Below are 72089 nucleotides of genomic sequence, written 5' to 3'. Positions count from 1 at the left end.
TTTTTTCTTCTAGTTATCGGTTTTCTTTTGGTTCTTTCTTCCAGTTCAAGTCATCACTTTGGAGAGGTCGATTTTTCGTGACCAACCCTCCCTTAACAACAAACCTACCTCTCCTCGGAGGTTCATCCCCACCCTCTCGCCCCCAGAAAGCAAGGACAAGCGACAACCATTTTCTTTGGATATAACGGCCACAGCAGCCAATTTATTGATATTTATTGATAATTAAAAGACACTTGGTGAGGTCCTCGAAGCTACAAAGGTCTGGTGATTTTTTCCATGGCATTGCCTCTTCCCTCCCAGCCTCGATTTTTTTGGCTCAGAAGTACCGTGAAACCAAGGGAAGAGGTTGCCCTCCTGACAATGTGATCCTGACGTTCCATCGCCGGGTATCACCCAAATCTCATATTAATGTGAACCCGATGTTCCATCGCTGGGTGTCACCCAATTCTCATATTAATGTGACCCCGACGTTCCATCGCCAGGTATCACCCAAATCTCAAGTTAATGTGAATCTGACGTTCCATTGCGAGGTATCACCCAAATCTCACCAGACCACAACCACATCACCATCCAATGAAGGGGATCCATGTATTTAAAGAATCCCCTAATCCCGATTTTTTTAACGAACTTCGAGGACCGACCAACGCCTCAAAATATTAATGAAACACCTTTGACTCACGAAGAACCATTCGACAGCACTCAGTAGAGGAAAAACCCCTTGTGGTGGAAACCTCCAGGGAACCATGGCTGACAAATTGTCCTTCCCCTGGGCTTAGAAGTGAAATGCAAAATAACAATTTATTTATTTATTTTTTTGTATTATTGACATGGTAACACCGCCGATGATTGCCACTTTGACCCGGAATTTGTTCTTGGGGTGGGTGGGTGGATCTTGCTGTCTCGTTGTCAGAGGTCGAAGAGGGCCACTCGCCCCCAAGCCAGTTCTTTTGTGCCTTTCCCCCTAACCCCACCTCTCCCTATGTCATTTCCCCCTTACCTTTAGGGCACTACCCCTCCTCTCATCTCCCCCCTCCCCAGCTTCACCCATATTGTCACTCCCTCCCAGCATCATGTCAGCCTCCCTCTATTTCACCCATATTGTCACTCCCTCCCAGCATCATGTCAGCCTCCCTCTATCACTGCGTGTTGCGTCCGGCTGATACTGGTCCTGTGGTGCATGAGTGTAAACTTAGTTATGCATTGTACAACACTATTACTAGGGAAAGAGTCCTAAACCAAAGTGTGTGCAGGGTTTTCCAGTATTCTTGATCCAGCCAAGCCGAGACACATAACTAGGTATAGCATAGGAAGGGACATTTTCCAGTTCATGTGTACTGTATATAAGAACTAACTTTATCCATTCTGTATACATAAGCTGTAAAGAAAAACACTAGCTCACCCTCTTTGTTCTGAATAGTGAGGAAGCACAAGGCCACGCCACCGCCCACTGTTTGTAGATGCAAGATTGAGAAAAAAATGGCCAGCTTCCTAATCCAATTGGAGATAACATTGTGATTTTATTGATAATCTATTAAAAAGATATTCACATTGCATAAAGAAAATAAATGAAGGGGGAGACCTCTGTGAAACCTACGTGTTTTGAACGTTAAATGTTTTTAGTCCTGGTATAAGGCAGATAGGGTCCTCCAGATGTCTCTTGATAGCAGATAACAGGAAAGAGGGAGTGGGCATGTTGGTGTTTAACATGCCCAAATCTTTGTTCCAGTAAGAGATAAGCTACTGCTGAAGAGTTCTGACAGTGACTTAGGGTACTGTCACACAGTGGCACTTTGATCGCTCCGACGGCACGATCCGTGACATTGCAGTGTCGCTTGATTATCGCTCCAGCGTCGTAGACTGCGGTCACACTTTGCAATGCACGGCGCTGGAGCGATAATTTCATGACGTAGTTGCGATGTAGAAGTCATACGGGACATTGGGAATATCGTGCACACCTTTGTTACACGCTGCGATCATGCCGCCACAGCGGGACACTTGACAACAAAATAAAGTTTCAAACGGTCTGCTACGACGTACGATTCTCAGCGGGGTCCCTGATCGCAGTAGCGTGTCAGACACAGCGATATCGTAACTATATCGCTGGAACGTCACGGATCGTGCCGTTGTAGCGACCAAAGTGCCAGTCCTGACTGAAATAAGTATGCATGCTTGGCTTAGCTGAGGTGTGAGAACTAGTGATTTGAGTTCATCCTATAGCCTAAAGGGTTGATCCAGAAGAAGGCATGAGCCTGTATGCTTAACCTGCACAAGACACATTACCGAAAACACGGTGCAAATCTGAAAGCAACGGCGCTTTTTTTGTGTGGCACAAGTTGCCACGTGTACTGCAATAACCGGGTATGCAGTAGCAATGTAATAAACTACAAAATTGGGGGAAATCTGTGTGAATCTTGACATATTAGACTGCAGTTTTCTCTTGTTAGTTGAGGACTTTAATGAGTTTTCTTTTTCTTAAAGTTTATTAAAATGGTCCAAACAGGAGAATAACAAAAATATTTCAATTTAGATTACATAAAGTTGCTCCTGTCTTATGTAGAGCCTGGCTCGATAATTCTGAAGAAGAGACTTTGCATTTTTTAAAAGTCTCTACGGATAATTATGGTATTTTGTTTCCTAAATCAGTTCCATTAAAAGGTATGTTAATCCCTGAAAGCTGGAAAATTATGATGATTGGTCTACTGAAGCTTTTACGTTGATTATGTTTTCTAATTAAAAATGAAACAAAATGGTATGCACTCTAAAATAATAGACTGTGGACTGTGAAAGACGTACAATTTATCCTAATAATGTAGAGGAGACTGTATGATGTATTTTTTTTTATCATGTATAGTGTTTTCTAATAAAGACTCATAATACTGTGTGTTTTTCAGTAATTTAAGTCGCGTTGCTAATACCAGATGCCGTGTACTTTAAGTTATACCAGTTACAAATATAATTTATTTTACATCCCTTTTGCGTTTTTCTGCACAGTTGTCTGATCTTATGGTTATGGTAAGTGCAGCATTTTCTAATGGTGAGTGCACAGCCATCATTTGCCTCAAAGCAAAAAAAACAAACATAAAAATCTAAAAAGGAATATTTAATTTACTGTATAATTAATTATATAGATTTCGGCGTACAGTACCAAATGTGAAACGGATAAGGACTGTCTATAATGTTTCGAGTCGTGTTTGATGCATCTCGCTGTTCCTTTACATGGTAATTATAATCATCCATTTGCTGAGTCTAAAAAACAATGTCAGATAAAACAATACTAATTAGTTCAAACATATTAAAGCAGCCAATACGTAAAACAATGTCTATATAAGTTAACAAATTCTCTTGTAAAGGTACAAATAAATTGAAGAAATGTTATGTATTCCTCATTTAGGCAGAAAATACTCAAGTGGGAAAGTCGATTGTTTTATACTACAACCCCGGGGGAATAAAAAAACTCAAAATGATTTGTTATGTATATATGAAATAGTTACTGCATATAAGTAAGACTAGCCAATTAAACAAGTATGTGTTGTACAGAAAGACATTTTTTATGTGAAGAAAAAGTAAGGTATTGTCCAGTTAATTTTTTTTTATATACGTGTTTTAAATATAAATAGATACAATTTTCTAATATATTTGTATTAAAGGATTTTCTCAATTTTTCTCTTCTGGAGCACATAGCTCTCTTGCCTGCCATTTTCCTTCTTGTGGTACACTCCGGATGACTGACAACTCGGAACAGCTGCATGGCTATACCTCTGTCCTGAGCTGTGTACTTTTCCATGGTGCAAGCAGAGGCAGCTGTGACTTTGCAGCATCGGAGGAGTGCAGGGACACTGAAACTGGCCACATCCTCCATATTTAGGAGGCTGGCCATCTCTGATAAACTTCAGAAGTGGCTGGTCCTCCTGCCTTCCTTCTTGTCCTACACTCCAGATGATTGACAGCTTGGAAAAGCTGAATAGCTTTACCTCTGGCTTAAACTGTGTACTTTTCCTTGGTACAAGCAGAGGCAGTTTTGCCATTGCAGCATCAGAGGAGTGCAGGGACACTGAAACTGGAAACATCCTCCATACTTAGGAGGCAGGATATTTCTGATAAACTGCACAGGTGGTTGGTATAATCTAGGTAACTTGTACAGTAGTAAACTATAGAGTTAAAATTCCCTCTCTTCTTGAGAACGGAGAGGATTTTTAATAAAAGGTAAATTGCAAACTTCCTACAGAAACCTCAAGGCGTTTCGTGTCAGCTTCTTCGGGAGGTGAAAACCGCATTGAGGTTCCTGTACCCCATCTTTGGAGGCTGAACTGATTCTATCGGTATATTTTTCATCTGCATACTCTTACATTCATTTGTTATGTGCACGTTTTAATATTCATTCTCGAGACATTCATGTTTTTGTGTCCACTATATCCTAGTTTTCATGTAGGACTTTGTTCCACGTTATTATCATGCCTGTGGCTATAATCTGTATCTAATGGATTTACATTGCAATATGTAAACTTATATGTATGTTCCCTTATATATTATGAAAGTTGCCTCTTGGGGAAGTGGGGATTTCTTCACACTCCTATTTTTTAGTCTGTTTTTAGATTGTTGGTAAATTACTCATAAAGATTATATGTATATACCGTATTAGTTTGGGTGTTTTGCTTCCATCACTTATCATCCGAGAGACACCAGTATTAATATATCAGCCCCAATTTGAGTATCAGTAGGTCTGACATAACATAAGGCCAGGTTCAGATGTTTCTACTGAATGTCAGGCCAGTCACATCTGCAAAATATGGACATGACTGGCTGTAAAGTTATTTGCATAGCAGATATGCACAGGTGCTGCCGATTATTGACATGCACTAGTCTGGTCCATAAATCGAACTAGTGCATGCTGTAATTTTTTTTCACACGGTCAATCAGTTCATTGGTGTGCACAGGCACACTGGTTTTTATAGTCCATGAGCCAAGAACCAAATTTGACGATATCGGTACCAAGCGGAGTGACTAATTCTCTTTGGTATTTTTAGGTAGATGCATGTCTGTAGTTTATTTTTTGATATGATAGCCCTTACATATACGTAGCTTATTAACCCCTTCAGCCCTAGGCCTATTTGTACCCAAGTGCCTAAGCCAATCTGACCTGTGCCACTTCATGGGCTAATAACTTTGGAACGCTTTCACCTATCCAAGCCATTCTGAGATTGTTTTCTCGTGACATATTGTACTTCACGTCAGTGCTAAATGGGAGTCAATATATTTTACCTTTCTATATAAAAAAATGCTAAATATTCGGAAATTTTGGAAAAATCGGCAATTTTTTAACTTTGAAATTCTCTGCTTTTTACAAAAATACTGATACCCCCCATAATAGTTATTAATTTACACTCCCCACATGTTTACTTCATATTGGCATCATTTTGAAAATGAAACCTTATTGTTTTACGACGTAATAGGGCTTATAGTTTTATGCGCAATTTTTCACATTTACAGCAAAACCCACTTTTCAAAGGACCAAGTCACTTCTGAAGTCACTTTAAGGGGCTTACATAACAGAAACCACCCATAAATTACCCCATTTTGCAAACTACACCCCTCAAGCTGTTCAAAACTCATTTTTAAAAACTGTTAACCCTTTAGGTGTTCCACAGGAATTTTAGCATGAGCCAAGAACCAAATATGACGATATCGGTACCACCCGGAGTGACTAGATGTAGTATTTGTAACAAAATTTAATCCAAGTTATGTAAATACACACTGAACATGTCATGTGCATATATATATATATATATATATATATATATATATATATATATATATATATTACTCCATAATATCTTCAACATCGGACTCTGAATCTGACTGTTGTTCTACTGGCTCGTCTTCAGTACCCTTGTTCTGGCATGTCTGTAATCTGCACATGTCTGTGCACTTCAGGCCATTGCTGAGGCAAGTACACTGAGGAAGTTCACATGACCGCACACACTTGCAGGACAGTAGCTGTATAATAGCTTCTGGTGCTGGTGCCCCTTGCATCCACTTGACAACAAGCTTTCCGTCGTTATCTATCATCCAACCGCAGTCTGTTGGGTTTGCAACCCATGGCTGGCTCTGCAGACTTCTCCTCCAGATCGCAGCCTGGTAGTTTGCACGCAGTGCATGCATGAAAAGGCAGTCCTGGCAAGGAGGGAGTTGACTTGACTCTACCACTCCACGTCTGGCACAGAACAGCTGATAACGGAGCCTGTTTACCTCAGTTGTTTGGGTAGTTGGCAGGTACATGTGGCAGGTGATTTCCTGTAACTTCTCAAAAAGTTCGGTAGACACTTCCCATGAACGACCAACTTCCTGAAAGGCATCCTGGTATGTCTTGTTCATCTTCAACTGCTTGAGTGTCGTCATCTTCCCACGGCCAGCGAATGCACTGACGGTGTCACAGCCTGTAAATGCATGCATACCAATCAATGAATCACATACGCTGCCTCCCAATGTTCGGCTCAGAGTGGTGATATCCAGGAATCTTGTCCGGTTCTGTGTACCGCATTTCTGGAACAGGTGGGATGGGATTTTGTGGCACATGCCCAGACACAGGACCATGACATCAGTATCCTCCGAAGTGATGATGACCGACTTGTAACCAGATTCTGCTGCATGAAGAGCATGGAGAAGGAGGCGTGTGTCTGCTTCTTCTTGATTTGACTTAAGGTCAGCAGCCTCTTCCCACTGTTCTTTGGTGATCTTAAAGCAGAGCTGCTCACATGTGACATACAGCTCCTTCTCCTCAAGCTTCTCCCTGTGGTGTTTCGCCTTCCATTCTTCTACCAGAAACTTTATGAGACTTGCCTTGTTGGAGGAACTACTTAGAAGCTTTTTCCACTGCTGGATGTTGTGCCCATGTTGAATGTTCTTGAAATGGATCCCTGTGCCTTCATATCTGTTGACTCTTTCTGTATCTTTGATGGATGTCTCCTTGTAGACGTCAAAGACAATATCAATGCGCTTGCTCTTAGCACCCTCATGGATAGCGCGACTCATTGCTGTGCCTGCTAGCTGGCCAAATGTTGCATTGTTTCCCTTCAGTTTCTGAACCAGGCTCATCCCATCAATGATGGTTGCAGAGGGCTCGGGGATCACTTCTGCAGGACGAGCATTCCTCTCCAACTCCCTTGCGAGGGCAGCCTTGTTGGTCTTGCGGATAGACCCATCACCATTGGCAAGTGCCCATGGCAATGGACCCAGGGGATGAGTCAAGACATCACTCATTTGTAGCTTTCTGTTCTCAGCTACAAGTATCATCTGGCCAAATAGGTTTCTGTCAGCCTTCAAAATTACCTCCTTGCCAAGACCTTGTCTGCGTGTCTTCATTTGGATGTTAGAGAACGTTTTAAGTTTGTTCTTCGTCATCTTGTCATGAAACAATGTAGTTGGCTTATCGGTACCCAAACGCTCATCCTTGAATGTTTGATATGCATCCTCTCCTATACTGTATGCCCCTTGAAGGTCTTTGGCTACATCTGGTGGTGCTACAGTCGCTGTTGACAAACTGATAAGTTCACCATTATGCTCTTTGTTGAAGGGGTTCACCCAACCTGTCTCCAGCAGTTGAACGAAAGATTGGACATCGGCTTCATCTCTTCTAATCCTAGACACCTGTAGGTCTGAATGGCTGAAGTCAGTATATTGTTGGCCTACCAGGGCCCTCAGCTGCCTCAAGTACATACTGCGGTACTCTGATGTCAGGTAGAACCTGGAAACAGCTCCAACTTTGAGGCTGAAGCCTTTTGTGCCCCCTGGTGTCTGGGTGTCTTTGTTGATTGTCTCTTCAATGGTCTGGTCCACAGGAATTCGTCCAAAAGGATTCTTGCTACCGATCTGGACCGAAAAGCCACCTTGCATGAAGTATTCATGGACCTCTGGGTGTTCTATGGGCAGCCGAGACATTGTGGCATAGTAATAGGTTAGGTATCGGGCATAGTTGACCTTGTCATAGGCAAAACACCATGGTATCATCTGTCGGATTGCTCCTAGGTGAAGCATCCAGTTGCCTTCTCTTGAAGCTCGAACCAGGGCCAGCATGGTCTCGACCATGTCCAAGTATGACATCCAGAATGCTGAGAGTTGTTCATTTCTGAGGGTCTCAAGATAAACTTGAAAGAGCTTCAGGGTAAGTGTGCAAGATTCATTATCCAAGAGCTTTTCGAAGGATCCCTGCGACACACTGATGCGAAAGTTTGTGATGTTCTTCAGTGTTTCATCCAGATGGTGAAGGTCCCTTGCATGGTTTTCTTCTAGCCATGGAAGGAAGTTTTTCCATGCAAGCCTCATAAGTGCTTCATAGACCAGCTTGTGTAGTCTCACTGCTCTGTTGTACCTCCGGCCGTCCATCACTCCAGACACTGATCCTTCAGCGATTACACCGGATTCAACACACAGATCTCTAAGGCCTGCATCCTGAAATCTGTTCCCTATGATAGAGAGGAGATTACAGATTGTGTGGAAGACACCCATTCTAATTATAATGTTCTTGAACTTCTCCTGTTTCCAGATAACCTCGGCAGCTTTGGCATAGAGTGCTTGATCAAACACACACACAATTCTGTTAAGCTTCAGGGTCTGCATGATGGCATGTGTTTGCTCCAAGACTTCATTCACAGTGGACATGGCTGTTGCAGGAGCATTGATAGTGGGCAGGTAGCTTACAGTGTCCTGGGCCACTACAATGTCGCTGCGGATTTTTATGTTGAACCCAGTCCAACTGCTGGTGGTCTGATCCTCATGGTCTGACATTCTAGCCAGAAGCCAGATATGGTTTTTGGTTTTTGAATCCTGGACCTCCTTGGTAGTGTTAACATTCGAAGTCTCAATCTCAATCCAACACTGGTTGGGTCAAAGTGGTCACTATACCCCCTAAAAGATTCCTTGGGGGTGTAGTTTCCAAAATAGGGTCACTTTTTGGGGTTTCCACTGTGGGGGTACCTCAGGCAGCCTTCAAATGTGACATGGCCCCCTAGATTTCTTCCAGTGAATCCGCCACCCAAAAACCACATAGCGCTCCTTCCGTGTTGAGCTGTGCTGTGTGCCCATACTTTAGTTTACGAGTACATGTGGGGTGTTTCTATAAACTGCAGAATTAGGGTAACCAAGTTTGGGTTTGCCGTTAACCCTTGCTAGGTTGCAGGTAAAATTGGATTACAATGTAATATCTGGAAAAAAAATGAAATTTTGAAATTTCGCCTTCATTCTGCTAAAATTCCTGTGGAACACCTAAAGGGTTAACAGTTTTTAAAAATGAGTTTTGAACAGCTTGAGGGGTGTAGTTTGCAAAATGGGGTAATTTATGGGTGGTTTCTGTTATGTAAGCCCCTTAAAGTGACTTCAGAAGTGACTTGGTCCTTTGAAAAGTGGGTTTTGCTGTAAATGTGAAAAATTGCGCATAAAACTATAAGCCCTATTACGTCGTAAAACAATAAGGTTTCATTTTCAAAATGATGCCAATATGAAGTAAACATGTGGGGAGTGTAAATTAATAACTATTATGGGGGGTATCAGTATTTTTGTAAAAAGCAGAGAATTTCAAAGTTAAAAAATTGCCGATTTTTCCAAAATTTCCGAATATTTAGCATTTTTTTATATAGAAAGGTAAAATATATTGACTCCCATTTAGCACTGACGTGAAGTACAATATGTCACGAGAAAACAATCTCAGAATGGCTTGGATAGGTGAAAGCGTTCCAAAGTTATTAGCCCATGAAGTGGCACAGGTCAGATTGGCTTAGGCACTTGGGTACAAATAGGCCTAGGGCTGAAGGGGTTAATAAGCTACGTATATGTAAGGGCTATCATATCAAAAAATAAACTACAGACATGCATCTACCTAAAAATACCAAAGAAAATTAGTCACTCCGGGTGGTACCGATATCTGGCCCGGCTCATGGACTATTATAGGATCAGTCTGCTGTCCACTGAGCACATGAAGAGTAAAGAGACCAAAAATTCAGTCTCCTGAATGCGCTGTAAAGGCTCGCCAACTTTTCATCTATTAATATGCTGTAAACCTGGTCAATCACCATTAAAATGAATAGATAAGACAAACAAGTCAGAAAGCACAGACTTACTATTTTTGAGTCTTTAGTTACATTCTTACAGTAGGTATGCTATTAGAGATAGGCAAATATATTTAAGTGAAATTAAATTCTACTTGAATTTTACAAAACTCTGCATTTTTTTGTAAATCGCTCTGCGTAAATTCAGCCACATTGTAGTCAGCTGGGCTTCCATCTTGCTCAATGGTAAAGGGCCAATAAAGATTAAAAATAAAAAGCATACTCATCTCACCACTTACCACTTTGGCTGCTGCCTGCCTATTGTAAAATTGACCCTCTGCCCACTGTCCTCTGTCCCATGTGCCTCCATCGCACAGCATCCCTGGTCTGATGTTCCCACTAGGCCAAGGCTTTAATCCATGAGTCCTCCGCATATGCGCTAGAAGCTATGTGCAGACAGAGGTCTGTGCGAGGACCCCGGAGGTCTTGGCGCATGCTTAGTTAACTCCGAGGTCTGCTTGCAGCTAAAAGACCCATACTATGTGAACCAGGCCAGAGATGTGACACAATGGAGGTGCGGAAGACCAGAGAAATTTTTATTTTTTACATCTTACATTTATTATGCTTCTTGGTCTGGAGAGACCTCAGAGCATAAAAAAGGACATTACAAAAAATAGCTTCTCTGTGAAAAGAATTTCTGGGAACATTTTGCATGATCCGCTCATGTCTATATGCTATGCAATCTCTATAAGAAATGTCCAACACCAAAAGGCCAACACCAACAACAGCAAACATAAAACAAAGCAATCAACTGGGTAGAAAGGGCTTAGAAACGAGTCATTACTGGGATGAAAGACAACAGATGATTTGTCTTTTGTTGGTTAGAGAAGTGACTGTGACCTCTCAGATTGATATGCTGTAGAGCACAGCCATGTGACGGATTACGGTACGTTTTATTAATATGAGTAGAGCAAGGATTCACTATTTATACATTCAGCATTCGTCCATGCATTTGATATGTTTTGCTGTGATCATTGAACATATACAGGTCCTTCTCAAAAAATTAGCATATAGTGTTAAATTTCATTATTTACCATAATGTAATGATTACAATTAAACTTTCATATATTATAGATTCATTATCCACCAACTGAAATTTGTCAGGTCTTTTATTGTTTTAATACTGATGATTTTGGCCTACAACTCCTGATAACCCAAAAAACCTGTCTCAATAAATTAGCATATTTCAACCGTCCAATCAAATAAAAGTGTTTTTTAATAACAAACAAAAAAACCATCAAATAATAATGTTCAGTTATGTACTCAATACTTGGTCGGGAATCCTTTGGCAGAAATGACTGCTTCAATGCGGCGTGGCATGGAGGCAATCAGCCTGTGACACTGCTGAGATGTTATGGAGGCCCAGGATGCTTCAATAGCGGCCTTAAGCTCATCCAGAGTGTTGGGTCTTGCGTCTCTCAACTTTCTCTTCACAATATCCCACAGATTCTCTATGGGGTTCAGGTCAGGAGAGTTGGCAGGCCAATTGAGCACAGTAATACCATGGTCAGTAAACCATTTACCAGTGGTTTTGGCACTGTGAGCAGGTGCCAGGAAGCATGAAGTGCTCCAAAATCTCCTGATAGCTAGCTGCATTGACCCTGCCCTTGATGAAACACAGTGGACCAACACCAGCAGCTGACATGGCACCCCACACCATCACTGACTGGGTACTTGACACTGGACTTCAGGCATTTTGGCATTTCCTTCTCCCCAGTCTTCCTCCAGACTCTGGCACCTTGATTTCCGAATGACATGCAAAATTTGCTTTCATCAGAAAAAAGTACTTAGGACCACTTAGCAACAGTCCAGTGCTGCTTCTCTGTAGCCCAGGTCAGGCGCTTCTGCCGCTGTTTATGGTTCAAAAGTAGCTTTACCTGGGGAATGCGGCACCTGTAGCCCATTTCCTGCACACGCCTGTGCACGGTGGCTCTGGATGTTTCCACACCAGACTCAGTCCACTGCTTCCTCAGGTTCCCCAAGGTCTGGAATCGGTCCTTCTCCACAATCTTCCTCAGGGTCCGGTCACCTCTTCTCGTTGTACAGCGTTTTCTGCCACATTGTTTCCTTCCAACAGACTTACCATTGAGGTGCCTTGATACAGCACTCTGGGAACAGCCTATTTGTTGAGAAATTTCTTTCTGGGTCTTACCCTCTTGCTTGAGGGTGTCAATGATGGCCTTCTTGACATCTGTCAGGTCGCTAGTCTTACCCATGATGGGGGTTTTGAGTAATGAACCAGGCAGGGAGTTTTTAAAAGCCTCAGGTATCTTTTGCATGTGTTTAGAGTTAATTAGTTGATTCAGAAGATTAGGGTAATAGGTCGTTTAGAGAACCTTTTCTTGATATGCTAATTTATTGAGACAGGTTTTTTGGGTTATCAGGAGTTGTAGGCCAAAATCATCAGTATTAAAACAATAAAAGACCTGACAAATTTCAGTTGGTGGATAATGAATCTATAATATATGAAAGTTTAATTGTAATCATTACATTATGGTAAATAATGAAATTTAACACTATATGCTAATTTTTTGAGAAGGACCTGTAGTAAAAGCACGTAAGCTGAGATGCTGCATATGGCTAGAGGAGCAATGATATGAAGGATTAGTGTACCATTAAGTAATTACATAGTCTTCCCCACAGGAGTCTGCTCATGCAGTGTGACACACACATTAGGCTCTGAGATGTAATAAATGCATTAATTGAAATATAACCTCCATGTCTATTTTACCCTATAGAACAAGGAGGGATTCTAAGGAACAATCTCAAGTGGGCTAACACTTATTTATTATTCCATGTGGTTTCTGCTCCTGTGTATCACTGACATTTTTGTTTCTCGTGAGCTCGTGTTATTATAAGTCTACATTTACGTGAAGAATAATGAGTAAAATACTAATGAACTATACAATATGTACTGATACAATAAATGAACCTGCAGCAATGCCAGCGGCACAAAAATGCAGCGGACTCATTTAATTCAGATTTAGTATTTTAAACGTCTAATAGCAGAAAATCATATAAACAGTTCTATGCGGCATTGTGTAGCAAGCTCTAGGGGACAGAGAGAAATGAATGGGAATTGTACAGATTAATACATATATAACAGAGGGGATCAAAATATAAATTATTTGTATAGACAAAAATAAATCTGTCAGTAGAAATTATCAAAATAGTTTTTATTCTCAGTTTTAACAGATGGAGACCATGATAGGAATGAATGTGAATTCAACCAGTAAGATGATGGCCTATAAACCACAAAACTGTTCAAGGGGTAGTCCCATGAAGACAATCACTCCTACACATTCTATTATGACATATGGATGTTATGGAGTAGGTATTCCCTTTCTTGTGAACCCCGATATGAGTTGTTAAAAATGTTTATAGACAGCTGGCTGCTCCCTTCACATTGATAGAGGTAGCAAGAGGGAGGCAGATGGTGCTGTACACAGATTTGTAGTGGAGGGGGGCAAAACTGTCTTAAGGGTACCGTCTCACTATACGATTTACCAACGATCACGACCTGCGATACGACCTGGCCGTGATCGTTGGTAAGTCGTTGTGTGGTCACTGGGGAGCTGTCACACAGACCGCTCTCCAGCGACCAACGATGCCGAGGTTCGCTGGTAACCAGGGTAAACATCGGGTTACTAAGCGCAGGGCCGCGCTTAGTAACCCGATGTTTATCGTGGTTACCAGCGTAAAAGTAAAAAAAAAACAAACAGTACATACTGACCATCTGATGTCCGTCAGGTCCCTTGCCGTCTGCTTCCTGCTCTGACTGAGTGCAGCCGTACAGTGAGAGCAGAGCGCAGCAGTGACGTCACCGCTGTGATCTGCTCTCACTTTCCGGCCGGCAGACAGACAGAGCGGGAAGCAGACGGCAAGGGACCTGACGGACATCAGATGGTGAGTATGTACGGTTTTTTTTTTTTAACTTTTACGCTGGTAACCAGGGTAAACATCGGGTTACTAAGCGCGGCCCTGCGCTTAGTAACCCGATGTTTACCCTGGTTACCAGCGAACGCATCGCTGGATCGCTGTCACACACAACGATCCAGCGATGACAGCGGGAGATCCAGCGATGAAAGAAAGTTTCAAACGATCTGCTACGACGTACGATTCTCAGCAGGGTGTCTGATCGCAGTAGCGTGTCAGACACAGCGATATCGTAACTATATCGCTAGAACGTCACGAATCATGCCGTCGTAGCGATAAAAATGCCACTGTGTGACGGTACCCTAAGTGTTATGGAGAGCAAAAAGAAAAACAATATTTAGAGAGGGAGGAAGCATGTGGAGAGTGTACATAATTGCAGGATAGAAGCTGTGCTGATAATGAAGATAAGTGAAGACAGCAGCACCCTCTATGCACACATCTTACACAAAATTGTTGGTACCCCTCGTTTAATGACAGAAAAACCCACAATGGTCACAGAAATAACTTGAATCTGACAAAAGTAATAATAAATAAAAATTCTATGAAAATGAACTAATGAAAGTTAGACATTGCTTTTCAACCATGCTTCCACAGAATTAAAAAAATAAAACTTATGAAATATGCCTGGACAGAAATGATGGTACCCCTGGAAATAATGTGACAAAAGGGACATGTTAAATCAAGGTGTGTCCACTAACTAGCATCACAGGTGACTACAATCTTGGAATCAATGAGTGGGCCTCTATTTAGAGCTACAGAGACTCACTGTGCTGTTTGGTGACATGGTGTGTATATCAATATGGACCACAGGAAGTGAAGGAAAGAGTTGTCTCAGGAGATTAGAAAGAAAATTATAGACAAACATGTTAAAGGTAAAAGGTATAAGACCATCTCCAAGCAGCTTGATGTTCCTGTGACTACAGTTGCACATATTATTCAGAATTTAAGATGCATGGGACTGTAGCCAACCTCCCTGGATGTGGCCGCAGGAGGAAAATTGATGACAAATCAAAGACACGGATAATACGAATGGTAACAAAAGAGCCCAGAAAAACTTCTAAGATTAAAGGTGAACTTCAAGTTCAAGGAACATCAGTGTCAGATTGCACCATCCGTTGTTGTATGAGCCAAAGTGGACTTCAAGTGGATGACCAAGGAGGACACCATTGTTGAAAAAAAATCATAAAAAAAGCCAGACTGGATTTTGCCAAACTACATGTTGACAAGCCACAAAGCTTCTGGGAGAATGTCCTATGGACAGTTGAGACAAAAATGGAACTTTTTGGCAAGGCACATCAGCTCTATGTTCACAGATGGAAAAATGAAGCATATCAAGAAAAGAACACGGTCCCTACTGTGAAGCATAGAGGAGTCTCTGTTATGTTCTGGGGCTGCTTTGCTGCGTATGGCACAGGGTTTCTATAATCTGTGCAGGGTACAATGAAATCTCAAGACTATCAAGGGATTCTAAAGAGAAATGTATTGCCCAGTGTCAGAAAGCTTGGTCTCAGTTGCAGGTCATTGGTCTTGCAATAGGATAATGACCCAAAACACACAGTTGAAAACACCCAAGAATGGCTAAGAGGAAAACATTGGACTATTCTGAGGTGGCCTTCAATGAGCCCTGACCTAAATTGAATTGAGCGTCTTTGGAAAGAGCTGAAACATGCCATCTGGAAAAGGCAACCTTCAAACATGAGACAACTGGAGCAGTTTGCTCTTCAGGAGTTGATCAAAATACCTGTCGAGAGGTGCAGAAGTCTCATTGACAGTTACAGGAATCATTTGATTGCAGTGATTGCCTCAAAAGGTTGTGCAACAAAATATTAAGTTAAGGGTACCATCATTTCTGTCCAGGCCTATTTCATGAGTTTTATTTTATTTTTTTAATTTTGTGGAAGCATGGTTGAAAAGCAATGTCTGATTTTCATTTTCATAGATTTTTTATTTATTACTACTTTTGTCAGATTCAAGTTATTTCTGTGACCATTGTGGGTTTTTCTGTCATTAAACGAGGGGTACCAACAATTTTGACTATGTGTGTACATCTAGCCCACAATACGTGGATGGACATTGCCAGAAGAGAAAAATCTGAAACACAGATGAGGCTACAATCTGCTTATTTTATTATGAGGCAAAATTACAATTGAAAGGAAATTTCTATTTTATGTTTTAGCACTTCATAGATGAGAGACAATCTAACAAGTCTTAAAGGGAACCTGTCAGTAGGATTGTTCTCAGAAGCCTACAGACACTGTCAGGTCGGCGTCGTTAGACTGATCAAAAAGATACCTGGAGTTATGAAATCTGTCCTGTGGTTGTTGTTTAATCTTTATTTGTAGTTTTCAGTTAATGAGATTCTCGTGCTTCAGGGCGGCCTGTAGGGGGGTCTTTATGTGGTGTTCTGCTAACATATTAATTCTTATTACTTATGAGAAGTCACTGATCCCTCACTCACCTGCCCCCTATTTTACATACTGTATATCTTATTGTTTTGGAAAAATAATTACATTCAACCTGCAGGTGTCGTCTGCTCTGTAGCATGATCGGATCTATAATTTCCATATATTCATTTTATTTTGTTACATAGAGTTCTTGAGAAACAAAAATTCTTCCTCAAAATGGCGCCAGCCGTGCCTGTGCAGTAGCATAATTCAGAACGTGATAGATGCTACTGCGCAGGCACCATTGCCGGTGCCTTTTTGCTAGAGGAAAAAATTTTTTGTCTCCACCAAGATGGTGCCGGCTGCACCTGCATAGTAGCATCTATCGGCGTTTGCATGATAAATGATTTTTTTTCCAAACAATAAGATATGCAGTATGTAAAATAGAGGGCAGGTCAGTGAGGGATCAGTGACCAGTCATAAGCCATGCACATGAATACCTAATCAGAGTACCACATAAAGACCCCCCCACAGGCCGCCCCGCAGCACAAGAATCTCATTAACTGAAAACTACAAATAAAGATTAAACAACAACCACAAGACAGATTTAATCAACCCAGGAATCATTTTAATTAGTATAAAGTTGTCAACCTGACACTGTGTGTAGATTACTGTGCACAGTCCTGCTGACAGGTTCCCTTTAAGGAGGACACAACGATTCTAATTTGTTATTACACAAAGACCCTGATTCATCAAGATATTTTCACCAGTTTTCTGGAGTAAAATACCTTAAAATGTAGTAATTTTTACACAATACGAAGTTGTGCAAAAATCTTTTGGACTTGACGTTTTTACTTCAGACCTGGCCAGTGGGCGGCAGTTCAGTAGGGTGGTGCGTTGTAAAGCCTATGTAACAGTGTCATACAAACTTATCCTACTTTTCTGATGTAAATTACAACAGAAATGAACTCCAATCCCTGTCCCTGATTGGAGTACCATTTCAGGCAGATACTCATGGTAGTTGTAAGATGCGTCTAATTCATTAAGAAGTGCCACTTAATGACATGTGCATTTTACTCCAGTCCACTTTCATCAAGACTGGTGTAGAAAATGACAGTCTTAATGAATTGGATGCTAATATCAGGTAAAGTACAGTAGGCATATAGGGTGCTGTGTATAAAACTCATACAATGGATGTAATAAGTCTTCACACCCATGTTAAAATGCCAGGTTTTTGTCATGTTAAAAAACTCCCACCAAGAATCATCTTAGAACTTTTTCTCACTTGCAAAGTCACCCATAATCTGTACAATTAAGAGGTAAACTGATTTTTTTTTTCAGGTGGGAAAGGAAAATTAGGCACTAAAATATTTCATTTGCATAAGTACCCTTTAACACACCAGCATGCAGTTCTTCTGAGTAGGCCCTCTTCAGGTTAACACACAGATTTTTTATTTGATTCAGGTTTAGTCTCTGATTGTGCCATGCCAAAAGTTTGATCTTTTCCCTGTGAAATCATTCTTTTGTAGATTTGGAGGTATGCTTGTGCTCATTGTTGTGCTGAAAATTGCCTCCACCTTGCTTCACTGTTAGTAAGGTGTTCTTTTGGCTATGCACAATGGTGGCTTTGTGCAAACATGCCTTGTGGAATTTTGGAAAACAAGTTCAACCTTGGTTTCCCCATTTAGTTTTGGCTGACTTTATGTAGATTTTGGCAAAACATGGACTTTGATGTTTTTCTTTAAAAAAAAAAAAAGGCTTCTGTCTTGTTGCCAACCTACCCCACAAACCAAACATATGAAGAATATGGGAGATTGTTGCCACATGCAGTACACAACCAGTACTTGAAATTACTGTAGCTCCTTGAATGTAGCTGTGGCCCTCTTGGCATCCTCCCAGACCAATTTTCTTCTTGTCTTGTCATACATTTTTGAGGGACCTCCAGTTCTAAATAATGTCAACGTTGGGCCAAATTTAACTCACTTCTTGTAGACTGTATTTACAGTGTTCCATGGTATTGTATATCTAATGCCTTGAATTTTTTTGTACCCCTCTCCTGACAGTTAACTTTCAACAATGAAATACCTTTGTTGTGTTGCAAGCTGTTTACTGACCATGGCTTTTGCTTTAGAATACAACTGGGAAAATGTCAGTAAAATTCTACTAGAACACCTAAACTTTATATGGGATTAATCAGGGTGTTCACAACCACATTTTTTTTAGTTTTGTTATTTTTATTCCCCTCTCAAAAATATTTCAGTTTATTTCTCACTGAATTTGTATAAATTATTGGTAACATTAAAGGTGAAAAATGTTCAGAAATGATTTTTTTTGTATGATTTGTTTACATGACAAAACCTGGCATTTTGACGGGGTGTGCAGACTTTTTATATTTTTTGTACGCTGTATATAGGATTGGATCCTGCCCTTGGAAGGAATTTTCTTATTGCATAGGATCCAATTGTATATATTTTTTAGTCTAAATCTACATTTCCTAAATAATGACATAGCATTCTCATGTGTACTAACCCATCAAAAAGGTTCATAAAACACAATTAGAGTTCTCCATGTTTCATACTTCTACGGTGCGTTAGAAAATGAAAGCCACATGCTGATAAGTTGCAATGAGCAATAAGGACATATATTTTCCTTAGACACTTTGGATACCTGAGGCTCCTTATTTTAGCAATCGCTGACCCATACGTAGACCAGAAAATGTATAACATCTTTTAACTGTAATTCCTTTAAAAAGTTTTCAATCTACTATAAAATTAAATTATTATTTGCAGTCAACAACATTTCTATGGTTCCCGCTCCTCTGTGAATGACATAAAGATTTTTTAAGAAGGGGATTTCTGGTTGAGTGAAGTTCTATTCTGCTGTCTGTAAATTGCCAGATGAAATATGGGGCTATGCAGCTATTACTTAGGGATTGTGAACCATGGAAAGTCATATAAGAAAAAGTCTGATCAATGGGTGTTTTTGCCTCTCAGGATTCCCCTGTTTAAAGCCAGCTGTGCTAGAGGCTTTTTCAGTATAAGAAAGGCTCATTCCTACATACAATCTCATGCAGGCTTGTAATTGACATTTACAGCAGTTGCACAGTGTTTTAGGTAAAATGTAACATGTCACTTGTCACTAGTGTTTGGTGCGAAATCTCTCTTGGGTTTTATTGTCAAATAATTTAATGCTGAATTCCAGAAATCCATCACGTTGGAGCTACAGACGTTCCACTTCACATAATGTATTGTATGGTCCGCTCTCCATCCTGATAAATGTGTCTGGTTTACCTCTGCTGTACACTTAGATTGCATTTATACAATGGCAGTGTATATATGTGATTAGCTATTGGCTGCTCATATTGTATAGAAGACTTTGTGACTAAGGATGATCAGACCTGTGGAAGTTGGAGTTCTGGAACCCGACCCAAACTCTAGTCCAAAGTTCGGTTCGGGTACCAGAACTGTACCCCAACTTGACCCAGAAGCTGGATCCCATCTAACTCCAACAAAGTGTTAATCCACACAGCGGGGAAGCCCACTCAGTGCACAGGTAACTGCATAACTACAAGCATATATACAGCAGTAAGTGCTCCGTGAGCCAGGGTGCCACTCCAAAGAAATAGCCACAATGGATACAAAAATTGAAAGGAACGGATGGCACTCACAGGTTAAAAAAAGTATTTATTCCAATACTTTAAAACATTGGCATCGGGAGGATGGGAGCAGGAGTGGAATGGACAACAGCCGTTTCGCGCTGCAGTGGCACTTCTACTGGTCTACTGGATCCCATCTAACATAATAATCGCCAGTTGTAACTTCCGGCCTCTGTCCCCGAATCCCATAAGGCACTGTGGCAGTGTCACTTGCGCAGGCACAAGTGACATTCACGTCACCGCTATTCCCGCGCATGTGCAGTAACAGCCACAACTGCACGCTCCACCTGCGCAGTATGTTAATTTCAACGCACTCCCGATGTGATAGCATCAGGCCTATTTCTAGTAGATAATATTGGAGACCCGAAGAAGTTCATGCTCGATGTTTAGCACCCGACAGTTAGTTCGGTGTGAACCCCACAACTGTTAACTTCGGGTTCGCTCATCTCTTATAGTGACCACACATATTCTAAAACCTGTTCTCCTACAAGACAAAGGAAAAACCCACACCGATGTCTAGAAAAAGAGCTTATGAGTTATTTCACTAATTAATAAGGAGTTTTTGCTCCAAACATCAATGTATTATTTACTATAAATTTGAAAGAAATGCAATAAAGATAAAATGTAAAAGTTTTATTTAGTGAGGCTTGTGGATGTCCTTGAAGGACAGATTTATAATTATTATCTTGTGCTTGATTGTTTCATTTGGGTATGATTTCCCATTTACTTGGAGTTTAATGGCTTAGGAAACTGATAACTTTTACATTCTACAGTAAAGGTAATGGTTTAGGAAACTGATAACTTTTACATTCCACAGTATAGATAAACTGGTTATATACATTTTTCAGGCTAAATCATGTTTCTGGCACTTAGCTTGGTAAAAGGGCCACATATAGAAAAATCTGGAAATTGATGGGCTGCTTTCTATGAGGGGCGACATGATGTTTTCAGAGGTAATATTTGTTTGTTTATGACTTTCTCATCACTTTTTATTCCACATTTTGTCTGTCGGTATAATGAAACAGCTACATTTTGTTATTTTTTATGTTTTTCAATGTATGGGTTATGGCACAATTGTATAGCTTAGGCCGTTTCACATTTAACACAGCAATGCCAAACATTTTTCTGTTTACTTTTGTTTTTACATAAACCAGCTTTTTTAGTGGCAAAATATTTTTCCATTAATTTTTTCATACTTTATTATGACTTTTTATTCATTTTTTTTTTAAATCTATACGGGACTTTAAGGACTTTAAGGGTGTTCTGGTATCTAAAATGTCTTTTTTAAATATCTATTTTTCCAAATGAAACCGTTTTTTAATTAGTGTTTTTTTTTTTAGAAAATACCCTACACTTCGCTTATCCTGCTAATCCCTAAATGTGTTTTTACTTCACTTCCTGTGATGTTTGGTTTGAATAGAGTATCATATAAGACGTCACAGGATGTTAGGGCTGCACTCACTTCTCCAAAATGCCTATCATCCCTTCAAATCATCGTCAGATGACTGGTCTGATTTCCTCACTAATATATAACACCAGGAACCCATATATTTTGATGTCCTCTGTAATATACCACCAGGAGCCCATACATTCTGATGTCCTCACTAATATATACCATCAGGAGCCCATACAGTTGTGCTCAAAAGTTTACAAACCCCGGCAGAATTTTTGCTTTCTTGGCCTTTTTTCAGAGAATATGAATGGTAATACCAAAACATTTTCTCCACTCATGGTTAGTGGTTGGGTGAAACCATTTATTGTCAAACTACTGTGTTTTCTCTTTTTAAATCATAATGACAACCCAAAACATCCAAATGACCCTGATCAAAAGTTCACATACCCTGGTGATTTTGGTCTGATAAAATGCACAGAAGTTGATACAGATGGGTTTGAATGGCTGCTAAAGGTAACATCCTCAACTGTGACCTTTTGCTTGTAATCAGTGAGTGTGCATAAAAGATGAGTGAGTTTCTGGGATCCAGACAGACTCTTGCATCTTTCATCCAGCCACTGACGTTTCTGGATTGTGAGTCATGGGGAAAGCAAAATAATTGTCAATAGACCTATGGGAAAAGGTAGTTGAACTGTATAAAATAGGAAAGGGATACAAAAAGATATCCAAGGAATTGATAATGCCAGTCAGCAGCGTTCAAACTGTGATTAACAATTGGAAAATCAGGGGCTCTGTAAAAACAAAACCACGGTCATGTAGACCAACAAAAATGTCGTTCACAACTGCCGGGAAAATTGTTTGTAATGCACAGAAAAACCCACAAATAACATCAGTTGAAATACAGGACTCTCTGAAAACTAGTGGTGTGGCTGTTTCAAGATGCACAATAAGGAGGCACTTGAAGAAAAATGGGCTGCATGGTTGAATCGCTAGAAGAAAGCCATTACTGCGCAATTGTCACAAAGTATCTCCCCTATAATACGCAAAACAGCACAGAGACAAGCCTCAAAACTTCTGGAACAAGGTAATTTGGAGTGATGAGACCAAAATTGAACTTTTTGGCCACAACTATAAACATTACATTTGGAGAGAGGTCAACAAGGCCTATGATGAAAGGAACACCATTCCTACTGTAAAGCACGGAGGTGGATCGCTGATGTTCTGGGGATGTGTGAGCTACAAAGGCACAGGAAACTTGGTCAAAGTTGAAGGAAAAATGAAAGTCACACATTATCAGCAAATACTGGAGGCAAATTTGCACTCATCAGCCCAGAAGCTGTCCACAGGACGTACTTGGACATTCCAACATGACAATGATCCAAAACACAAGGCCAAATTGACCTGTCATTGGCTACAGCAGAACAAAGTGAAGGTTCTGGAGTGGCCATCTAAGTCTCCTGGCCTCAGTATCATTCAGCCGCTCTGGGGAGATCTGAAGTTCACAGTTCATGCTAGACAGCCCAGGAATTTACAGAAACTGGAGGATTTTTGCCAAGAAGGGTGGGCAGCTTTACCATCTGAGAAAATAAAGAACCTCATCCACAACTACCACAAAAGACTTCAAGCTGTCATTGATATTAGAGGGGGCAATACACGGTATTAAGAAATGGTGTATGTGAACTTTGGATCAGGGTCATTTGGATGTTTTGGGTTGTCATTATGATTTTAAAAGAGAGAACAAAGTAGTTTGACAATAAATGGCTTCACCCAACCACTAACCATGAGTGGAGAAAAAGTTATGGTATTATCATTCATATTCTCTGAAAAAAGGTCAAGAAAGCAAAAATTCTGCAGGGGTATGTAAACTTTTGAGCACTACTGTATATTCTGCTGTGCGCTCTAATAAATACCATCAGGCTCCCATACATTATCATGTCCTCACTAATATACAGCACCAGGAGCCCATACATTCTTACGTTGCACTAATAAATACCTACAAGGAGCCCATACATTATGATGTCTTCACTAATATATCACAAGGAGCCCATACATTTTAGGCTCAACACACACACACAGATATATACAAAGACAGACAGAGACACACACACACCGACAGACACACAGATAAAAGAGGACTTAACACCAGTCTCCACTTCAATTCTTCCAACTCTGGCCTAGTGCAGGATCTGTGGTGACATCACAGTCACATTGCCGGTCACATGATCCTCATGTCACCAAAAAGTCCTGAAGTCCCGCAGATTAAAAGACTATGGTGATATCATGGTCACATGAATGGTCACAGGATCGTTATATCACCAAAGGTCTTAAGCAGTCTCCACATTGGAACCTACACGTGCTGGGGGCCGAAAGAGGGGGAATGCCTTGGGCAATTTCCTACTCTGCTCCCCCTGCCAATGCTATCCCTGCCCACTATCATATGGTGACAAAAGGCTTAAAGGAGGTGCTCTTCCCACAAATAACCATGTAGGTATCACTCTCACTATTTACAGCGGCGTTTAAGGGGCTAAATGGCCACGATCGATGATAATACTGACCGTGGCATTTGCAGCAGAGTGTATGTGTATACTTAGTAAAGTATTATATGCAACGAACACCCGCTCATAATGGTGTCAACTCTATTTGTAAGATGATGTCATTATTGTGTCATATGCAGTAGGTACGGAAAGTATTCAGACCCCTTTAAATTTTTCACTCTTTGTTTCATTGCAGCCATTTGATAAATTCAAAAAAGTTCATTTTTTTTCTCATTAACGTACACTCTGCACCCCATCTTGACTGAAAAAAACAGAAATGTTGTAATGTTTGCAAATTTATTAAAAAGGAAAAACCAAAATATCGCATGATCATAAGTATTCAGACCCTTTGCTCAGACACCTTCCCATTTGCAGAATAGAGCGTGTCACTTCTTTCAGCGTTTTTTCAGCATTTTCCACCCATTAAAAGCAATGAGTGGTGAAAAAAACACAGGTTTGCGGCTTTTTTTTTGCCAAAACCTGATAAAGTAGAATCAGATTTTTCTTTTGCAGCAAGTTTCTTACTGCCAAGAGAGCAAGCAGGTTTTGCTGCAGAAAAAAAAAATGCAGCAAAAACGCAACATGTGAACATAGCCTTAAACAAACATTCGCACTATTTAGGAAGCTGTATCAGGCTATCTGCCCACAGTGCTTGTTTGTACATTTGTTATAATTTCTGATACAGGTCAAGGTCACTTTGAACGACAACAGGGCAGAACAAATAAGTATTTACATTGCTATGTTTTTCATTTTACAGTTGAAACCACTGTATTACACAGACTCTAAAGATAAGAATATACATATTCATGGTGGATGCAACAATGATATATATTGCTTATCATAAAATTGGCAGAGAAACTAATACAAATGTGTTGTACAGGAAAAAAATAATTAAAATAATACATATTTGATAGAAATGAAATTCAATAGGGAAATCGTGGTCATTTGCTAAGTCCTAGACTGTAACAGTTTGGATGAATCAGTCTTATGAAAAGCAGGAATTTTTATGAGTTCAATGAAAAATAGCAATAATGCTGCAGCTGCTCGGCTACAGCGCCCATTGCATTAGCTCACCCTTATTTTAGCCTATGAGCTAATGCAGCTCTCAGATCATAAATAAGAACCTTGCTGGAAGGAGAACGGTGGGGGCCACCATATCTTATCTCTGGGTCATACAGGTGCCAGCATTTACCACCACTGTAAGGGCACAGATATTTCCTATAATGTCTTACATTTATTATACTAGTACTACTGTGCATAAAAGATATATATGTATGTACTGTATATTCCAGTATTCTTAGACAGTGTGTATGTATGTGTATACTTAGTAAAGTTTATTATATTTAATGTGCTATTATAAAAATGTACATGAATGACGGCTCGTAGCTCTGGTTAAGCTAGCCGCACATTTATCACTGTATTGCGCACACATAAACACAATGTACACAAGGTGAGTGAAAATTCATCACTTACTCAGACAGTGCGTCACTTGTCTGGGTCAGACATCTGAAAATTAAAAAGGACACTCAAGGTGTGTGTCATGTTGTCAAGAAAAATCTATTTGCAGAGGATTTTGTAGGATAGGTCCAAAATCCTGCAATATCCATAAAGCCTCAATTGGACGTCCATGTTCTATCTGTATTTTTCATGAATAAAACACATTACAGTCAATTGGGCCGATTCATTAAGATTTGGATTGCACACACCAGTCATAATGAAAGGAGTATGATGCGACAAATTCACTAAGAAGCGCACACCACGTAGCGAATTTGGCACATGTACAGTAGGGGAATGATGTAAGAAATGCTGCCAATTTGCTGAATTTCACAGTCGGGTGTAGTCATGCCCATGTCCTGTTCATCTCGATTGTTCACCAGATCCACCCATTTTAGCGGAGCTGCTTCACTTCATTGCGTGAAATTGCTAAATGTAAAATAATTGCACAACTTCGCATTTTGCAAACAGGTTGCAAGTTTTCAAAGTGTTTTACGCCAGTTTCCTAGCGGCAATGCTTTGATGAATCCCTCCCTATGTGGTCGTTCGCATGTTCACATGTTCAGCAGTCTGAAAAAGAAATGGAGACATGTCCGCCTTAATTCCCAGTTATGGATGAAACAAACAACTTTAAGTTTACTCAGACAACACATTGATGGCATTCTTTGTTGCTTCCCAGTGTTTTCCATTTTTCACTAACTTTTTTACAGGCTACAAAAAGCTATGAAACCTCCATCATTTTTTGATGAAACACTGTTGGTAAAAACTAACTCTGACCAAACACTGAAAATCTGATATGAAACACACATACACAAAAACGCATGTCTGGAAGCCGCCTAGGTGATACTTCAGGCACCTCTCTACCCTTCCACTCATGGTTGGATTTATTTGATGTGTTTCTCAATTATGAGACTTTGGAAACCTTTGCAACTAGTTTAATGTCTTAGTGGTCTTTTGGAACTAAAATGAAATTTTGCTAAGAAATTTTAATAACAGTATTTCTATCCTTTTGATTTTGCAACTCCTACGCAGGCCTCTGTGTTTCTATGGCAACAGACTACAAACACACTTGGTGTAGTCAAATCCTGCAGTCATACGTCTATTGATCTGTCCGCAACATACATTTGGTCAGTTAGTCAGAATAAGAGGATGGATAAAAGTAGAGGATGTCTGCAGAATTACCTACACAGGGTAAATTGGTTGTTTGTTGACATAGAGCTGAAATGAAATTATAGTATAGTTTTGTTCAAGACCTGTTGCAAAGTTGCCTCATAATCAGCTTTTGTTGCAGGGGAAGCTGGTTTGGCCGTACATTTGAAATATACCAGGGGACATTTATCATTGAATCTGTGCCCAATTTGTGACATTTCCTCATCGTTAATTCATGCATCATATTTATCAACAGTTTTAGCCATTCAATACACCATTTCTTAGTACTTAACCTGCAATTTAATGACCAGAAAAGGGGTTTAGTTTACCTTTTGACATGAAGTACATATTTATTTATGTGTTTTTATGTAAAATAGGCGAAAAAATTGCATATTCTATGCAAATCATAGCAGCCTTAAAGGGGGTTGTCTCACGAACAAAGTTCATTCTAATTAATAGATCTTAGAATAAAAATAAGTCCCACAATTAGATGTGTTAAAAAATAATGTCCCTGTGCTGAGATAATCTTATAAATGTGCCCTGCTGTGTACTGTGTAATGGCCGTGTCTGACCGTACAGGGACATCGTCTGATCATACCGCAGCTCCTGGGCAGGGGGGAGCAAAAGAGTATACAGACAGGACAGCATGGGATCACAAATGGAGCTATGGTATGTTCAGAACATGTTCCTGTACGGTCAGACACGACCATTACACAGTACACAGCAGGGGCACATACAGTATATAAGATTATCTCAGCACAGGAACATTTTTTAACACATCCAATTGTGGAACTTTATTGTTATTACAAGATCTTTGATTAAAGTGTTTTTTTTTCATGGGAAAACCTATTTATAAAGGGTATGGAATAATACATTTATCTGGCAACAATACTTTACATGCATGACAGTCACAATTTTGGCAAAATTTTTATATTTCTCTAAACATGAAACACTTGACACATTGGTCATCAGCACTTTTTAAATATTGTGAGGTGTAGTAATTAATATATTTTAAATGCTTTCAAATGTTGCAAAAGTTAGAATGTAGCATTTGACACATTGCTCTCTCCTGCTTTAACAAACTTACAAACTTGCACTGGTGTCATTCATGACAAATTTATAATTTGGGTGCAATATTTGATAAATATGGAGTGACAGAGTTGTTGTAAATACATTAAATGGCATAAATTATGCAATTTTTAATCAATCTGGGCCTCTATATTCTCTTGTGGGCACATTTTAATCTTTCACTATCCCTTTGTGTCATTTGAAGGTGCTTTAAAAGGTTAACATTTATCTGAATGAGCCTAAAGATCAGATTGGGCAGTAAAGTGAGGTCACATGACCGATCGTCTCCTAAATTTTGCATTTTAAAGGGCAGGTGTAGATGAGTGTATTTTTGATTCCAGTGCGATCCGACAAATCATTGGATTGCAATCGGACCAATGTTAGTGTATGGACAGTGCACACGTCCAATGTTTTCCTTGGACAGAGTCTGTCCGAGGAAACAAATTGCTGCATGACCTAGTTTAATCTTATATTCAGATCGCACTTGGCCATGCAAGTCAATGACTTCATGGAAAACATCGGACTACACTCGGATGACATCTGAGTGCAGTCTGAATTATTCGCACTGAAAGAATGGAGACATTTTTTTCTTCATCTTCGCCTCTTTCCAAGAGAATCAAATCACATTATGATCCTACTCTGTTCAGAGTTTGATCAGAGTGTCATTTGCATAATTGGCCCAATTATCTCAAATGAGAGAATCTACGTCCGTCTGCATCTGCTCTAAGAAGGCTATAATATGGTATTAGTTATGAGATGAAAATGACTGGCACGAAGAACATATTTATCTTAAGATTCTTTAATGTTTGCTCTGAATACCAGGAAAAAGATTTTGGTTTTTGGTTACAGTCAGACGATCTTTAAAGAGTCTTTTCTTTCAAAGAAATCTAATTAAATCAAGAGTGAATCACAAAAGTCTGGGGGGTACACTGTCTGAGACTTTAATTTATTTTTTTTTTGCATCATGAACCAATGTAATTATTTCCAACTTCGTTATATGGGTCAAATGAATACATCACCATGGGACGGTATTGTGCTCCCTTTCGGCAGCGAGTGAGTCAGTTGCAATATCTGCTTAGTAATTATAGTGTCACAGCAAGGTCATGTTCATAAGGCAGTGATATTCATTACTTCGGAATGTATGGTTTATATATGCCGCGTTATGGCCTCGAAATAGCTAATGTGAATACAATGATTTGCATATCACAAATGAGAACAAAAGATTTCCAATAACAGTCTTAAAATAAAGCGTTAATTGTTTTTTCTCAAGAGGACTTCTCTGGAACGGATTGTAGACAGAGCTTGTGCTTTGTTTTTATTTCCCCAGAGGGACTGTCGAAAGCCACTGTTTGTTCCTTCATCTATAAATTCATATATCTTCATATCTCAAGAAAATGTATTACAATGTCAGTGCCGCTTTTGGTAACAAATTGAATAATTACACCTTCGTCTGTGGGCACCTCGGGTGCATCCTGGCTGCTAAAATTTCAAAAGTCAGTACGTTCCTTACAAAACAGCAAATTGATTTAAAAGTGCGCGAGTGAATAATGAAACCCTCAGGCAGATCCGCCTAACCTGACAGGACATGAACTAGATGCCCAGTTGGCAAGTTATCTGTGTTTAGCACCTTCTTCATCCCGTGTGAAGGAGAGATGATAGTCAAGATGCAATGATGTGTGAAGAAATAATTGTATTTTGGCCAGGAATTCTCTCCGGGAATAATTGTTAATAGGGATGATGGACATGTGATTGACCATGCCCACCAGGGATATATTTCACATGGAAGGTAGATGAAAACTGTGCTTGCCAGGGATAAGCATTCTCCTCTCCTTTGCCATTTAACTCTTTATAAATCATCAACCCCTCCCCCACTAAAGAATAAGGGTATGTGTCCACGTTCAGGATTGCATCAGGATTTGGTCAGGATTTTCCATCAGTATTTGTAAGCCAAAACCAGGAGTGGAACAATTAGGCTACGTTCACACGATCAGGATTTCCATCCTTTTTTTTTCCTGCCCGTTTTTGGAAAACGGCAGCTAAATTCCGCAGTGAATTTGAGCTGCGTTTTCTGATCCTTTTTCTTCAGCGTTTTCCACTGCGGGTTTCCAATAGCAGTTTCCTATTGGAGCTGCTGGAAAACCAGTGCGGAATCCGCTGAAAGAATTGACATGCTACTTCTTTTTTCCGCTGGAAAATCCGCGCGGATTTTCCAGCGGAAAAACGGATCGTTAGCACAGCGGTTTTGGTTTTCCATTGGGTTACATTGTACTGTAACCAACATGGAAAACTGATCCGGATCCGCAGCTGAAAATCCGCTACGGATCCGGATCAAAATCCGGATCGTGTGAACGTAGCCTTAGAGGAAAAGTATAATAGAAACATATGCACCACTTAAGCATTTATCACCCACTCCTGGTTTTGGCTTACAAATACTGATGGAAAATCCTGACCAAATCCTGATGCAATCCTGAACGTGGACACATACCCTTATCAACCATTCTGACAAATTTTAGACAGGGTTGTGTACTAAAAAAAATTAAGTCTTTGCTTTTGACGTAGATATGTGTCTTCTGAAATGCCAATGGAGCCCACTGCTATCTTGAACATTTTATGCTCCATAACAATAATACCACATGCCTAAGGCTCGAGTCACACTACCGCAGAATACGGCCGAGTTCTATGCCAGAAAACATCGCATAGAGCTCAGCCCAGTGTTAATCTATGAAGCAGCTCAGATCAGCTTTTTTTCTCAGGCACATTCAGAGTGCATGTAAGATCGCAGCAGGCTGCGATTGGCACCAAGACTTGGCCGAGACTCGCCAATGCAAGGCTATGGGTGTGAGAAAAGCCAGCAATTCATCTGCCACATACAATAAAATCACAGAGTGACAGGTTAGAATAGATAGAATAGATATATACACATAGAATAGATAGACATACAGTGGGTATGGAAAGTATTCAGATCCCTTTACATTTTTCACTCTTTGTTTCATTGTAGCCATTTGGTAAATTCAAAAAAGTTCAGTTTTTTCACATTAATGTACACTCTACACACCATCTTGACTGAAAAAAACAGAAATGTAGAAATGCTTGCAAATTTAATAAAAAAGAAAAACTGAAATATCACATGATCATAAGTATTCAGACTCTTTGCTCAGACACGCATATTTAAGTCACATGCTGTCCATTTCCTTGTGATGCTTCTTGAGATGGTTCTACTCCTTCATTGGAGTCCAGCTGTGTTTACCTAAACTGATAGGACTTGATTTGGAAAGGCTCACACCTGTCTATATAAGACCTTACAGCTCATAGTGCATGTCATACCAAATGAGAATCATGAGGTCAAAGGAACTGGCCAACGAGCTCAGAGACAGAATTATGGCAAGGTACAGATCAGTACATATAAAAGTTTTGGGGGCACCATGGAAAAATTACTACTGGGATCCAACCTTGACCAATGAAAATGGGGATATGCAACACAAGAGAAAAAGCAATGGCCATAAACACGGGGATCACCAGACAGCAGGATATTTATACAAAAAAATCACACAACTTTATTGAGGTATAGCATAGATAACATTAAAAACATTTAAAAACAGTCAGAAAAGACTATTGACCAAAATAAGGCACATGCCTGGAAACGAATATATAGGGGACAAATAGAAAATACAGGAATACATGCACATGCACCTGGTCCCAAGAATCCTATATGGACAGCATATTAAACAATGTGTACAGTATAGAAAATAACCATAGAGCCCTAATTAATTACGGTGTAAACAGATTGATACTACTGCAGAGACTGAGGATAGATCCATAATAGGACTTTTGAATAAGCAGTCACACATAATATATCAACACAGTTAGGAGCACTCAGCAAATGTAAATATACTCAACACATGAGATAGTAACAGATGCCTTATTTTGGGCAATAGTCTTTTCTGACTGTTTTTAAATGTTTTTAATGTTATCTATGCTATACCTCAATAAAGTTGTGTGATTTTTTGTATAAATATCCTGCTGTCTGGTGATCCCCGTGTTTATGGCCATTGCTTTTTCTCTTGTGTTGCATAAGGTACAGATCAGGCCAAAGTTACAACAGAATTTCTGAAGAACTCAAGGTTCCTAAGAGCACAGTGGCCTCCATAATCCTTAAATGGAAGAAGTTTAGGACCACCAGAAGTCTTCCTAGACCTGGCGGTCCAGCCAAACTGAGCAATTGTGGGAGAAGAGCCTTGGTGGGAGAGGTAAAGAAGAACCTCAAGATCACTGTGCTGAGCTCCAGAGATGCAGTAGGGAGATGGGAGAAATTTCCACAAAGTCAACTATCACTGCAGCCTTCCACCATTTGGGCCTTTATGGCAGAGTGGCCTGACGGAAGCCTCTCCTCAGTGCAAAACATATGAAAGCCCGCATAGAGTTTGCCAAAAAACACATAAAGGACTCTCAGACTATGAGAAATATGATTCTCTAGTCTAATGAGATGAAGATAGACCTTTTTGGTGATAATTCTAAGCGGTATGTGTGGGGAAAGCCAGGTACTGCTCATCACCTGCCACCAAACATGGTGGTGGCAGCATTATGCTATGGGGGTGTTTTTCAGCTGCAGGGACAGGATGACTGGTTGTCACTGAAGGAAACATGAATGCAGCCAAGTACAGAGATATCCTGGATGAAAGCCTCTTCCAGAGTACTCTGGACCTCAGACTAAGCCAAAGGTTCACCTTCCAACAAGACAATGACCCTAAGCACACAGCTAAAATAACAAAGGAGTGGCTTCAGAACAACTCTGTGACCATTCTTGACTGGCCCAGCCAGAGCCCTGACCTAAACCCAATTGAGCACCTTTGGAGAGACCTGAAAATGACTATCCATCAATGTTCACTATCCAACCTGATGGAACTGGAGAGGATCTGCAAGAAAGAATGACAGAGGATCCCCAAATCCAGGTGTAAAAAACTTGTTGCATCATTCCCAAGAAGACTCAGACTTACACTGTACTAGCTCTAAAGGGTGCTTCTACTCAATACTGAGCAAAGGGTCTGAATACTTATGACCATGTGATATTTCAATTTTTCTTTTTTAATAAATTTTCAAAAATTACTACATTTCTTTTTTTTTCAGTCAAGATGGGGTGCAGAGTGTACATTAATGTGAAAAAATTAACTTTTTTGAATTTACCAAATGGCTGCGATGAAACAAAGAGTGAAAAATTTAAAGGGGTCTGAATACTTTCTATACCCACTGTACAATTGTCAGATATGCTAATACACATAGCGGTAGTGCAAAAGATATAAGCAGAATATATGGTCAGTTGCCAGTAGATGAAAAGCCTGGCTTTCAGGTGAGGGTCTTCCACATGGGAGGCTTGTGGTCTCCTCTGTTCCTTGACTTCTCCCCACACGATATGTCTTTGCAACTTCCCCAGAGAAAAAGCAATAGGCTATGCTCTACATGAGCATTAAACCCCTTTGGGTCACTCCCCTCCTGCCCTTTGGGCTGAACCTAAATCCCCTCCCCTTGTCACTGACAGTTGAAAACTCTAAAACCTAAGATGAGTCATGATTCCTCAATAGACAGTCCTAGGGGGACAGTTTTACCAGGCCCCTGCTATGTGTTAAGACCAAACACAGCTTTTCTCTCTGGTTTTTGCCTGTTCTATGTATCTCCATACCCCTGGGTGCTAGAATTGGTCGAGACGCAGGCAGGCGATCACCATGTTCTGGGGATCTGGGAAATATAACCGATGTGCTGCCAGGACATATGATAAGTCCATATTCTCCTTATGAAATCATAGCTGACGCAAAAAAGCAGTTAGAACGCATGGTTTGGATCCAGCAGGGGATCTTTCGATAGTAGCTAGTTGGTGGGGGTGTGAATTCCTGCTTTGAAGCCAAGAAGCTCGGCCCCTCTACTGAGCCAGGTGTCCTATTACAACTGTGCGTTTTAGGAGGATTCTAAGCTGTCAATAAATCCTCCCATGCTTCACAGTGCGCCGTGACGTAGTTGAATAGCTTTTGCGCTTTTTGATCAAAGAATGCTGACTAAGTACCTTACGTTTTCAACATTTACAGCGATATTGCAATATCAGAGTTCATGTATTAATTAGTCGCAGTCAGTGGCGTAACTTGAAACTCATGGGCCCCAATGCGAAAGCTCCAATAGGACCCCCAAATATTTAAAATTTTTAATAGCAATAGTCTTTTTCTATAGGCCAAAGGGACTTTTAGGGCCCCCTAGGCTCCAGGGCTTGGGTGCAATTGCAACCCCTGCACCTGTTGTAGTTACACCCCTGGTCGCAGTTTGCTGGCACATTATGTATGTATATATTCCCAAGTTGGCCACATAGCATATTTGTGCACCTGTGCATTAATTTAATACTAAAGTTGTGCGGGTCCTATATTTTTTCCTTTTTTGTGTGTAATACATACTGAAGGGTGTGGCTCCCTCCTGGCCTAAGCACCCTTATCCACCCATCTTTCTCATATAAGGTTTTAAAGGGAATCTGTCACCTCATTTTTGGCCTATAAGCTAAGGCCACCGCCATCAGGGGCTTATCTACAGCATTCTATAATGCTGTAGATAATCCCCCGATGTAACCTGAAAGATAAGAAAAACAAGTTATATTATACCAACCCAGGGGCGGTCCCGCTGCGGTCCGGTCCGATTAGCATCGCGGTCCGGGTCCGGCGCCTCCTATCTTCATACGATGACGTCCTCTTCTTTTCTTCCTGCCCGGCTCCGGCGCAGGCGTACTTTGTCTGCTCTATTGAGGGCAGAGCACAGTTCTGCAGTGCGCAGGCGCCGAGCCTCTCTGACTTTTCCCGGCACCTGCGCACTGCAGAACTTTTCTCTGCCCTCAACAGAGCAGACAAAGTACACCTGCACAGGAGCCATGGCAGGAAGCAAAGAAGAGGACATCATCGCATGAAGATGGGAGGCGCTGGACCCGGACTGCGACGTACATCGGACCAGGCTAAGCCGGGACCGCCCCTGGGTGAGTATGATCTAACTTGTTTTTCTTATCTTTCAGGTTACATCGGGGGCTTATCTACAGCATTATAGAATGCTGTAGATAAGCCCCTGATGGCGGTGGCCTTAGCTTATAGGCCTAAAATGGGGTGACAGATTCCCTTTAATTGTAAGTTACACCTGGTTTCCTTTTCACTCCCCATTCAGATGAGCCGGGTTTGGCAGATGGAGGGGTAAGACATATAGTGTTTAGGGATCATGTGTATTAAAAGGTGCTCCTTGACGTGGTTGGATGGTGTTAGGGTTGGCGGAACGCACCGAGTATATATATAAGTAATAATAGGTGTGTTCGCAACCCGGGGTCCCCCGGCACTATATGGCGGTATAAGCGAACTCTGTTACTTCACAGAATCGCATAGATAGGAAAACGCTGTGCCCTGTTAACCTCACAGAGGATCACAGCTACCTAACTGAGCAGAGAGCAACAAGTGGTCACGCAGTCAGCAAAGCGCACAAACACCTCCTCTCCGGTGGAGCCGGAATTCTAGTGGCTATACGCCTGCCCTGAATTCAAACACAGAAAACTCCTCACCGGAGGTGCCGGTATTCTAGGGGCTTATTTCAGCCAAACCCTGACCTCATGCAGACATGACCACTAAAGCACCAAAGCTCATAATGTAGGTTGATACTAGCGCATGACCGTGCCGCCATGCGAACCTTTTATAGCTGCAGCAGACAACGACCTTCCTAGTGGTCCAATAGGAACCGCAACAGGACCTAAGCATGTGACCCCCGACCTCCAATGGGAGGTAGTCCGGTGGGCATGCTCAGTATGGGAAAAGCAGGACTTAGTCCCAGAAAGACCTGCTTGCTGCTGAACATTGCTGGCTACAAAGGTAGAGCCTGGAAGGACAGTAGTAACCAGTTGTCCAGTACCAGCCTGAGCCAGATGCTGGGACCGACGTCTCCGCCGAGCAGGCTCCACTGCGGCTGGAGGAGAATGGGAGACTGCAGCAGACATGGTTCAAGATTTCCTCTGTGCAGCGGCGGGGACTCGACACCTAACAGATTACTTTTTCTCTCTTTGATCAAAGAAAGTTGACATGTATTCATTGATTGCAGTGCGCTGGTGTACTGTGTATGTAGAATGGCTGTATAATCCTCAAATTAATATGATCATTTTATGAGTCTAGTTGGAACTGGAATCATAAAAATAACATTTTAATTTTAAGCAGGGAAACTTTCATAAAGGAATGTACAGCCATACTTACACAGATTTTAATTGTAAGTACATCAGCCTCACTAGGTCTAAGAGATTTATTTAATAATGTATACAGCTTGTATTGTGAAATCTGAAGACAGATACTCTTTGAGTCCTTCAGTGCTCTATAGCACTATTATTTTGCTCTGTTGCTTTGGATGTTGTGCACAGTAACAGTGGAGCACTTTAGATTTTGGAATTAGAGATGTTACAGTGGGAAGTTCAAACTTGTTTTTGTGGCTTATTAGGGGGTCATTTTTTTGGGATCGATGTCTCTACTCTTACATCGTGATTTGTGATCTCGTCAGTTCCTCACTAGCTAGGCAGACAGCATGCGTATACGGAGATTAGAATAAATTGTACTATTTAAAGTCAGTAGAAAGTCCTCATTTTTATACGCTTAATGAATGTGTTATATCAGAAACATAAAATCTTTTGATGGAGAAAAAAATCTGTGTCGTGTTGTAGCTGAAGCTCTGGGGCTATAGCAATGTAACTGTTAATTGTCTTTATGCCTGTCTTGACTACTATGTAATTATCAGCTTATGGGTCACATGAGTAACGTTAGACCTGTTCTTGACTACTTTGGATTATGAGGATTATAAATACCTCTCATTTATTGCCATTCCCTCTCTGTGGCAACAAGTGTCATAGTCGTTGGTTTTATATATTCCTTGCCGTGAAAGACATAGACTATAAGCATAGTTGTGTGTGATAATGACTATAACTATAATTAAAACACTTTAACTATTGAGAATTGTATTAAATGGGTCATACACTTTAAAAAATTGACACCTAAGAGGCAGGACTCAGGATGGAGTGCTCTCACATGTTCAGCACTGCCGCTATGAAATAACGGGATTGGAAACCTTTTTATGTGTGACATGTTGTGAATGTGTTGACAGTTATGTTCACAACTTGAGTGGTTGTTGTTACCTACATTATATTTGGACACCTGAAAGACATCAAGCCATTTTGATTTATGTAACATAAAGGGCCCAATTCATCATTTGCGATTTATTGAAGTCACTTTTCTTCATCTGTATTTTGGTGTTCTCTGATCATAGAATTATAGGCTGAGTTGGAAGGGACCTCTTGGGTCATCGTGTCCAACCCCCTGCTAAATGCAGGATTCACTAAATCTTCTCAGACAGATGTCTGTCCAGCCTCTGTTTGAAGACTTCCATTGAAGGAGAACTCACCACCTCTCGTGGCAGCCTATTCCTCTCATTGATCACCCTCACTGTGATGTCTTCTTCGTGTTAGGAAAGGCGGTTCACTTCGGCACTAGGCTCTGCACACCTTACCCGCTCAGCCTTTTGAACTTATTTAGGCATTATATAACTTGTCAGTCAGGTATATTATTATATAGTACAGACCAAAAGTTTAGACACACCTTCTCATTTAAAGATTTTTCTGTATTTTCATGACTATGAAAATTGTAAATTCACACTGAAGGCATCAAAACTATGAATTAACACATGTGGAATTATATACTTAACAAAAAAGTGTGAAACAACTGAAAATATGTCTTGTATTCTAGGTTCTTCAAAGTAGCCACCTTTTGCTTTGATGACTGCTTTGCACACTCTTGGCTTTCTCTTGATGAGCTTCAAGAGGTAGTCACCAGGAATGGTCTTCCAAGAATCTTGAAGGAGTTCCCAGAGATGCTTAGCTCTTGTTGGCCCTTTTGCCATCTTGATTGGGTTCAGGTCTGGTGACTGTGGAGGCCAGGTCATCTGGCATAGCACCCCATCACTCTCCTTCTTGGTCAACTAGCCCTTACACAGCCTGGAGGTGTGTTTGGGGTCATTGTCCTGTTGAAAATAAATGATGGTCCAACTAAATGCAAACCGGATGGAATAGCATGCCGCTGCAAGATGCTGTGGTAGCCATGTTGGTTCAGTATGCCTTCAATTTTGAATAAATCCCCAACAGTGTCACCAGCAAAGCACCCCCACACCATCACACCTCCTCCTCCATGCTTCATGGTGGGAACCAGGCATGTAGAGTCCATCCGCTCACCTTTTCTGCGTCGCACAAAGACACGGTGGTTGGAACCAAAGATCTCAAATTTGGACTCATCAGACCAAAGCTCAGATTTTCACTGGTCTAATGTCCATTCCTTGTGTTCTTTAGCCCAAACAAGTCTCTTCTGCTTGTTGCCTGTCCTTAGCAGTGTTTTCCTAGCAGCTATTTTACCATGAAGGCCTGCTGCACAAAGACTCCTCTTAACAGTTGTTGCAGAGATGTGTCTGCTGCTAGAACTCTGTGTGACATTGACCTGGTCTCTAATCTGAGCTGCTGTTAACCTGCGATTTCTGAGGCTGGTGACTCGGATAAACGTATCCTCAGGAAGCAGAGGTGACTCTTGGTCTTCATTTCCTGGGGTGGTCCTCATGTGAGCCAGTTTCTTTGCAGCGCTTGATGGTTTTTGCCACTGCCCTTGGCGACACTTTCAAAGTTTTCCCAATTTTCCGGACTGACTGACCTTCATTTCTTAAAGTAATGATGGCCACTCGTTTTTCTTTACTTAGCTGCTTTTTTCTTGCCATAATACAAATTCTAACAGTCTATTCAATAGGACTAACAACTGTGTGTCCACCAGACTTCTGCACAACACAACTGGTGGTCCCAACCCCATTTATAAGGCAAGAAATCCCACTTATTAAACCTGACAGGGCACACCTGTGAAGTGAAAACCATTTCCAGTGACTACCTCTTGAAGCTTATCAAGAGAATGCCAAGAGTGTGCAAAGCAGTCATCAAAGCAAAAGGTGACTACTTTGAAGAACCTAGAATATAAGACATAATTTCAGTTGTTTCACACTTTTCTGTATATAAGTATGTAATTCCACATGTGTTAATTCATAGTTTCGATGCCTTTAGTGTGAATGTACAATTTTCATAGTCATGAAATACAGAAAAATCTTTAAATGAGAAGGTGTGTCCAAACTTTTGTCTGTACTGTATATTATATTATACTACATGCTTATCATTCTGAAAAATTTGCCATTCTAGAACACAATCAGTTGCTTTGGCCAAAACCCACTCATTATCAGCTGGCCAATGGCTGCAACTTAAACCTTAAAAAACATATGCCTAGTGGTCAACCATGAATGGGCAATGGTATGCCAGGTAAACATGTGCCACACTTTTCAAAGGTTGTTGAGCCCTGTTATAGAACATAGTGGAGCACTTCTGGATTAGGACATCCAAAACACGCTTGTCTAAAATATCTTTTCCATCCAATCTGTAATTGATGCACTTAGGCACAATAGGAAGGGGGGGTGCATATTAGAGAGTTGCACCCAATTCTGCTATGTCTCAGGCAGTTTCATCTCCAGAACCATCAGCTAACTGTAAAAACAAAATATACATTCGCAGTGATGTGGCAGTGGTCTTCATACAGTTTGATCAGATTGTTAACTAAGAACAGTTCAGTTTTGTACCATTTTGCTTAGCCGCAATAGATCAACGTTTGAGTTTTGGATGTGCGGTCCATGTCTTTCTTCTACAATTATAATGTAAACCTTAAAAAAATGTGTCCGTTGGTTAACCATGAATGGGCAGGGATTTTGCCACAGCGCCCGCCAGACAGAGGGGTATATCGAGCAAACATATGGCACATGTGGAACTCTTCTGCATAAGGACATCCAAGACACCCTTGTATACATCCTTCTTTCCACTCCTATTTCCTCATTGTTGCATGTAGACACAATGGGAACTGGTGTGTGGCACCCCAGAGTCCGGTTGCCACGGTGACATTGCCTCTGTCTGTAGGGTGATGTCATGCCTGGAAGGAGGAAGAGGTCCCCATGCCAGGTAATACACAGGATGCATCACAATTCCTGCTCCAGGCCAGAAGGGAGAGCTCTAGACCTGACTTCTGGGGAACTGCTCTCTCTGGTCAGAAGTAGGAGTCGGAGTAGTCTGTTAGGAGTGAGTCTGAGGAGACAGGAGCGGAGACAAGGGCTCTGGGTAATTGCAGGTGCGTGAGAGCTGACCCCGGAGCGGAGCGCTGACAATAAGGATGCCAGAGTCCTTGGTTGTACAGGTGCTGTAAGCTCCCTGGCCACATCGAACACCTGGAGGCACCAAAGCAGAACAGGAGCCCGGGGCTGCCAGTGAACAGGCAGTGTCCTTGATAGGTCCACGCTGTCTGCCATACAGGACAGAGCCAACACGCAGGAGAGGGCCGCAGCTTAGCTACAGGCAGCAGGGACCTGAAAGAGAGCGCAGCAGGAAGGCTTCCAACCCCACCTGGCAGGGTGGACCCCCTGAATGCTTCCAGGCTAGCCGGACTCCTTTTGTCATCTGTAGCTGGTATCCCGGATTGCATTGTCATCTATTAAGAAGTAAAAGGTAAAGAAAACTGCACTTTTCTGCGTCCCTTGCTTATTTTCTGCACCCCAACATTCACCACCACCTGAACCAACTGTTATATCTGCCCTGGGACCTCGCTCTACCCGTGGGGAGCTGTACCATCTTTTCTGCATCACCACCTGCCCCAGTGGACCTGAACCGCAGTGTCGGCCATCACTTGCCGAACACCATGGGTGGCGTCACGAATCAATCCCATATAACTTTCCCTCTTGCATTTTTATTGCACGCCCAGGGCCACGGTGCCAGGTCATAGCCACGTGACTTCCCAAAAGTACTGTCCGAGCCGGTTCGGAGTACCCCATGGCCCTGGTGGGCGTCACAGGTGCATATTAGAGTCACACCCAATTCTGTTATCCCTGGGGCCCTGAAATCTACAGAACTATCAGCTAAATATACATCCACATATTTTCCATGCTACTCATTCTTTTAAGCATTCTTTGTGCCTTGACTTGCTGTAGAATTATTACAATTTGCAAATCTGGTAACTTCTTCATGTATACCTAATGGATTTTTAAACCTCTTTTCATTTACTTTGGAATAAAACTGAAAAAGAAAAATGTGACATCTTGTAAATGCAAGTTTATTGTGTGTAGAACAACAACCCAAACAAATTCACGGGAAAGATCTAAAACAGCTGTTAATTGAAGCAGAACAACATGGGTGACAATTAGGATGAGATGTTCATTTTTACGCTGTTGCTTAGAAAAACTCAAACTAATGGCTCATACTCATTTGCGAGAAAAAAAGGTCCGATTTCCAGACTGAAAAAACGGACGAGTGCTATGCGAGTGCTATGCTAGAGTCATGTGATTACCATGCGATTTTTCCTCGGAACATCCATATGCCATGCGTATGCAATCCGCATGCAATGCGATTTTAACATGAGGTTTTGCATACAGCACTTCTCTGTATGTAAAAGCTCATGTTAAAATCGCACTGTAAAATACAACTATACCGATCGTTTTAAAACCAAATAATCTTCACGACACACACACACACACACACACACACACACACACACACTGCTCAAAAAAATAAAGGGAACATAAAAATACCACATCCTAGATATCACTGAATGAAATACAGTATTTCAGTTGCAAATACGATACGATACACTTTATTGATCCCGGGGAGAAATTACGGTATTACAGCAGCAATACAAACAGCAGTACATAAAATATTAGGACACAAATCTTGCACAGGTATACCGACATTACATAACAAATAAATGTGGGTAGTTGAGGTATATAAGTCCCTGTTAAGAGACATTAGTACACCAGCAATCAGTCATTGTTGTCTACCACCCTTAGGAAATTATTATACATCCCCATAGCAGTAGGTACAAATGATTTCCTGAATTTCTCCTTCTTACACCTTATTAGGATTAGACAGCCGCTGAATGTGCTCTTCTGCTTTAAGAACAGCTCGTATAGTGGGTGTGTATTATTGATCATTATAGCCCTACACTTCTTCTGAATTCTATCCTCCAATACCTCCTCAAAAGAGTCCAGATGGAGGCCAACAGCCGCGCTTGCCTTCTTGATAAGTTTGTTGAGCTTATTAGCGTCAGATACTCGCACACCACTGCCCCAGCATATGATAGCAAAAAAGATGACGCTTGCCACAACGAACTGGTAGAACATTTCCAGCATTTTACTGCACACATTGAACGACTTGAGCTTCTGAAGAAAGTACAGTCTGCTCATTCCCTTCTTGTAAACCTTTTCTGTATGACACCTCCAATTGAGTTTACTGTCAAGGTGAACCCCCAAATATTTGTAGCTCTTAACAATCTTTATTCATTACATAGTGGAATGTGTTGAGAACAATAAAACATAAAATAATAAAAATGAAAATAAAAATGAACAATAAAACAGAAAAATGAAAATGTAAATCAAAATTAATATCCCATGGAGGTCTGAATTTGGAATAATACTCAAAATCAAAGTGGAAAATCAACTTCAGTGGAAATGCCTCAAGACAAGGAAATGATGTTCTGCTGTGTGTGTGGCCTCCACATGACAGTATGACCTCCCTACAATGCCTGGGCATGCTCCTGATGAGGTGACAGATGGTCTCCTGAGGGATCTCCACCCAGACCTGGACTAAAGCATCCGCCAACTCCTGGACAGTCTGTGGTGCAATGTGACATTGGTGGATGGTGCGAGACATGATGTCCCAGATGTGTTCAAATGGATTCAGGACTGGGGAACGGGGGGCCAGTCCATAGCTTCAATGTTTTCATCTTGCAGGAACTGCAGACACACTCCAGCAACATGAGGTTTGGCATTGTTCTGCATTAGGGGGAACCCAGGGCCAACCGCACTGGCAAATGGTCTCACAAGGGGTCTGAGGATCTCATCTCGGTACCTAATGGCAGTCAGGCTACCTCTGGCGAGAACATGGAGGGCTGTGCGGCCCTCCAAAGAAATGCCACCCCACACCATTACTGACCCACTGCCAAACTGGTCATGCAGAAGGATGTTGCAGGCAGCAGATCACTCTCCACGGCATCTCCAGACTCTGTCACGTCTGTCATATGTGCTCAGTGTGAACCTGCTTTCATCTGTGAAGAGCACAGGGCGCCAGGGGCGAATTTGCCAATCCTGGTATTCTGTGACAAATGCCAAGCACCTTGCATGGTGTTGTGCTGTGAGCACAACCCCATCTGTGGATGTCAGGCACTTAGACCATCCTCATGGAGTCGGTTTCTAACCATTTGTGCAGACACATGCACATTTGTGACCTGCTGGAGGTCATTTAGCACGGCTCTGGCAGTGCTGCTCCTGTTTCTCCTTGCACAAAGGTGAGGTAGTGGTCCTGCTGCTGGGTTGTTGCCCTCCTACGGCTCCCTCCATGTCTCCTGGTGTACTGGCCTGTCTCCTGGTAGCACCTCCATCCTCTGGACACTACGCTGACAGACACAGCAAACCTTCTTGCCACAGCTCGCAATGATGTGCTATCCTGATGAGCTGCACTACCCGAGCCACTTGTGTGGGTTGTAGAGTCAGTCTCATGCTACCACGACTGTGAAAGCACAACCAACATTCAAAAGTGACCAAAACATCAGCATAGATAGATAGACATGAACTCAAAGTTTCCAAACTTTTTCCCACGCTGCCGAGTTCACCTCAGGTCAGGTGGGGAGTCTGTGCAACCTCAGTGATGTCAACGTTATTCAGCCCCGCTTGACCTGAGGTGAACTTGGCAGCATGGGAAAAAGTTCAGACACTTTCCCAAGCTTATGAGTTCATGTCCGATCAGGCGGGGAGGCTGCGCAGGCAGCTTTTCATTCATTCCTCTGTGGTTTATAGCCAGGCCGGTAGCATTAGCACCACTTCCGGTTGTAAACTATTTAACCTCTTGAGATGGATTGCAGCGTGGGACTTGACTGTACAGTGGACAGGTATGGATATTGTTGCTTTTTATGTTGGATTAAATTTTTATAGAAGAACAAGGGCTTTGCTTTGATTGAGAGTGTAATAAAGATGGTAATCTTGTGTGTTTATTTATTTCATTAACCCCTTTCTGACCTCGGATGGGAGAGTACGTCTGAGGTCAGAACCCCCCCTTTGATGCGGGCTCCAGCGGTGAGCCCGCATCAAAGGCGGGACATGTCAGCTGTTTTGAACAGCTGACATCTGCCCGCAATAGCGGTGGGTGGAATGGCGATCCACCTGCCGCTATTAACTAGTTAAATGCCGCTGTCAAACACTAACAGCGGCATTTAACTAGCGCTTCCGGCCATCGGGCCAGAAATGCGTGCATCGCTGACCCCCGTCACGTGATCGGGGGTCAGCGATGTGTTGGCAAGACAACCAGAGGTCTATTGAAGACCTCTATGGTTGTTGATGCCAGATTGTTGTGAGCGCCACCCTGTGGTCTGCGCTCATAGCAATGCAGTAAATCTACTACATAGGAGCGATCTGAGCATCGCCTCTATGCAGCAGAGCCGATCAAAAAAAGGATTAACCTGATTGCTAAACGGCGTAGTGAGAAAAAAATTCTAAACCCCAGAATTATGTTTTTTGGTCGCTGTGACATTGTTTTAAAATGCAATAACGGGCGATCAAAAGAACGCATCTACACCAAAATGGTATCATTAAAAACGTCAGCTCGGCACGCAAGAAATAAGCCCTCACCAAACAACAGATCACGAAAAATGGATATGCTACGGGTATAGGAAAATGGTGCAATTTTTTTTTTTTTTAGCAACGTTTGGAATTTACCACTTAGATAAAAAAATAACTAAGGCTAGGTTCACATTGCGTTAGGGCAATCCGTTTAGCGCTAGCGGATTGCGCTAACGCAATGTTTATTTAGGGGCCGCGTTCAGGGGTCGCGTTAACGTCCCCGCTCTCGCAGATCCCCGATCTGCGAGAGCGGGGAACGGACCTCGGGCGCGCCGCGGACGCTGCAAGCAGCGTCCGAGGCACGTCACAGAAGAACGGCACATCACTAGCGCGAGCCGAAAAAGGCACGCGCTAGTGATGCGCTGCAGGCTAAATTTACATTGCTGTCAATGGGTGCGCTAACGGACCCGTTGCACGGCATTAATTGCGACATTTTCGCCGTGCAACGCTGTCCGTTAGCGCTATTCCATTAACGCAATGGGAACCTAGCCTTAGACATATTTGGTGTCTATGAACTCAGAAAAAAAGTGAACCTAGCAAAAAAGCCAAACAAAAAACTATTGTGGGATTGCACTTTTTTTGCAATTTCACCGCACATGGAATTTTTTTCCTGTTTTCTACTACATGACATGCTAAAGCCAATGATGTCATTCAAAAGTACAACTTGTCCCACAAAAAATAAGCCCTCACATGGCCATATTGATGAAAAAATAAAAAAGTTATGGCTCTGGTAAGGAGGGGAGCGAAAAGCGAAAATGCAAAACCGAAAATAGCTGGGGTCATGAAGGGGTTAAAAGACTTTATTCTTAATGTGTGTATTTTTTTTAACCCTTTCATACTATTGGATTAATAATGGATAGGTGTCTTATTAACCAGACTTAATGTCACCTTACATTAGCAAGGTGATATTAGCCCCCTATTATCCCATATGCCACCCCTACAGGGCAATGGAAAGAGAGAGGCTAAGTGCCTGAATAGGCACATTTTACAGATGCGCCTTTTCTGGTTTTTTTTCCGTGAATTAATCCTTTAATTTAACACCTACAGCTCCAAAACTTTACACACGCACGCTCGCACGCACGCACGCACGCACACACACACACACACACACACACACTACTAACATTATTAGTGAGGGACATATATAAATCTACAAATGAATTACCGGCTATTCTTCTATCTATCTCTCTATGGAATATTATATATATATATATATATATATATATATATATATATATATATACAGTATATATATATATGGATTCTATGTGTATATATCTATTCTATCTTTTCTATTCTTAACCTGTCAGTGTGATTTTACTGTACGCCGGACATGAATTGCCGGCTTTTCAAAGGACACCGGTGCGTAAAAATCGGACAGCACTCGTGATTTTTTTCTCACACCCATTGACTTACATTGGCGAGTCTCGTCCAAGAATTGCAGCAATACGTAGCATGCTGCGATTTTTTTTCTCAGTCCGATTTCAGCTGAGAAAAAACTCGCAAATGAGATGTCCCCTATTGAATAACATTGGTCCGAGTGCAATCCAATTTTTTATCGGATTGCACTCATCCGTTTTTCGCACAAATGAGTATGAGCCCTAAGGAGAATAGTTTTGGGTATTTACAATATACACCTTTAATTTTATCATTCATTTTATTTAAATGACCGGAAAAATGCTTTTCCTATACAGCTATACACATGGAGACTCGCTCCCCCTGGTCAGGAGAATACCAGATCCTGAGACTTTGATGTTGTTTTTCCAAAACGTAAAATCGTATATTATCTTCTTTTTTTTTCCATTACAATTACTGGCACCTTTTTTGAGAATAAATACAAGATATTCTAGTGACCTATCCATACCTACTTGTCAAATATTGAATATCATTTTTTATAAAGCTGTAAAAGCCATCAGATAACTGTCAGCCAGAAAACCACAGCCAGCAGTTATCACTCTCTGTCTATCCTGCAAGATGCGTGTTTGGGTTGGCTGAACATGCACATTACTACTTTAAGAAGAAGTGAGAGGCTGTCAGATGCCTCCAGCACTGCTAATTTGAGGTGGTGCTTAACATAGAAATTGGTAAAATAAATGATTCAAGGCTCATCCCCCGAGAACAATTATCAGGTTCTGTTGGTACCTAAAGACATCAGATTGTCAGCTCATCCCAAATCACACTTTGTATCATGTTAATGCTATCCGATAACTCACTAAGATTAAAACTACATTTAACACTTAAAAGAAATCTGTCACAAAGTTTTTGCTACCCCATTTAAAAACAGTATAATGTATGGGTGGAAACCCAGATTCCAATGATTTGTCACTTACTGGACGGCTTGCTGTAGTTTTGATAAAAAGCTTTATCTGCAGTAGAATTGCCAGTTCTCTGTATGCTGAGCTCTGTATAACTCCGCCCACACCACTGACTGGCAGATTTCTGTCTACACTGTGCATAGGCAAAAAACTGCCAGTCACCATTGGGGGAAGGTTTTACGGAGCTCATAAATATGGAAGCTATGCTGCTTTCAGATTTTTTTTTTAGTAAAAGAATCCCAAGACATAGTGACTTGATGGATAAATGAATGTAGAAAGATTGAAGTCAAGATAGGTCCATTGGGGACTCCTCCACCATTATTTTGATTCTATCAAGCCACTGAGTTGCTTGGCTTCCTCTACGCCTTGTTACTTTTATTCCTCCAGCCATGATGTCCTTATCCAGTGATTACTCTCTTCGTATGATTTATCCAAGGTTAGAAATTTCTAGCTTGGTGATTCAACATGTTGCCTTGATATTTTCCATCTTTATCCATGGTAATGATAACATCCTCTTCAACGCCACATTTTGAAGGTGTTGATTCTTCTTCTATCATTTTTCTTTATTGTCCAGATTTAGCATCTGTATGTTACCACGGAAAAGACCAAACTATGTACGAGCCAGGTCTTCGTTTCTAGTGAAATGTTCCTCCATTTGAAGACCTTGTCCAGAGAGATCATTGTTGATTTGCTGATAATTATTCTCCTATTGACTCCCAGTGTCTTTGCTGCATCTTGAGTGATCATCGATCTGAGTTGGTTGAAGTCCTTTACAACTTACAACTCATTGCCGACCATCTGAAATGTGTCCTGGTCGTACCTGGCAGTAGTAAATGTCCGCTTTGTGTTGAGAAGCAGAGCCGTGTTCAGATTAGGTGGGAAGAATCTAGTGACAGATTCCTTTTAATACATTGGTCTAGCGCACATGTAAACAATAATTAAAATACATAACATCTCAGAGAGCCTAATGCACTTATTCAAAATAGCAGTTTCTAATGTGAAGTATTTGGAGCATGGCTACTTTTCAACACTTTGGACTAGTCCTTGGTAGCTGACTCTTTTTCTTTCAACTTGTTCTAGTGGTCAGAAGATACTCTGTGGACACAATACAAGGACTCTGCAGTGAAGGACAAGTCCCTATACAGAGGGGAATTTGTGTTGACAAATTCATTATAGTCAGATATCCAGCTGCAAATGTTTCAGTTGAGTAGTATATGACTATGTTCACATCATGTTACAGAATAGCTCCAGATTTATACACCAAGCAAAAATCCAATTGTAGTCTCTATTATAGTACAGCATACCTGCTTACTAGCAGCAAAAAATGTATCATTTGGATCAGGGCCAGACTTGAACTGAAACCGATCCCTGGCATTTGGGTATATGTCACATTTTTAAATAAAAATTGCTGCAAAACTGCATTTTATCATTGACAGACAAAACTGAATTGACATAATGTTGAATATAAGTTTGACTCCAGGAAAATGTTTAATTCTTTCAATGGGAGGGAAGGACTAATTTTTATGAAAGTGCTCCATGATCCCAAAAACGCGTTGTTTGATAGTACCAGAAAAGTGAATGAGATGTCTGAAATCTCATGGAAAAGCAGCTTATATTTTCTTGCAGATTTGAAGCAGCTTCATGTCTGCAGCGAATATACTTTCAGCATTTTTGCAGTGTTTTCCATTCATTATAAAGGAAAAAATGTCATAAAAAATGCAGCAATATCAAGGCGATATTCCTGCCAAGTGATTTTCCTGCCAAGAGACAAGTTTTTTGGTGCAGGAATGTCATGTGCACATTCCCGCATCATGTCATTACCAGTGCACACTGCAGACTATGGGCTGTTATCTTTGCTAGATAATGACTGCAACAATTATCTTCATCAGGAGAAAGGTGCATGTACACGGGCAGACTGCAGCTGATAACACGGCTTTCCACCACTTTGTCATGTAAAGGTACCTTCACACGAAACGACTTTGTAACGATATCGCTAGCGATCCGTGATGTTGCAGCATCCTGGCTAGCGATATCGTTTAGTTTGACACGCAGCAGCGATCAGGATCCTGCTGTGATGTCGCTGGTCGCTGAATAAAGTTCAGAACTTTATTTGGTCGTCCGATCGCCGTGTATCGTTGTGTTTGACAGCAAAAGCAACGATACCAGCGATATTTTACACTGGTAACCAGGGTAAACATCAGGTTACTAAGCGCAGGGCCGTGCTTAGTAACCCGATGTTTACCCTGGTTACCAGTGTAAAATGTAAAAAAAACAAACAGTACATACTTACATTCGCATCCCCCGCCGTCTGCTTCCCACACTGACTGAGCGCCGCAAAGTGAAAGTGAAAGCACAGCACAGCGGTGACGTCACCGCTGTGCCCTGCTACTGCCGGTGCTCAGTCAGTCAGTCCGTGCAGGAAGCGGACGCCGGGGGACGTGAATGTGAGTATGTAGTGTTTGTTTTTTTTACATTTTACGCTGGTAACCAGGGTAAACATCGGGTTACTAAGCGCGGCCCTGCGCTTAGCAACCCGATGTTTACCCTAGTTACCCGGGGACCTCGGCATCGTTGGTTGCTGGAGAGCGGTCTGTGTGACAGCTCTCCAGCGACCAAACAGCGACGCTGCAGCGATCAGCATCGTTGTCGCTATCGCTGCAGCGTCGTTTCGTCTGAAGGTACCTTAACTGTAGGTATGTGATTTCCACAGTTGCAGTTTTGTGCTGAATAGATTCTCATCATCTTTTCTCAATTTTCTGCTGAGAAAAGCTGGTCAGAACATGACCACAATTTAGCGCAAATCGCATTCCTGCAGTGATGTGACGTGACAACCGCTTCAACCGACAAGCAGAGCCGAATCCTGACATTGTATATACTGCCCACTGTCAGTTATTCTGTACGCTGTACTGCTACTGTACTGAAAAACCTCTTTAACAGCTGTGCTCACTGCTCAGTGGTCACCTTAAAGAGAACCTGTCAGCAAGTAAAGACATGGATGTAATGGGGCTGTATTACTGATTACATTGATATCTTTGGTGAAGAAATCCATTTTGTTGTTTCTCATGTGAAGTTTTCTGCTAATGAGATTTCGGTGCACAGGGGCCGGACTGTATAACTATTCAGTCTTCCATAGACTTCATTGTTCATTTTTTAGCTGGACAAAACAGTTGTGTCTGCACTATTTTTTTGTTAATGGATTGCTGCTGGATCTGTTCTAACTGATGATACTGCACATGTGAGCAGAGCCTTACTTTAAGGAGTCTTGCTTTTTTCAGTCTGCTTTTTATCTCCTCACTATATTGACTCTCTGAGCTCATTCAAGAAGTTATTAGACTCCATCTTTTCTAAAATAGTGGTCACAATATATCTAAGAATAGATGTGCCCGCCATTCTTCCCTTTGTTTTTTGCTTATATTTATACAGTAATATATAGAGATCCTCAGTATATTTATATTTCATCCCCATTAACTTTTTCATCTCTCTTTACAAGTATGTCTTCTTTCTTAGCTAAAACATGGTACTAAGTAGCATATTATACACTTTTATAATGGGCAGTGTATAATCACTGCATATTTCAGGGTTATGTGCTTCTGAGGACTAATTAGTTCTGCCTTCCTCAGGCAAACCTGGTTGTGACCTCATCTGATATGGGGCTAGGTGGTCTCACCTACCAGTTTGGATCACAGATGTTTTACTCATCTATATATATAATTGTCTAAGGGGTACTTCTGTCTGTTTGTCTGTCTGTCTGCAACTTCCGTAATGGAAATCCCATGTCCCTGATTGGTTGCGGCCAGCACCCTAGGGGTGGGGATGTCTTAAGTACCTGAGGCTTCATGGCAATTAGCTGGGGTCACCTTAGGAAGGTGCACACTATCTCCATAAGACTCAGGAAGTTCTGGCGGAAACGCCCTATGCACACAGTCAGGAATTATGCAAAGAACAGACAGGAGACATGAGATACACAACATGGAGTTGGCAGCAGACAGAACTCACAGCATGGCCTGGAGCAGCGAGTAAATGTAAGGCAAGTGGGGAATGGGAGGCCATGCAGTAATGCCGGCAGTGTTGTTACACATGGTTCCCTAGAGGTTTCCTCCACAGGGGGTTTTCCTCTCCTGAGTGCTGGGGGTGACTCTTCGTGAGTCGAGGGTTGTGCTATTTTCGGTGTCATTTGAGTTTAAATAAAGTTGAGAACATTTGATACCTAATTACAAAGCTTTGTGTATTATGTGTGCTTTTGTCTGATTCATTCTGTTTGTGAGTCCTTCGTCTGGACATCAGGATTACCAGCAGCTTCCTCGCCTCGTTCACACAGTGAGTATTTTGGGCAGTAATTTACATCAGTATTCGTCAGCTAAAAACAGAACAAACAGAGAAATAATAACTGAATCACTGTCACCTCTTCTGTGTTTTGGATCCTCTCCTGGCATCTGATGACAAATACTGATGTAAAATATCACCATGTAATGTGCCCTAAATCTTCACTGACTGATCTGACAGTGTGAGTTGCAGTGAAGCAGCAGAGGTTACAAGCAATAAATGAGTTTTCCAGTTTCAAAAACCCCCTGTCCTCAGATTGCAGTTTTAAAAACAAACTGTCTTCTCCTCACCCTCCCCTGGACAGACTGCAGTATATGATCACTTCTATGATAACCGCCTCCCTAACCTCACTGCACTTACAACCAGCTACTGCATCTGAGTGTGAGACGCTCATTTAGGCCAGGGTCACACTACCGTAGAATATGGACGAGTGCTATGTGAGAAAATATCGCATAGTACTGGACCACTGTTAAGGTACCGTCACACTGAGCAACTTTCCAACGAGAACGACAGCGATCCGTGACGTTGCAGCGTCCTGGATAGCGATCTCGTTGTGTTTGACACGCAGCAGCGATCAGGATCCTGCTGTGACATCGCTGGTCGGAGCTAGAAGTCCAGAACTTTATTTCGACGCTGGATCACCCGCTGTCATCGCTGGATCGGTGTGTGTGACACCGATCCAGCGTTGGGTTCACTTGTAACCAGGGTAAACATCGGGTTACTAAGCACAGGGCCGCGCTTAGTAACCCGATGTTTACCCTGGTTACCATTGTAAATGTAAAAAAAAAAACAGTACATACTCACCTTCTGATGTCTGTCACGTCCCTCGCCGTCAGCTTCCCGCACTGACTGTGAGCGCCGGCCATAAAGTAAAAGCAGAGCACAGCGGTGACGTCACCGCTGTGCTGTGCTTTACAGCCGGCACTGACACAGTCAGTGAAGGAAGCTGACGGCGAGGGATGTGACAGACATCAGAAGGTGAGTATGTACTGTTTTTTTTTTTTACATTTACAATGGTAACCAGGGTAAACTTCGGGTTACTAAGCGCGGCCCTGCGCTTAGTAACCCGATGTGTACCCTGGTTACCCGGGGACTTCGGCATCATTGGTCACTGGAGAGCTCTCTGTGGACAGCTCTCCAGCGACCACACAACGACTTACCAACGATCACGGCCAGGTCGTATCGCTGGTCGTGATCGTTGTTAAATCGTTTAGTGTAACGGTACCCTTAGTCTATGGGGCAGCTCCCATCACAGTATTTTTTCTCGGGTGTATTCAATGTGCGAGTAAAATCGCAGCATGCTGTGATTGTACGCGTATATCGGCCGAGTCTAGCCAATGCAAGTCTATGGGTGAGAGAAAGCTCGGACACCACACGGACCATTCGTCTAGCTTGTGACAAAAACGCAACCATTTTCCTCATTTCAGCCCATTGAGCAATTTAATTCAATGGGGAAAATCAGTGAGAAATGTAAAGCCATACTCATGTCATACAGATGTCATACGGATACACAGGTGAAAGAAAATCGCACCATCACATTGCAAACGCATTACACACGGATGACCATATGATTAACAAGGACTGACATATCGGATATCCTTAGAACATCTACAATTGCATTACGTAATAAGAGTCACTCCCAATGGAAACATAGTGCCTATACAAAGAAAAGGAGCTCAAGACTCATATAACTACTCAGGGCCAACCACAACTCAAGTTGAATATTTTATTAAATTCCACATAAATACAAAATACAAGAAGGCAACATACAGGCCCATTATATACACCAATTAATATGGACAAATGTCTGATAGGGGATAAAAGAGCAAAAAGCAATATGCACAGTGGCTGCAAGAACTCACCCCTAAGAAAATGGGTCAGGAAGGGATTAAACCACTAGCATATTCATCCTGTACCCATGGTAATAAACCGCAAGGCCTGAACTCCACCCTAGATAATATATTGCAAGTCCAGTACAGGGACCTTGATCTATGCAGGCATCTGGCCATTAACAAATAACAAGTGTAGTACTCATACTGTCCTAATGAAAGTGCCCGTGCAAAAGTGCATAGTGCAGGACAGCAGCGGTTTAAGGGCAGAACTTACCCATATCGGGGGGTGAGAGCGCAGTCTCCGTGCATATGGAGTGCCCCGACGCGCGTTTCGCGTTGCGGGCTTCTTCGTGCGACTCTCGGCAGGGAGACTCGGACCGATTTTCCATGCGTTAAGTGTGACCCCGGCCTTAGGTGAAGTTCAGCTGCATATTTTCATACAAAAAACCATATTACAGCGTATTTCAGTTCCAGCAAAGTGGGTGACATGTATATAATCAAAAAGGTAAAAAACTTTAGCTCACCCATAAGAAGATCCATGCACGGAGATGTGTAATGTGGCGAGAGGTCGGCAGAAGCAAATAACAGTGATCCAGCATCAGAAAGCCATACTTTATTGTGCAAAAATAGAGAAAGGAAGTCGCAACTTCATCTCTAAAAACCATTAACAAATTATGCAAACATGTTTCAGACAACAGTCTTAATTATTGCATGTTTTTGCTTCTGACATGTATGGAAATCTCACGCCCCTGGGTCTTTTTAACACTAAAGAATTTGAGATGCATTGAGTTTTTGAGATCTGTAGCCATCACTGTTTCTTGTGGTTAATATGTGTTTTATTTGCGGCTTTTCCCCATAGACTTAAGGAGATGCAGAAAATCAGCATATAAAAAATGCATGTATGTTGCTATTGCGTTTCTGCAGCAAAAATGGATGTAGTCCATACGACATGGGGGTTCTCCAGCTTAAAAAACAAACAACATATTTTGATAAAGTCTCTTGGAGAAAAGTATTGAATATACGGGGGTCATTTTCCCGAGACCGTCGTGGTCAGTGTGGCTACAAAGAACATGTATTGCTTTCACCTCCGGATGACTGTTATGCCCTGCAGTAACCGACAATCTCTGGATATGAATAAGGCTACGTTCACATTTGCGTTGTGCGCCGCAGCGTCGGCGCCGCAGCGCACAACGCAAACAAAAACGCGGCAAAACGCACGCTAAAACGCTGCGTTTTGCGCCGCATGCGTCGTTTTTGGCCGCAAGTTGGACGCAAAAAAAATGCAACTTGAAGCGTTTCTTGCGTCCAACGCTTGCGGCCATGCGGCGCAAAACGCAGCACAACGCATGTCCATGCGCCCCCATGTTAAGTATAGGGGCGCATGACGCATGCGGCGCCGCTGCGGCGCCCGACGCTGCGGCGCTGACCGCAAATGTGAACGTAGCCTAAGTGCTGTTTAATAAATCCATTCTGTGGTGGTGCTAAAGGACAACTGAACAGAACCACTGATTGCCTGATCATCCTCTGGCAGCAAATTATGTTTTTTCCACCTAATTCAAGAGTAGCACTGTATGTAGAGACTCTGATTCCTGTGATGTGTCACTGGGCTGCTTGCTGTAGTTATTATACAAATACTGTTTTACCAACAGGAGATTATCACTACAGGATTAGTAAATCTGCTGTTATGAACTCCTCTATATTCAAGAGCTCTGTAAAACCCCGCCCCTACCATTGATTGGTTGCTTACTACTTATGTAAATAGAAGGCAGGCCAATTAGTTTTGTGGGCGGGGTTATACAGAGCTTTGCATTAGAGAACTGCTAGATCTGCAGCAGATATAAGAGAGGAATTAAAGCAAGTGGCTAGGGATGAGGCATTAACCCCTTTCTGACATTGGACGTACTATCCCGTCGAGGTGGGGTGGGCCCGTATGACCACCAACGGGATAGTACGTCCAGCGTGATCGGCGGCGCTCACGGGGGGAGCGTGGCCGATCGCGGCCGGGTGTCAGCTGACTATCGCAGCTGACATCCGGCACTATGTGCCAGGAGTGGTCACGGACCGCCCCCGGCACATTAACCCCCGGCACACCGCGATCAAACATGATCGCGGTGTGCCGGCGGTATAGGGAAGCATCGCGCAGGGAGGGGGCTCCCTGCTTGCTTCCCTGAGACCCCCGGAGCAACGCGATGTGATCGCGTTGCTCCGATGGTCTCCTACCTCCTTCCTCGCTGCAGGTCCCGGATCCAAGATGGCCGCGGCATCCGGGTCCTGCAGGGAGGGAGGTGGCTTACCGAGTGCCTGCTCAGAGCAGGCGCTGGTAAGCCTGCAGTGCTCTAAGTCAGATCGGTGATCTGACAGAGTGCTATGCAAACTGTCAGATCACCGATCTGTGATGTCCCCCCCTGGGACAAAGTAAAAAAGTAAAAAAAAAAATTTCCACCTGTGTAAAAAAAAAATAAAAAAAAATTCCTAAATAAAGAAAAAAAATATATATATTATTCCCATAAATACATTTCTTTATCTAAATTAAAAAAAACAAACAATAAAAGTACACATATTTAGTATCGCCGCGTCCGTAACGACCCCACTATATCACTAGTTAACCCCTTCAGTGAACACCGTAGGGGGAAAAAAAAAAAACGAGGCAAAAAACAACGCTTTATCATCATACCGCCGAACAAAAAGTGGAATAACACGCGATCAAAAAGACGGATATAAATAACCATGGTACTGCTGAAAACGTCATCTTGTCCCACAAAAAACGAGCTGCCATACAGCATCATCAGCGAAAAAATAAAAAAGTTATAGTCCTCAGAATAAAGCGATGCCAAAATAATTATTTATTCTATAAAATAGTTTTTATCGTATAAAAGCGCCAAAACATAAAAAAATGATATAAATGAGGTATCGCTGTAATCGTACTGAACCAAAGAATAAAACTGCTTTATCAATTTTACCAAATGTGGAACGGTATAAACGCCTCCCCCAAAAGAAATTCATGAATAGCTGTTTTTTTGTCATTCTGCCTCACAAAAATCGGAATAAAAAGCGATCAAAAACTGTCACATGTCCGAAAATGTTACCATTAAAAACATCAACTCGTCCCGCAAAAATCAAGACCTCAGATGACTCTGTGGACCAAAATATGGAAAATTATAGGTCTCAAAATGTGGAGACGCAAAAACTTTTTTGCTATAAAAAGCGTCTTTTAGTGTGTGACGGCTGCCAATTATAAAAATCTGCTATAAAAAATGCTATAAAAGTAAATCAAACCCCCCTTCATCACCCCCTTAGTTAGGGAAAAATAATAAAATTAAAAAAATGCATTTATTTCCATTTTCCCGTTAGGGTTAGGGTTAGGGCTAGGGTTGGGGTTAGGGCTAGGGTTAGGGTTAGGGTTAGGGCTAGGGTTAGGGTTAGGGCTAGGGTTAGGGTTACGGCTAGGGTTAGGGCTAGGGTTAGGGCTGGGGTTAGGGTTGGGGCTAGGGTTAGGGCTAGGGTTAGGGTTGGGACTAGGGCTAGGGTTAGGGCTAGGGTTAGGGCTAGGGTTAGGGCTAGGGTTAGGGTTAGGGTTGGGGCTAAAGATAGGGTTAGGGTTGGGGCTAAAGTTAGGGTTAGGGTTTGGATTACATTTACGGTTGGGATTAGGGTTGGGATTAGAGTTAGGGGTGTGTCAGGGTTAGGGGTGTGGTTATTGTTACCATTGGGATTAGGGTTAGGGGTGTGTTTGGATTAGGGTTTCAGTTAGAATTGGGGTGTTTCCACTGTTTAGGCACATCAGGGGCGCTCCAAACGCGACATGGCATCCGATCTCAATTCCAGCAAATTCTGTATTGAAGAAGTAAAACAGTGCTCCTTCCCTTCCGAGCTTTCCCGTGCGCCCAAACAGGGGTTTACCCCAACATATGGGGCATCAGCGTACTCGGGACAAATTGGACAACAACTTTTGGGGTCCAAATTCTCTTGTTACTCTTGGGAAAATATAAATTTGGGGGGCTAAAAATCATTTTTGTGGGAAAAAAAAGGATTTTTTATTTTCACGGCTCTGCGCTGTAAACTGTAGTGAAACACTTGGGGGTTCAAACTTCTCACAACACATCTAGATAAGTTCCTTGGGAGGTCTAGTTTCCAATATGGGGTCACTTTTGGGGGTTTCTACTGTTTGGGTACATCAGGGGCTCTGCAAATGCAACGTGACGACTGCAAACCAATCCATCTAAGTCTGCATTCCAAATGGCGCTCCTTCCCTCCCGAGCTCTGCCATGCGGCCAAACAGTGGTTCCCCCCCACATATGGGGTATCAGCGTACTCAGAACAAATTGGACAACAACTTTTGGGGTCCAATTTATCCTGTTACCCATGTGAAAATACAAAACTGGGGGCTAAAAAATCATTTTTGCGAAAAAAAAAAGAATTTTTATTTTCACGGCTCTGCGTTATAAACTGTAGTGAAACACTTGGGGGATCAAAGCTCTCAAAACACATCTAGATAAGTTCCTTATGGGGTCTACTTTCCAAAATGGTGTCACTTGTGGGGGGGTTTAATGTTTAGGCACATCAGGGGCTCTCCAAACGCGACATGGTGTCCCATCTCAATTCCAGTCAATTTTGCATTGAAAAGTCAAATGGCGCTCCTTCCCTTCCGAGCTCTGCCATGCGCCCAAACAGTCATGTACCCCCACATATGGGGTATCGTCGTACTCAGGACAAATTGCACAACAACTTTTGTGGTCTAATTTCTTCTCTTACCCTTGGTAAAATTAAAAAATGGGGGCAAAAAGATAATTTTTGTGAAAAAATATGATTTTTTATTTTTACGGCTCTGCATTATAAACTTCTGTGAAGCACTTGTTGGGTCAAAGTGCTCACCACACATCTAGATAAGTTCCTTAAGGGGTCTACTTTCCAAAATGGTGTCACTTGTGGGGGGTTTCAATGTTTAGGCACATCAGGGGCACTCCAAACGCAACATGGCGTCCCATCTTAATTCCAGTCAATTTTGAATTGAAAAGTCAAATGGCGCTCCTTCCCTTCCGAGCTCTGCTATGCGCCCAAACAGTGGTTTACCCCCACATATGGGGTATCGGCGTACTCAGGACAAACTGCACAACAACTTTTGGGGTCCAATTTCTTCTCTTACCCTTGGGAAAATAAAACAAATTGGAGCTGAAATAAATTTTGTGTAAAAAAAATTTAAATGTTAATTTTTATTTAAACATTCCAAAAATTCCTGTGAAACACCTGAAGGGTTAATACATTTCTTGAATGTGGTTTTGAGCACCTTGAGGGGTGCAGTTTTTAGAATGGTGTCACACTTGGGTATTTTCTGTCATATAGACCCCTCAAAATGACTTCAAATGAGATGTGGTCCCTAAAAAAAAAATGGTGTTGTAAAAATGAGAAATTGCTGGTCAACTTTTAACCCTTATAACTCCCTAACAAAAAAAAATTTTGGTTCCTAAATTGTGCTGATGTAAAGTAGACATATGGGAAATGTTACCTATTAAGTATTTTGTGTGACATATCTCTATGATTTAAGAGCATAAAAATTCAAAGTTGTAAAATTGCGAAATTTTCAAAATTTTCGCCAAATTTCCATTTTTTTCACAAATAAACGCAAGTTATATCGAAGAAATTTTACCACTATCATGAAGTACAATATGTCACGAGAAAACTTTGCCAGAATTGCCAAGATCCGTTGAAGTGTTCCAGAGTTATAACCTCATAAAGGGACAGTGGTCAGAATTGTAAAAATTGGCCCAGTCATTAACATGCAAACCACCCTTGGGGGTGAAGGGGTTAAATAATTAAAAAATACATTAATTATGTAGAAAGAAAATCGAGGTAGCAAAGACTTAGTCAGAGAGACCCAATGCCTAGAAAAGTAAATATAATCCAAAATCAACAGTAAACAATTCAAAAACGATAGTGTTGGCTTCCCAAATTAATCCGTGAGAAATGGTGGGAGAGGATGAGAGAAAAACCAATCTACTTAACACCTTTTTCTCTACTGTATGCGCACAAGAAAATCCCATGACAGATGACATGATCAGGGATAGCATAAACCTTCCATTAAATGTCACCTGCTTAACCCAACAGGAAGTACAGTGCAGTCGCAAAATCACTAAAGTAGACAAATCAAAAGACCCGGATGACAGACATTCCCGAGTACTGCAGGAATTAAAGAAGCACTCCTCCTCCCATCAAAGTTTTTTATTCTCTTAATATATTGCAATCGTCATATTATACAGCACGGTGTACTTATCCTTCTAAGGTAGACAGGAGGTCTCTTTTCTCTCCACAAGTAATGTGTCACTGCAAAAGTCTGTGGCAGAGAGAGGATGAGTAGCTAGGTTAGGAGAGGGAAATTATTCATGCAGGGATAAGAGACCTCCTGTCTCTACATAGATCAGAACAGAGAGAAGAATTAGCTGGGTAGAAAGGCAAAATAAGCAATTGTAAGTACACAGTGCTATATAATATGATGATTGTAATATATTAAGAGGATAAATGCAAATGGCAATGCTTCTTTAAGTACCTTGATAGACCACTATTCCTAATATTCAAGGATTCTATTATAACAGGGTCTGAATCACAGTACTGCTGCTGCCATGGCGGTAACTGACATTCCTCCACAGCGCCCCCTACTCATTGCTGTCACCACGCGGCTTCTCTGTGTGTCAGGCTGGCTTGCTGAGTTTTGCCTCTTGCAGCACTGCTGCATATGAGTCTGTTTCCATTTGGCTCTAGGGGTGTGTGGCTGTGCTCTGCAGGAATTTAACCCTGCTGTATCCTGCAGAGATTAGGTTCCTTGTCCTGTCCTGTGCAAGCAGTCTTTATATTAGGCCTCTCCACTCATCACTCTTGGCCCAAACGTTTCCTAGTCAGTTTGTTCTGCTAGTGTCCTGCTAGTTCATGTGTGTTTTGTTTCTCCTGTTGTTGACCCGTCTCATATCTCCATGTTGTCTGCCCTCTCCCCTCCCGACCTTCCCTATGTATCCTGAACATGTGCTGCTTGACCTGACCTAAGAGCCGTCTGACCTTGTCCTTGTCTTCACCCTTCTGTACCTGGAAACCACACCTCCGGCCCTCTGGTCTGCTGCTGCAGTCCCAGGGACTGCCCTGGAGGGTTACTTAGTGTCTACCGGCAGTCCAGCTTATCCTCACCACCAGAAGCTCTAGTGAAGACTCAGTAGACACCTAGTTACACCCTCCAGGGAAACCGCGGGCGGTGGCGCAGTGGGTCCACATCCACCAGCATTACATTCACCCACTAGCCTTAATAAGAATACCCTAATTTCCCAATATCAACAATTGTTCATGAGGAATCTGTCCTGCAAACTAATCTGATCAGATTTGAGAGGAGGTAAATTCTAGATTGGACCAGGGAAACGTAGTGGATGTTGTCTATCTGGACTTTTCAAAGCCATTTATACGGTGTCACACAAAAGTTTGGTACATAAAATGAGACCAAAAGTACCAGGGGAAAACATGTGTAACTGGGCTAACAACTGGCTCAGTGATAGGAAACAGAAAGTTAACAGTGGGGTGGCACAGGGATCAGTAATGGCAGGGGCGGACATGTCGCTAGTGCAGCTTCATTGAGGCCAAGAGTTGGGGGGGTCCCGCAATAACCGTGCACATCGAGCAGCAATGTATTGCAACGCAGGGAACCAACGGGCTTCCTATGCTGCAATATCTACTGCTGGACAATCAGAGTCTGGCAGCTGAAGTCAGCGTGCCACTGATTGAGTAAACATGGCAGTGACATCATGTGCCTCGGCTTGCACGTCGAAGATCGGAACAGAGGACAAGTATTTCACCTAACAAGTCCTCCCACACACTTGGAAAAAGTCCTTCTCATCAGCATTACTATATGCTAGAGGGTTGTTTTACCATTTAGCGGACACACAGTAACACACAGTAGGTGTAGTATTAAGGACACATACGGCAGCAGTGGCTCAGTATTGGGGCATCAGCAAGATGAGGAGTTTGTGCAGGTTGCGAAAAGACGGGGCAGTGCAGAAATGTGAACAAGTGGGTCTTTGTTGTAATCTGTGCAGCCGAGTTGTGGCTGGAGAAGTTGTTGTATCGGTCTGGGCCAGTTTGAAAAGACAGGAAAAGTGAACGACTCCACCCGAAAGAATGTGAGCTGTAAGTCACTATCTGTAACTGTGGTGTAATATATTACATGTTCTGCAGGACTGGTATCTACCACAATATGGTCACCCTGTGGCGGTAATATTAGTGTTGGTCTTTGTATAGTGTTTTTTTTAGTAATAGCTGTCATCTGCTGAGGTTCTCCTATATTTAGAGTGTGTCACCATACTTGCAGTCAGGGTTACCTGGTTAGGGGCCTACTCAGAAGTTTTGCCCCCTGAACCAAAACCCTAGCTACGCTTCTAGGTACCCCAATCAGGACAGTATCTAACTCTGGTAGTTCACATCACTATGTGTCAGCAGATGTAAAAATAGATAAGGGCAGATTACGACCTGGGTCCCTACTGGTCAAAATGAATAAATACACTGTAGTCCCGTGCCGATTGGGGTACACCTTGTGGTGGTGGAATGGCTTTTACTTTTTTGGATCAAAACAATGTTAACTAAGTACTCTATGTTATATAGCACCATTACTATGTCTTTACTTACTATAGGGTAATTTAGTTGCTGCTCATTTTGCTTTTATCTTAGTTTCTGCTTGTTAAATGGTCACAGTGCGAACGCACACCTACGCAGTGCACTTTTACCAGCATTTGAACTGGCTCAATTTTTTTTAGGTTTTGGTTTACCTAGCTGATGGAAAGGAGTAGAATATGACTGCCAGCTGCCAGTGTCTAAGGATTACGTAAGTAAAGATGTCTACTTGCTGGAGATTTATTTGAATGCCATGTATATAAATGTAATAAGATATAGTATTTCAGGGACAATATAGCCTGGATAATGTAACTTTAAGAAAGGCACCTTGCTACAATTGAGGCATGCGGGCCCTCTCCAAGCCTGGAATAGTAACACATTGCATTTATAATTTTTCTTGAAGCGGCATTTTCCTCTTTCCTTTTTTGTCATTTTCTCCATAAAAAGTCTAATTACAGGCTGCAGAGAAGTCATTTGTTCTTCTTTAGGAACTTCTCGATTCTGTCAGTAATTTCAAGAGAGCACTTTCCTCTCCACTGCTCCAGTATCACAAAACCCTTCTCTCTTGCCATTATCTTAAAATTCAGCTGTTGATTTTCTCTGTCATAATTTATCATTTTGACTTATGTGTCTCTCCACCTCCCCCCTCCTCCTGAAAAACAAAACAGTTTTGTGTAGAAATCCCAGAGGTACGGCACAGAAGAAATATAGCCACCTGTATCAATTTGACAGCGTTTCAGTAACAATTATCCAGGCTGATAAAATAACACCTCCCTCCACCATCCCTCCCAACCCCGTCTTCATTCACAGCAAGAAGAACTAATGATAAGGCTTAACTGATTTGTCAATGCGGAGGAAATATTAGTATTTAAATAATAACCTGGGCTGCCTATCTTCAAATAAAGGTACGAGTTGAAATGATTAAAATGCAGCTCAGGCTTATTTTTTTTCAACCCTAAATTTTATTTCCCTGGCATCAAGGACTATTGTGACAGTCCTTCACACACTTGATTGAGCCGGGAAAACACATGGGACTGTATCTTAGACACTGAATGCAGAACATGTAGTCCTCGGAAAGCAGAGGAAGTCTCAAGGAGGAATGAATAATCATTTCAGCTTTTTCTTTTTTTTTTTTTCTCTTCCCGCTTGCAAAAGATTTTTAACCCCTTGGCTGCTATTAGGAGAACTATCTCATGTTGCTGTAGGCAACAAGAAAACATTTTCATCATCAAAAATGTGAAAGACCAAAAAGATAGAAAATGAAAGGGAGCAGAAAGCATAAAAAAAAAGTATAAGGTAGAAAAACATGTATCAGCTTCAGGCTGTTTGTTCTCTCTCAGACTGGAGTGATTGAGATACTGAACAGTTTGTCGAACACACATTAAACAGTGAACCGTCTTCACGGCTTTTTGAAAAGCATCAGGTTAGAATCAGCTAATCTTGAGAGATGTTTGTAAGATACATCTATGGCATCGTTAGTCTTAAGTCTGAAATCTTCTGAAATATTTTGCTGCCTTAAGATCACCACAATATGTAAGTACAATGATATTCTCGTTTTCTGTGTGATATAAATACACAGGGCATAGGTTCATATATGCATAGCATGTCCAATGAAATGAAAGACATGGAAAGAACTAAACCCTATGATGTTATTGATAATGAGAGTCTACTGTTTAATATGTGTTTTGAGTTTTTGTCAGCCAAATGAGCATTAATGTTATGTTTCATTAGGCTTTTTTTTGCATGAACATCTTTCTCTTTCGTTTGCTGCTCATAAAAAGAACCGAACCGAGGAGAACAACGCTTTTGTGGACCCATACGAGTCAAATGGGGCTGTTCATGCTGGTGGACACAGTCAGAAGAAGACCTCTGTACAAGAAGAATATATGTGCCCTTTGCAGTCCAATAGCTCCTCATAATGCACAATTCTACCTTTACTTCTTGGCTCCCTGTGTGGCAGCACAAGTTGCACCAATGATATGTCTGTCCCTGCCTGTTCAGATGTCTGTTTGCCTGCACAACTATTTTTTTTAACTGAACCAGTGTTCGACCCAGGGCATTCATTGTCTGATTCAGTCGATTTTTGCAGATTGGACTCACCCATTCAAGTCTATAAGCGAATTATTGTAAGGGGTGTACCGGGATCGCGAGATGCTCCACTCCCTTTCCTCATGTTGATATTACCTTGTTCTTATGATTGTATATATAATTGCATGATGCTGCTATGTATATATATATCTATGTGTTGTGTAAGAAAGGAACAGTGCCGTTATAGGAATAGCCACCAGAGGGGGGCATAGTAGAATAGGAATAGGAGTTTGGTATAACAAATAGTTAACATAGGAGGGGGCAGCTGTGGGTAAGATAGGAGTATTTCCTTGTTGGGGTTCAGTAGGCTCAGGGAGCCCAGACAGCCAGGTAGGGCCAAGGAGCCCAGACAGCCCAGGAAGGCCTGAGAGCCCAGGCAGTCCTGTTAGGCTCTAGAGCCCAAGGCAGCAGAGCCAGCTCCGTAACATTCAAGTTGGAAGCCCAGTCATCCAAGGCCAGTAGGCTGGAAATTACAGCAGCACAAGAACGCAGGTGGCTCTAACATGTGGCAGCTTACTACGTGGGCAGAAGCCCTTTTGTCTGGTGCAAAATGGACAGGGGAACTCCTAAAAGTAATGAAGCTGGACAGAGGGGATGCTGTGGTCCCAGACAAGTCAACCCAACCCGGGAACATGCTGAAGGATATGAGGGAGAGCGCAGGGAAAGTGAAGGATGAGAACTGTGTGGAACCCTATGTTGATGCTGTAATTGGACGTGCTGAGGAAGGAAAACAGTAAAGTTACTCATTTAAAGTTGGAACTGGACTCTGTCTCTATTTGTGTACAATCATCGGGAGTGAGCCTGCAACAGACCGGGAGAGACCCTGATGGTTCAGAGAATGGAGAGACAGGTATGCTGACAAAAGGACATTGTTTTCATGTGGCAAGAGACCAGGGCACATATAAACAAATACTCTCAGCCATGACTATGGCCCTGGCACCCCTCACATTATTAAAATGTACATGGAAGATATGCTGTTCATTTATCTGTCACTAAGAGATGCAGATTAAGTTAAATCAGGAAGTTACTTCCAATACAAATTGGGATCAAACAAATGCATTATTTTAGGAGCCTGGAGATTCTCCTGGTACCACTACTGGAGCCTCTGAGACCATGCTGTGCTACGTACACATTAAAAGGTTAATAACCCTGGTCCAAGGCAGTTCAGAGTTGGTCTTGGATAGGCTTTTTCATAAAAGAGGTGGTAGTTTGGCATTCTTTCACGAAAACAATTAGATGCTTGCAAAAAAACAGACCGTATTCACCCTTCCCCGGTCCAGTGCTGAATTCCCGCAGCTGCACCAGTCTGCTTATGTAGACGGCAAAAGCCACCAAGCTCAGTGATTGGCTGCAGTGGTAGGGAGCCAGAACTGAACTGGATGAAGATGAGTATTATATGTCTTTGGTTTTTCACAAGTATCAAGTTGTTTTGGGTCTACTTTCCTGAAAATGGAAAACTCCTTTTATCATTTGGCCTTTGAGTGTGAAATGACTATTTTGCTAGAGACAAACTGTAGCTTCTCTCATGGGGAGTGCACCTCTCTGCACCTCAGAGAATAAGGCCTATAAAAGGCATAAGTGTATCTAGCTTTTCTAGCATCTGGGGCAAGAATTCAGTCTCCCCTCCCCCGCTCAATCCGTTTGACTTGTCATGTGACCACTTATATGCCTTCAAGCTGCTGTTCAGTGAAATACTACTGCCCCTGCGAGAAGCGAGAGGCTAGTTGTCACGTGACTGTAAGTATGAAAATAAATCGCATATGAGTGGTAATGTGATGACAGCTGGAATCAGGAAGCAGAGCTAAGTCTTGACAGTGAGTATATTGCATGCTGTTAGGTTTTGGCATGCTATAGTGCTTAATGTTATATTTTTAAAAGGGCTTGTCCAGGTTTGTAATAAAAATCTGCAGTAATTCTAGATGACTACTGATTTCCAATTGCTCACATCGGATGCACGGCACACTGTCAGGATCATTGGTGCTTCGCTCAATTCACTTGTATTGAGTGAGGCCACATGTGTCTTGTAGGTATATGACTGCATGTAAGCAAATTGCTTACTTGCGCTGCATGACTTTCTTGCTCTCACCACTGGCATCAGAGAATCCTGACAGCGTGCAATGTGTTGGCAGTAAAGATTCAAAAGTCTGCAGTTGCATAGAGTGAATGCTGACTTTCATCACAAACTTGGGTAACTGCTTTAACCCCTTAACGACCAGAGGTATTTTTGGTTTTGCATTTTCATTTTTTGCTCCCCTTCTTCTCAGAGCCATAACTTTTTTACTTTTTGGTCAAAATGGCCAAGTGAGGGCTTGATTTTTGCAGAACGAGTTGTTCTTTTGAACAAAATCATTGGTTTTACCATGTCATGTACTAGAAAATGGGAAAAAATTCCAAGTGCGGAGAAATTGAAAAAAAAAGTGCAATCCCACACTTGCTTTTTATTTGGCTTTTTTACTAGGTTCACTAAATGCTAAAACTGACCTGCCATTTTGATTCTCCATATTATTACAAGTTTATAGACACCAAACATGTCTAGGTTCTTTTTTATCTAAATGGTGAAAACAAATTTCAAAATTTGTAAAAAAAAAATAAATTGCGCAACTTTCCGATACCCATAGAGTCTCCAATTTTAGAGATCTTGGGTTGGGTGAGGGCTTATTTTTTGCACGCTAAGCTGATGTTTTTAATTATATCATTTTGGTGCAGATACAATCTTTTGATTGCCCATTATTGCATTTTAATTCTATGTCGTGGCGACCAAAAAAAGTAATTCTGGCGTTTTGACTTTTTTCTCGCTACGCTGTTTAGCGATCAGGTTAATCCTTTTTTTTATTGATAGACTGAGTCATTCTGAGCGCGGCGATAACAAATATGTGTATGTTTGATTTTTTATTGTTTTATTTTGAATGGGGTGAAAGAGGGGTGATTTGAACTTTTATTTTTTTTTATTTTTTTCATTTTTAAAAACATTTTTTTTTAAATTTTGGCATGCTCCAATAGTCTCCATGAGAGACTAGAAGCTGCCACAACCCGATCGGCTCTCCTACATAGAGGCAATGATCAGATCCCCTCTATGTAGTAGAATTACTCACTTGCTATGAGCGCCAACCACCAGGCAGCGCTCATAGCAATTTGGCAGTGACAACCATAGAGGTCTCCAGGAGACCTCTGGTTGTCATGCCACTGAACCGGTGACCTGCGATCACATTACGAGGTCACCGGTGGGAGGATTTCCAGCCAGATGGCCGGAAGCATGAGTTAAATGCTGCTGTCGGCATTTGACAGTGGCATTTAACGGGTTAATAGCTGCGGGTGGATCGTGATACCAGGCACATGTCAGCTGTTCAAAACAGCTGACATGTACCGGGAAAGATATGGGCTCACTGTCGGAGCAAACATCAAAGGGAGGGAGTTCGACATCAGCGCAAATGTACACCCGATGTCAGAAAGGGGTTAATGTTTCTAACATAAATAAAAATTTTGTAAGCTTTAACTGGTCTGACAGCACAACACTTTATTAACTGATCCATAATCTTACAAGTTATGGATTCTTGATTGTGTACAGGAACAGAAACAATTACCAAGAATTCATCACCAGAGCCACCAGCAGTACAGAAACACAGCATCAGAATCAACAACAGTACAGAAATAACAGTACAGAAATATGTAACCAGAATTACCATCAGAAGAGAAATATGTCTCCAGAACCACCATCAGTACATGAATACATCAACAGAACAACCATCTGTACATGAATATGTCACCAAGCTTAGTACAGCAATCAATTGTAATGTCAGGTCAGCCCCATCCTCAATTGTATCACATGAATCTACAACTCCCAGTATGTCCTTAATAATGGTAAGGTGGTACAGGGAGTTGTTACTAACAGCCATCAGACTGTGGACTATGCAGGAACCACAGTACTGATGAAACAGTCAGTATCACAAATAAACTTTTATATCCAGGGACTGTGCCCGCTCATTATACTCCCCCCTCCTTGGTTTATGGTCCCCTCTTTTGCTGCGCCCTCACACTGCCCCCCATGCTGCCCCTCTCCTTATTGCCCCCCACACTGTTGTCTCTATTCTGTCCTCTCTCACACTTCCCCCCATACCGTCCCATCACATTATTCTCCTCAATAGTCTCTTCACACATTTTCCTCCCTCTTCATACTGTCTTCTCATACATCCCCACTCCCCAAACTGTTTCCACATGATTTCCGCTTGCTCTTCATACTGTTTCCAGGCATATTCCTCACCACCAATACTGTCCCCTCACACATCCCTCTCGCTGCCCAAACTGCCATAAAGTCTCCTCACAGGCTCTACCCGCTCCGTGTCCACACCAATCCCCCCATGTCTTATCCTATGCTTACACCACATCCCCCTCATACTGTGACTACATCAATTCCCCCTTTCACCCTTTACTGTGTCCACACCACTTACCCCAACTTGCTCCTCATACTGTGTCTGCACCAATCCTCCTTTGGCTATTCATTCTATGCCCACACTAACCCCCTACTTCTCATACTGTGTCCACATCACTCTCCGCTACTGTGCCTGCACAACCCCCCACTCCTCAAACTAATCCCTCCACTCCTTGTATTGTGTCTACACCAATAGCGACACTCCTTATACTATGTCCACACAACCCCTCTACTCCTCATACTGTGTCACACCATTCCCCAACTCCTCATAGTGTGTCCACACTAATCCCCCCAATTCTCATAGCATATATGTACCATTCTCCTGCTCTTCACACAGTGTTCACACTAATTCCCCCACTCCTCATACTGTATCCACACTAATCCCCCCCACTTCACATAGTGTGTTTTCACAACTTTACCATTTTTGATACTGAGTCCACACTAATCCCCACTCCTCATAGCATCTCCACACTAATCCCCCTCTCCTCATAGTGTGTCTGCACTAATCCCTCCATTCCTCATACTGTGTCTGCACCAATCCCCAAGTTCCTTATACTGTGTCTGAACAAATCCCCCACACCCACCTCCTTAGTCTGTCTGCACCAATCCACACCCTGCTCATTATACTATGTCCGCACAAATTCCCCGTTACTCCTCATAATGTGTCAGCACCAATCTCAAGCATCCCCTCCTCCACAACCCACCCATTATAGTGTGTACACAGAAATCCCCTCAGGTCCTTATACTGTGTCTTCACCAATTCCCATACTCTAACTCTGCATAATGTGTCTACACCAATCCACCCCCTCCCCATCCTATATACTGTGTCCACACCAATCCCCGCACCCCACCCCCACTCCATATATGGTGTCTTCAACAATCACCACACCCCCATTTCATATTCTGTGTTCGCATCAATATGTCCATCTTGCTCCTGATGCCTCCTTAAATTTCTCCCTCCCAATTACAACACAATAAATCTTTGTTCTCTTCAGCTGCAGTGGAACCACAACAGTGTGATCACATGACCTGGTCATGCTGCTGACATCACCATGACCCGGAAGCGCCAGAGTTCAGGGCTTCAATTGTACTTACGTCTGAGATACGTGCAGCATCTACTCTGACATCCGGCAGAGAGGGGCCAACTCCTACACCGGGGAGCTGCAAAACGCAGCCACCAAAGAGACACTGCATCAGGCGGCCTGATGGCTCCCCCTGCCAGCTGCTCCTGGGGCAAATACCTGGTCTGCCCCCTTAGATACACGACTGCAGAAGGTACTCTGGCTGGTGGGTGATTGTAACATACAACTGAATAAGAGTCATTACATTGAGACTGAAAGAGTATAGTTTTGCCTGACTTTACAAACTACCTCTGCACCATTTCCTTAAATTGGACCTTTCACCTTACTTTACGTGCTAAAGTGGCCATATCATTATGAAGTGGCTAAAGATTTGAATAATTCATATGTTAATTTTTTTTAAATTTCTAATCTAAGTTGCAGAGATATTGCAAACCTTATATGCTGATTAATAAAAAAAAGCAAGGGGTTGGGGTGTAGAATAGATTCTTCCCTGAAGGCATTTGCTTTTTCACCAGTCGTAAGCAGGAGGTGTCATGACTTGAAAATGCTATTATCTGTGATATGGTGAAACTCTTGATCACACAGATCTAACTACAGGCGATTGTTGCACAGGGGAAGGAGAGAACATCTTTGTGCTATTATATATCCCATCTATCAAAGGATTAGTTGATCAGCACTGGTCACATACATACAGTTACAGGTAATAATGTGCAGATATCTGAAATTGATACAGCGTGATGTATGAGAAAAGGGCATTAGTTCTGAAACCTTGGCCAAAATATGACCAATACCTCATATATGATATTAATATTTTGGCACTTTTTTTGTATTCAGGGTGCATCAAAGCCCATCAGTGCTGGCATTGTAAACTGGGCTGTCTGTCCTCATGGTGTGTACTTTGATAGTGCAGGTCAGCCTGCCTAATTTATTATTTTGGGTGTCACTAATAGGCTGTAAGCCAGACCCTGTGCACTACTCATGTTTGACCAGTGCCCTATACATGCCTTTTTGTGTGCAATTTTAATTCTAAGCAATCACCCACTCCATGAAGTGCTAGGTTGTGAGTGGTTGTCTCATCAGTATTTTGCACTTATGTTACCGTCATCTTTATTGTATGGGTTTGTTGCATTCCGAAAGTGCATTAGTTCTGAGACCTGGGCAGGGAAATATTGTTGCCTCTTTTTTGCTGTGTTTATTCTTTAAGTTTGGGGGAATTTTAATTCCTCTTATTGTGGCTCTGCTTTTAATTTACTACAGCTCTCATATCACAGCACTGTCACTGGCGCATCTACTATATAATCGTCTAATTTTGTCTGTTTGTCTGTAATGGAAATCCCTTGTCGCTGATTGCTTGCACCAGCCGCCCCCGACCAATCAGCGACAGTTCAGTTATGTTTACTGAACAAGTTCTGTCAGTCACAGTGTGATGTAGTTCAGTCACGTTTACTGAACACTTTCAGTCAGTCACAGGGCGACATAGTTCAGTCACTTTCACTGAACACGTTCTGTCAGTCAGAATATTCTAGGATACCCGATGCGTTAGAATCGGGCCACGATCTAGTTGGTTAATAATTACTAGTGATGAGCAAACATGCTCAGTACTGCTCATTATTCATTAGAGCATTAAGGTACTCAAGATACTCGTCTGCCAAGCTTGATTCCTCCCCCCACAGGACTATTCACGGCTGTTTTTCAGCCAATAAAAATGGGTGAATTGCCTGACAATCTTGGTAATGCTGTAGTCATCTTTGCTTCTGGCATTACTGTGATCAATGTGATGCCATGTTGGGTGCAGTGTATCCGGAGATAGTGTAAGGAGAGATGCTGTTGGAGAAGGGACATCATATTTGCGGTCCAGTACCTACTGGTGCAAGATTGAGCAAACAGTCCTTTTCAGAGTGAATTCACAATGCCACTGTACACTGTAAATAGTGCAGGCTTAGCTGCTGTAGTAGGGATAGCTTATTACAGGCATTTAGGCAGGATTTATTGTGTTACAGTACCTGCTAGTGCAACCTTAACGCAACAGTCTTTATCAGGACCCATTCAAATGGATTCTGTTCTCAAATAATACTGTTCTGAACTGCAATTAGTGTAGGGAAAGTTTATGGAGAAGGGAGAGTGTCTTAGAGATATCCACTCATGCATTATGGCCTTACAGTCTTTTGTGCTTCCAAGTCACAGCATAAAGTCCTTTTGGCACTGCTCTGTTGTTGGGTGTCCCAGGACCAGGGGTTCCTTCCCTGTCCCTAATGCAATGGGGGGCGTAGCTTGCCCTGCTCACTGGATTAGTTCTGATGGTGAAGACGTCACTTCTGTAATATGATCCTCCTCCTTACTTGTTGAATTAACAACATCATTTGTCAACTGTGTCTCATCATCATCAACTGCTTGAGACTATTTGATGTAGCACACGCCATCTTCTTCTGATCATGGCTGCGCAAATATTTGGCAATCACTACACATGATCTCCTCATGTTCCTCTTGAAATGTCAAGAGTGAGAGTCTGGAATTAATAAATGCACATGTCAACACTCACTCTTTTGAATGTTCAAGTGTGGGATCACTTGTTTCCTGGGACTTGCCATGGTGGGAGGAAGAGGTTCTGGTTGATGATTAGGTGGTGCTGGTAAAAATACTGAAAGCATTATCTGCCATACAACCAACCACCTGTTAGCATGGTTCTACCGTAATGAGTGTTGTTCCACGACCCCCATCCTGTAAAGTGGAACAGGAATCTACGTCTTGTGGATTATCATATTTGTTGTGCTCCAAAATTATTTATTTTTGAGTGATGGGTGACTGCTAGCCCTTCAAAATTTATGAGTGTATTTATGAGTTTTCCTCAAAGCATGGATCAAGTGTTGTCCAAAATGCATATAACACAACAGTCAAGACTTCCCTGTCCTCATTAGGAGAAGGGT

This window comes from Ranitomeya variabilis, chromosome 1 (genome assembly GCF_051348905.1).
Source record: "Ranitomeya variabilis isolate aRanVar5 chromosome 1, aRanVar5.hap1, whole genome shotgun sequence".
Lineage (NCBI taxonomy): Eukaryota > Metazoa > Chordata > Amphibia > Anura > Dendrobatidae > Ranitomeya > Ranitomeya variabilis.
This window is presented reverse-complemented; position numbering follows the sequence as displayed.